We start from the raw sequence: 72089 nt of genomic DNA on the forward strand, positions 1-72089 counted from the left end.
CGCAAAAATATATTTTCCAAAAATATAATCCCTTTGGAAAATAAAACTAGGGTTTGGCTGCCTCATGAAACACATTAAACACGTGCGCCTTCCTCTGTAAGAAACCGTGAAACAATTCTTCAAACAGATCTTCAAAAGATTGAGTAGAAAATAAAAACATCCAGCTGGCGCGCGCAGAACAGAGTCAGGTGTTGTTCCAAAGTGTCACAACATTTGTCACAACACTTGGGGTCAGCACACTTGTCTCAACACTTGGCTAAAATATGTTTTTGCAAAATGTAGCCAATCATACAAAAACCCAACAACAAGCTATTGCACTGCAAGTTTCACATATCACACACGGAGAAAATCAAGCAATTGATACTCAAGTAACAAGAAGGAACATGCCAAAGTATTGAAACAAACTCTAAAAGTAAAAACCATTCCACAATCAAACAAGAGAAGATTCAAATTCAGAGTACACAAATAAAACATCCAGCCAATATCCAAACAATCATCAAAATATTATTACAAACCAACGCAAATAAAAGACAATTAAGTAAAGATAGAGTAGTAGAGTAGTAGCAGCAGCAGAGAATCAGAGAGCAGGGAAGCCCTTACTTCACAGTTTTTTTTTTTTTTGAAATTTCTTACCAACAACAGTGCATACTCTATGAATGAAGATTGAATTAATGAAATGAAGGTTTACTGAATTCACTTGCACTGATTTTAGGCTTCACATCGCACTTAAGAACTTAGTGAAATTAATAGATCTGAAGCCTAAAACCAAGCAGATGAATCTGAACCTTGATGAATGGTGCGTCTTTAGCTAGAAATTGAGAGTTTAAATAATCAGAACAGAGTCACCTGATGACGCCGCGCGTGACCTACGTCACGCCGCGCGTGATCTGTTTCAAATTTCTCTTTGGACCCAAACTCCAACGGTCATGTTGACCAAATTCAAACGGTCAAGTTGACCTGACGACGCCGCGCGTAACTCGTACTCACGCCGCGCGTGACCACTTAACCAAACTGACTTTTCCTCTCTGCTTTGTTCACGCAGCGCGTGACAGATACCATGTCGCGCGTGATCACTAGTCAGAGAGCCAACTTATCCATTTCCATCATTACGCCGCGCGTAGAAAGCCGTCACGCCGCGCGTGATCGATACTCCAGTGGCACCCCTCTCCTCAATTTACACTACGCGGCGCGTGAGCGATATGACGCCTCCAGCGTAGTTCACTTCCACAGCCCTCTGTTTTTGCTCTGTTTGCTGCTGAATGCTGCACACCTACCTACATATTGCAAAACAAAACAAACTAATCATTAGAAACCGTTGGGTTGCCTCCCAACCAGCGCTTGTTTAACGTCCCGATGCTTGACGTTCCATGCCCCTAAGGGTCTTGGAAGAAAAGGGCCACATTGTGCCGAACGAGCTCGCCACCACGATAAACTTTCAACCTTTGACCATTCACCTTAAAACTCTGGTTCTCCTCCCCTGATTTAAAGATTTCCACAGCCCCATGTGGAAACACTTCCTTAACCACAAAAGGACCGGACCACTTGGACTTGAGTTTACCGGGAAATAACTTGAATCGAGAGTTAAATAGTAGCACCAACTGTCCTTCGTGAAACTCTTTTGGAACTAATTTCGCATCATGATAGCGTTTAGTCCTTGCCTTGTACAGCACCGCATTCTCATATGCCCTTTCGCGCCATTCTTCTAACTCATTGAGCTTCAACAACCGAGCTCTACCGGCGAGTGTGGCATCCATGTTCAGTTGCTTAACAGCCCAGTATGCTTTGTGCTCAAGCTCCACTGGTAAATGACATGCTTTCCCATAAACCAACTGATACGGGGAAAAACCGAGGTGGGTTTTAAATGCAGTACGGTATGCCCATAACGCATCATCCAGTTTGAGTGACCAATCCTTCCTTGATGAAGAAACAGTCTTCTCAAGAATCTGCTTCAACTGCATGCAAAAAGTGGGACTTATTCCTTTTAGATCGGAGATAGTCCATCCTATTGCGGCTTTGTTGGACTTCAAGACCCTCAACAGTTTTTCCTCTTCCAAGTGAGTGAGTTTGCTGCTAATGATGGCTGGAAACGAAGCATCATCACTTAAGAAAACATACTTTAGATGTGAAGGGAGTTGCTTCAGTTCGGGAGCTTTCCTTTCTTCTTCCATTTGATTCTTAGCATTCACTTCAAGGAGGTTTTCAAACTTAGGACTTTCATCTATCCGATTAGCATTCAAATTGCTAAGACATAACTCAATTTCTCGCTCCCATTCGTCTTCCAAATTATCCATGGAGTTAACTAACACTTTTTCAAGAGTGGAAGAGGAGTGTTGAACCTTAAAAATATCTTCAATGACCTCGTCAACCAATTCAATTCTGAAACATTGAGTGTCATCGTCGTGTTGTTTCATAGCTTCAAACACATTAAAGAGGATTTGTTCGCCGTCGGTTCGGAGCATTAGTTCTCCCAACTCCACATCGATAAGGGCGCGTCCGGTAGCTAAGAATGGTCTTCCTAACAGCAGAGGTTCCCAATTCTTATCTTCTTCCATGTCTAAGACAACAAAGTCAGCCGGGAACACAAATCCGCCTACTCGAACCAGAACATCATGTAGGATACCTTCCGGATACACGATGGATCTATCCGCCAAAGAGAGACTCATCTTTGTCGGCTTTGCTACGGCTCCCGGTATCTTCTTCATCATCGATAATGGCATTAAATTTACACTTGCACCCAAATCACACAAAGCCTTTCCAATAGTAAGATCCCCAATGGAACAAGGGATTGTAAAGCTCCCCGGATCTTTCTTTTTCTGAGGTAGCTTCCGCTGAATGAGGGCGCTGCACTCTTCCGTCATACTTACCATTTCATCATCTAATGGTTTTCTTTTCTTTGTAAGCAGCTCCTTCAAAAACTTTGCATAACTTGGCATTTGCTCCAATGCCTCAACTAAAGGTATAGCCATCTCAAGCTTGTTCAACACCTTCATGAACTTCTTGAACTCATTCTCTCGCTCAAGATTCTTAACTTTCTTTCTCCTAGGGTATGGCATCCCAGCATATGGTGATTCATCAATTCCCTTACCTTTCTCAACCTTCTTGCTCTCTTTTTCTTTTATCTCCCTCTGTTTTTCAACTTCTCCTTTCTCATCCTCACTAATCTCCACTTCCTTAGACATATTTTCATTTTCTACTTCTCCCTCATGTTTCTCATTTTCAACTACAACCTCTTGCTTATTTTCAACCTCTCCCTCATTGACCTTCTTTTTCAAGGGCTTCCCTACAGCTGGCATTTCCGGTATCTCTCTACTCCTCAAAGTGATTCCATTGCAAGTCTCATTTTTCGGATTATCATGAGTATTTCTACCGAAACCTCCTTGGTTTTGTAACATTGAGAACTGTCTTGACAGCTGACCCATTTGCACCTCAAGATTCTTTATAGAAGCTTCATGATTCTTGTTAGAGGTTGCTTGACTCGATTTCATCGCTTCAAAGTTACTTTGGGTCATGAGCATGAACTGATTTAGAGTCTCTTCCATCCTTGATGGAGGCCTTTGCTGCTGTTGCGGTGCACCTTGACCTTGCATACCGTTCCCCCACCCGGACCCGTTGTTATTGTTGTTGTACGGCTTCCAGAAATAGGCTAAGTAGCGAGCCTCCTCTGAACCCTCCGGGAAGCATCTGCCATTTGGGTGGTCCTGCAAACAAAAATCACAGCGCACATTGTCAATTTTACCTATTGGAGAAGATTGAACTTGTGGATTGGACAGCAGCTTCATCATTGCTTCCATTTGGCTCGTCATGAGCTTTTGCTGTGCTAGTAGTGCTGTTTGAGTATCCAATTCCAACATTCCGCCTTTCTTTTTGGCTCCTCTATCATTAGTAGCTCTATACTCGTTTTGAGCCATACTTTCCACCAACTCTCTTGCTTCAGTTTCGTCACGGTTCTTCAACGAACCACCGGCTGATGCGTCAAGTATCATTCTCGTTTGAGCCCTCAAACCTTGGGTAAACATTTGCATCTGATTGTGACCATCGAAACCGTGATTCGGACACCTTTTAAGACAAACCTTGAACCTCTCCCAAGCATCATACAATGTTTCACCATCCGCTTGTTCGAAGTTGCTAATTTCAGCCCTTCTTTCTAGAAACTTATGAATAGGGAAGTAACGATCTAAGAACTTCCGCTCCAATTGTCTCCAAGTCTCAATAGTTCCGGCTGGTATCGTATCCAACCAATCTTTAGCACGGCCGGTGAGAGAATGCTTGAATAACCTCAGTCTTTTGTCTGATTCACTCACCCCCGGTGGATCGGTATAGTCGCAAGCTTCATAGAAGTGAGACAAGTGTAGGTTCGGGCATTGAGCTTCCGATCCTGAATAAGGATTTTCTTTTAGGGCGGAGAGGACCGTGTTCTTGATGTCAAATGAGACAGGATTCGCCGGCTGAAAGCCTTGATTTGCCAACGCGTCATTGTCTCTCCTCCCATAATCACCAAGGGTACGCCTTTGCGGTTGAGGAACCGGTGGAACCTGCTCTTCTTCCATTGTGGCTGAAGTCTGTCTTTGACAGTCCGGTGTATCCCTTAGCAAAGCTGTTCCCCTTGAAGCTTGAGCTTCCCTTGTTGCCTTCCGAATTGCGCGAGCTGTCTTTTCAATTTCGGGATCGAATTGTAGCTCCGTGGGACCTGTTCTCCGCATGCACAAGGAAACACACAAGTAGAACGCTACGGGAGAAAAAATGTACAACAGAAAAATATGGAAAACACAGAAAATATGAACACTATCGCCTGGTTGAATCAATCACAATCCCCGGCAACGGCGCCAAAAACTTGATGGTCAATTTTCGCAAGTGAACGAATTACCACGTAGTAATAAAAATATCGATCCACAGGGATTGTGTGATTAAACTAGTCTAATAGTGTTCATGAACATTATGCAAGAAATACACATAAATTGGGGGTATGTTGAGTGATGAATTGTTAGAAAACGTGCTTTGATATGATGGAAAAGCGAGGTAGAATCATCGGAATCACCTAGTCTATAGCTAAATCACATGCAATCTACTATATCATAGGAATCTACTCAAGTGTTCACAACTGGATCGACAAATTAGTGAATCGCAATCTCTTGTCAAAATCCACTCTATTCGTTGTCGATACTCCCCCGATCTCTCGGGCGGAAGCTACCTACAACGAATGATATGAAAGCGCGTCGATCGTTCGCTACACTCTATGTCTCAATCTCTCGACCGGAAACACTCGAGTGCTCAATGCAATTCAGTTTAGAAATTAAATCAATACTCTCGCACGTGACTTAACTCGAAATCATTACAACACTAATAAAGGATCATAAAGCATTAAGAGACGAATTGCATTAAGTAAACACTGTTACAGAGTAAATCCTTACAATTAAGCAGATTACATGAGATTCATCTACATCCTAAGCTATCCTAGATCCTACCTCCAAAAGAAGCTTAGCTCCTCATGTTGCTTGCTTCGCGTCCTCACTTCAACTTCATGGCTTGATGATCCATGCTATTGAGGTGCTCGGAGCTATCCTTTGAAGTCCTTGATCTGGATCTTGATGCTTCCAAAATCAGAGAATGGATGAATATTGCAGAATTTTCCAACTCTAACAGAATTATGCAGAAATCATATATACTGAACGCACCCACGCCGCGCGCCAGATCCATCACGCCGCGCGTGGTTGCAATTTCTTCAACGACGCCGCGCGTGTAACGGTATCACGCGGCGCGTGATCAACTCTGAAGCCTCTGATCTTCAACTCTGCCATCTTCACGCCGCGCGTGATAGCTCCACGCCCCCGGCGTAGTTGTTCCTCTTCTCTTCCCGCCGCGCGTGATCAAGTCAGAGAGCAATCCAATTCCTGAGCAAAGCTTCACGCCGCGCGTGGTCAGGTATCACGCCGCGCGTGATCAAAGTGAAAACTTGGCTCTCTGTGATCTCCATCACGCGGCGCGTGATGGGCTACGCCCCCAGCGTAGTGAAAATCAGCAATTTCCTGCAATTTTTCCTGTTTTCTTGCAAAACAAGTAATCAAGCTTATGATTAGATTTCTCTTATACTTATTGTTAAAAACCTACTAAAAAGCATTTAATGTTGCTAAAATAGGCATGGATTAGAGAGTGTGACGATCCGTCATCAAGGTGTGAAAGGTTACAAGCTGTGGAAGATGGAGCCTGGAGGATCAAAGTTTATCATAAGCAGGGATGTCACTTTTGATGAGACCCGAATGGGGATGAAGTGCAAAGACCTTGAGAAAAGACCAGAAACGGGGGTGGAGAGAATTCAGTTTGAGGTGGAGCCTTCCACAGATGAGAGGGAAAAGGAGGATGAGACTCAAGTACCTGATGAAAGTGGAAGTGATGAAACAACTGTTCCTGACTATCAGCTAGCAAGAGATAGGGAGAGGAGAGTTATTCGTCCACCTAATAGACTCGGTTATGCTGACCTTATTTGTTATGATTTGAATGCAGCTGAAGAAGTGCAAGACTCGGAACCAAAGAACTTCAGGGAAGCATCAGAAAGCATAGATAGTCAAGACTGGCTGAAGGCAATGAATGAGGAAATGCTTTCATTGGAGAAGAACCAGACTTGGAAGCTTGTGCCATTACCTAAAAATAAAAGGGTAGTTGGTAGTAAGTGGGTGTTCAAAAGAAAAGAAGGTATACCAGGGGTCGAAGCACCAAGGTATAAGGCAAGACTTGTAGCAAAGGGTTTTACTCAGGTTGAGGGGATTGATTACAACGAAATCTTCTCACCTGTGGTGAAACATTGTTCTATAAGGGTACTTATGGCGATTGTTAACATGTATGATCTTGAGTTAGAACAAATGGATGTGAAGACTGAAGGTGAGAAAAGACAAGAAGGGGGGGTTGAATTGAGTTTTAGCAAAGTTAAAACTTTTCCCAAGTTCTTAACTCAACTAAATTAGCAGCGGATAAGTATCACAAATAATAACAAGATAGGAGAGAGAGAGAAAGCACACAAGCAATTTATACTGGTTCCTCTCACAAAACGAGAGTAGTCCAGTCCCTTTGCACTTCCAAGGGAGTTCACTATAATCACACAAGATTACAAATGCTCAAGCACACAAGCAAGAGACTTCACAACAATGCTCAAGCACACAAGCTTAAGACTTCTCACTTAAGCACACAAGCTTAAGTTTTCTCAAGTATCAGAATTAATAAAGTAGTTGAAAGTATACAACTGCTCTTAGGAGAACATAAAAGAGCAAATACAATGAATACAAAGTATTTGAACTACAAGTGCAAAAACACTAGTTCAGAGGTTCAGAGCTTGTATACAGAATTCAGAGTTTGTTCGAGCGCGTGTTAAATCCTTGATATTCTACCTGTATATACAACTGATCCTTCTAGTATATATATAACCAGAAAAAGAGTCGTTGCATAAAGATGACCGTTGAAGTAGATAACCTTTTGTCTTCAAGCAGCTTGTCTTGATGCAGTTGGTTGTTTCTAAAACTGAGTAAGAGTTTCAGACACTTTGACCATGTGCAGAGAAGACTTTCCTTATTCAGCTAACAAGTCTGATGACCCACGTTCTCAAGAGTGGACAGACAAAATGAGAGCAGCTGTTCTGATCAAGCTTGAAAGGTCCTTTTCTTCATTGGTAGAAGAGTTGACTTGCAAAAGAGAATCTTTACAAACTTCAAGAAGATCTTCAGAGTTTGATGAAGCTAAGACCTTAAGAAGTTCTGACGACTTCATCATCTGAAGGTTGTAGCTTCTGAAGTTCAACATCTTCTGAGCGCTTATGAACTTCTGAATATATATATCTTCTGAGCTTCATTCAGAGCTTATCTTAAGCTAATATCTGCACACTTAAATTAAATTTTTAGTCCTTCCAATTGTTTATTAATACTTTGTTATCATCAAAACCTTAATAGATTTAAGGGCAAACATTTATAAATCAATTTTGTTCCAACAATCTCCCCCTTTTTGATGATGACAAACATAAGTATTAATTGACAATTGTTATTAAATTAACTTATCATGTTTCTCTTAGGTTTATGAGGTTTGCAAGCTCCCCCTAAGATTGATACTCCATAAAGCCTAAACTTTAAGTTTTATCCATGATATTTTAATTTAGTATAAGATTTAAGTAGTTTAAAGTAAAACAAATTTCATATCTTTCTTCAGAGTGAGAGGTTTGCAAGCTCTCCCCCTGAGTCTCATAAGGCTAAGTTAAAATTGCACTTTTAACTTGTCCTTACTTATGAATTTTGTTTTCAGTTTTAAAATACGTAATCTCCGCATTGAAATACGTAAAACAATTAAAAGATAACTTTTAATAACTTAACAAACAAAAGTGGTTTCAGCTTTTTGAAACTTATCAATTAATGCGTAACTACTCCCCCTTTTGTCATTATCAAAAAGTAAAAAAAAAAATTAGATAACCAAGACAGTCAAAGAAGGAAATTGGTTGTTACAAAGGTGAATTTATTTCAAAAACGAAAACCAACGCGCCAAAAAGTCTATAAAAGGTGAACTTTGTTAACAAACACTCTTCACACAAAATATAAATAATTATATCAAGAAGAATCAATAAGAATGAAGAGATTTGTAACGCCCCAATATTTTATATATGCATTTTATTGATTTATTATTTGATAAATAATTTCTATAGTAATATTAATTATTTTATATTCTATTTATTTTATTATTTGACGAGGTAATGACTATTCTAATTATTATTTTGATAAGTCAAGATTGAACTATTTTTGGTGTTACCAAGTATATTAGACATGAATACCTAGTAATATGACTACCTTGCTTCTATGTTGACAACATGCACATGATGATCTCTCCTCCCTCTCTGATACGTTATTAAATGTGCATAATATTTCCAAATCATTTCCTAATATTTTGGTCTAAAAATAATTGAGAAGATAATTTCTTTTAATTGTCTTCAATGTCCAAATACAAATTAATCATCTTGCCACCCGTATTTTCTTTCATGGTTACTAGACAAACCATATATATATAATACTAATTAAGTGCTTTCATGTTGCCTCTATACCTCCTGATCCCGTATTTCTTTTTGTAACAATTACATTCATTGTCATTCATATGGCCATTCCTTTTATTTGTTTTGACTAATAAATGCATTTGACTAAGTTTAATTTCCATTTTAATTATTTGCGTTTTGTTGGTCTCATACTTTTAAGTGTAATTGTTCTCTCATAAGTTATGGTGATATATATGAAGCTGCACGTTCAATTTTTAGTAACCTTGTAAACATGAGTAACACGCCTCTCACTCAAATTTCTTTCCAAACAAAAAGAAAACACAAAACTAGCCACACGCACAATTGTCCATCTCTCTCATAATATTCTGAGTACAAAACGTTATGGAATCAACCACCTTCATAATTTCATATTCAACGTCGGATCGTTGAAACGAGCTCTGGAGCATGAGGTATCGTATGTGTGCTTTGTAGCTGCGAATTTAGGCTAGTATAATGCTTGGAAGGAAAGCGTCTGAGGTAAGGGCTTTTTCCCCATACATTCATGCTACATAGGAATTTGTTGTGAGATGATGGTATAACCTTTATCATTTAAAATAAACCAAAGGAATAACTCTATAAACATAAATAAATTCATGTGCGTTTTGTATATAAATATATGCTTTCTTGTAATTGGAATAATTTTATATATTTGCTTCTATATGCTGCGTATATGTACATAGTTGTTAATTTCTTATTTACTTCTTATGGTTAAAGATGTTGGTCTCATTCTATTCTTTATTGCCTATGAATATTAGATGATGGGTGTGATTTGAAAAATATAAATTAAGGGATGTAAATAAAAGTATAGGGAGGACTAAGTATGTCGCAGGTTAGGTGGGTCTTGTTAAGGAAGTAGAGTTCATTCATCATATAGGATGTGTATAGCAGAGTTTCTATAGGTAGCCTTTGTGGCTTGGTTTACTTTTAGCCTGTGTGGCTTGTTTATTTTTAGCCTGTGTGGCTTGAGCCTTTGTGGCTGGTTTTACTTTTAGCCTTTGTGGCTGGTTACTTTTAGCCTGTGTGGCTTGAGCCTGTGTGGCTAGTTTTCTCATTGGTATGAGATTTATTATCCGGATCATTAGTATCTCATATAGGGTGGTCGAGGTTGCGTTGCATTTCATATAGAAAGGAAGAAAATTAACAATAGTAAATAATTATCCCGTTCATAAAAGAACCAACGTAAAAAGGAAGGAAAATAAAAAGTATAGTTAGTCCGTAGTGAAACCGTGATCGTTGCTTCTCCTCGTTCATTTGATTTTGCCGTGCAATTTGTAATATGTGTAATTATGTTGCCTTGTTTATTACTGCCGTTTAACAATTATATGCTGCCTATGTTTGTATATGTGTACTCTCTTATCACCCAAAAGTTTTTATAATAAACTAATAATTATATTTTCGATAAGGTGAAGTGTTTTGTTGTTGTTTTATAACATTTTTCTATGGTGAGTATGAGTCAATATGGATAAGGAAATTGACCCTTTACAATTAACATTTTAGGTACCGAAGAAAGTTGAATGATGCTTGCTTGAAGTGCTACGTACGGGGGAAAACTTGGGTTTTTGCAAATTTAATAATTATGTAATGAATAAGCCATTATGGTACACTATTTCAATTTCAGTTCATTTCGACTTTATAAATTTGTTTAGAAATGCGGATGTTGATTTCATTCCGCTAGGCATTTTAAACTATTACTTATTTTAATTAAGTTTATATTTTAAGTGAATTCCAATTCAAATTTTATTATACTATTTTATCTGATAAAAAAAAAAAAAGTGGCACGTTTTCTAACTAAATAAGATTTTTACAAATATCTTGGATAAAAATCCGGGATGTTACATTTGGTATCAGAGCAATAATCCTCGGACAAACATTTTTGGGGTGGGAGCAATTATGTTTACGACGAATGCCTTGATTGATGTGTGATTTTTTTGGATGTGCTTGTTATGATTAGTGTTTCTTAGTGTACTATTCGTTTATGACAATTGTATGGATTCTTTTGCTTAATTGAAATGATTTTGTGGTTGGTAGAAGCTATGCTTGCTTTTGTGAATTTTATATTGAATAGACCTTATACTCTTTTAATGAAAATGAATGTATTTTTTGGTGACGACTATAGATTATAAGGTATTTTTTTTTTTTTTTTTTTTTTTTTTGAGTGAAATATTTTTGAATAATTTTGTAGTCTTTAGTTTTGAAGAAATTTATTACTACGATGATTTTAAAATAAGTAAATTCTTAGAGAACTGCTATTATGAAGTAATATGATCTTTAGAAAAATGTTTCTACCATACTTTGAATTATAATTTTTTCTTAAAGCTACAAAAAGTACTTTTATCTTTCAATTTTTTTTGCTACTTATGTTATTGGCTTCTGTTTGACATCAGAGTGCGCAGCGTAATCATGAAATTGTATGTCTTATCTTGCTCTTAAGTTTTTGTACCTTATTTTATTTTTACCTTACATATAAAGTGTTTTAGAAAATTATACCTCAAATTTTTTTTTTATTATCTAGTTTCGGGGACGAAACTAAATTTTTGGTGGGTAGAATGTAAGACCCGTGAAATTTATTTTAATTACTATTTTATTTATGAGTTAAGATACTTTAACTTCATCTTTTATAATAAGTGGTTTTATCACGCTTGATTTTATGAGAGAAATTTAAGTTAATCTTTTATTTTCTAGTTTCGAGGACGAAACTTTTTTAAGGGGGTAATAATGTAACGCCCCAATATTTTATATATGCATTTTATTGATTTATTATTTGATAAATAATTTCTATAGTAATATTAATTATTTTATATTCTATTTATTTTATTATTTGACGAGGTAATGACTATTCTAATTATTATTTTGATAAGTCAAGATTGAACTATTTTTGGTGTTACCAAGTATATTAGACATGAATACCTAGTAATATGACTACCTTGCTTCTATGTTGACAACATGCACATGATGATCTCTCCTCCCTCTCTGATACGTTATTAAATGAGCATAATATTTCCAAATCATTTCCTAACATTTTGGTCTAAAAATAATTGAGAAGATAATTTCTTTTAATTGTCTTCAATGTCCAAATACAAATTAATCATCTTGCCACCCGTATTTTCTTTCATGGTTACTAGACAAACCATATATATATAATACTAATTAAGTGCTTTCATGTTGCCTCTATACCTCCTGATCCCGTATTTCTTTTTGTAACAATTACATTCATTGTCATTCATATGGCCATTCCTTTTATTTGTTTTGACTAATAAATGCATTTGACTAAGTTTAATTTCCATTTTAATTACTTGCGTTTTGTTGGTCTCATACTTTTAAGTGTAATTGTTCTCTCATAAGTTATGGTGATATATATGAAGCTGCACGTTCAATTTTTAGTAACCTTGTAAACATGAGTAACACGCCTCTCACTCAAATTTCTTTCCAAACAAAAAGAAAACACAAAACTAGCCACACGCACAATTGTCCATCTCTCTCATAATATTCTGAGTACAAAACGTTATGGAATCAACCACCTTCATAATTTCATATTCAACGTCGGATCGTTGAAACGAGCTCTGGAGCATGAGGTATCGTATGTGTGCTTTGTAGCTGCGAATTTAGGCTAGTATAATGCTTGGAAGGAAAGCGTCTGAGGTAAGGGCTTTTTCCCCATACATTCATGCTACATAGGAATTTGTTGTGAGATGATGGTATAACCTTTATCATTTAAAATAAACCAAAGGAATAACTCTATAAACATAAATAAATTCATGTGCGTTTTGTATATAAATATATGCTTTCTTGTAATTGGAATAATTTTATATATTTGCTTCTATATGCTGCGTATATGTACATAGTTGTTAATTTCTTATTTACTTCTTATGGTTAAAGATGTTGGTCTCATTCTATTCTTTATTGCCTATGAATATTAGATGATGGGTGTGATTTGAAAAATATAAATTAAGGGATGTAAATAAAAGTATAGGGAGGACTAAGTATGTCGCAGGTTAGGTGGGTCTTGTTAAGGAAGTAGAGTTCATTCATCATATAGGATGTGTATAGCAGAGTTTCTATAGGTAGCCTTTGTGGCTTGGTTTACTTTTAGCCTGTGTGGCTTGTTTATTTTTAGCCTGTGTGGCTTGAGCCTTTGTGGCTGGTTTTACTTTTAGCCTTTGTGGCTGGTTACTTTTAGCCTGTGTGGCTTGAGCCTGTGTGGCTAGTTTTCTCATTGGTATGAGATTTATTATCCGGATCATTAGTATCTCATATAGGGTGGTCGAGGTTGCGTTGCATTTCATATAGAAAGGAAGAAAATTAACAATAGTAAATAATTATCCCGTTCATAAAAGAACCAACGTAAAAAGGAAGGAAAATAAAAAGTATAGTTAGTCCGTAGTGAAACCGTGATCGTTGCTTCTCCTCGTTCATTTGATTTTGCCGTGCAATTTGTAATATGTGTAATTATGTTGCCTTGTTTATTACTGCCGTTTAACAATTATATGCTGCCTATGTTTGTATATGTGTACTCTCTTATCACCCAAAAGTTTTTATAATAAACTAATAATTATATTTTCGATAAGGTGAAGTGTTTTGTTGTTGTTTTATAACATTTTTCTATGGTGAGTATGAGTCAATATGGATAAGGAAATTGACCCTTTACAATTAACATTTTAGGTACCGAAGAAAGTTGAATGATGCTTGCTTGAAGTGCTACGTACGGGGGAAAACTTGGGTTTTTGCAAATTTAATAATTATGTAATGAATAAGCCATTATGGTACACTATTTCAATTTCAGTTCATTTCGACTTTATAAATTTGTTTAGAAATGCGGATGTTGATTTCATTCCGCTAGGCATTTTAAACTATTACTTATTTTAATTAAGTTTATATTTTAAGTGAATTCCAATTCAAATTTTATTATACTATTTTATCTGATAAAAAAAAAAAAAAAAGTGGCACGTTTTCTAACTAAATAAGATTTTTACAAATATCTTGGATAAAAATCCGGGATGTTACAAGATTTAGTGCACGTATTGCTGAGATTCGCAAAAGAAAGGAGGAAGAACGAGAAGAAGAAGAAGAAAATAATAAAGAAGACAATAAGAAACCACAAGATGCTGAAATTATAATCATCTCATCAGACTCTGAAGCTGAGGAAAATGAAGTTGACGCTGACTATGCTGAATTCTTGGCTGGCTATGTTCCAGAAGAAGAACAAGACGAAGTAGAAGAAGAGCAGAACCCAGATCCTATAGAAATATCATCAGATGATGCTGAGGAGAAATCTGAGATTTCTTCTGAGTATTATCCATCTGACTAGGATTAGGTTGTCTTTTTCTTTTTACCAATGTACTTCAGCATTTTCAGATCATGAATAAAAATTTTCTTTGAAATTCTGCTTGTGTTCTTATTTTCTTGTTTATCGTAAAAATATAAAGGTAAACGACACACAAAAATAACAAACCAAATAACTAAGTTAAAATTCAAAATAAAATTGTTCAGAGGATAATGAAGATAAACAAAACATTAAAAACATAAGGTGCATAGAAGCCTAGGGTTTTTGAAGAAAAGCTAAGAGGATGTCAAATTTGTCGTTCAGGGAGTCCACTTTGGAGTCAAGCTTATCCACCTTGGACTCTAGGTTCTGATGATTTGATCTGTGCCTCTCAAGAGCTTCTTGTTGCTGCCTCAATGCATCCTGAAGAACCCTTAGCTGATCTGAATCCATGGGAGCTTTTCCTTTATCAGAAGAGGGTTCACCATCCTCTTGATAATCAATCATAAGAACATCAGCATCCGGAGCATCCTCTTGATTCAGCTCATCAGCTTGTTGGGCAAGCCTTGCAGCAGCTTCAGCCAATCGTTCATTTTCAATCCTCTGATCTTCAAGACTCTTGAAAAGTTTGGAATCAACCCAGCAATCCTTAAAAGCAGTCAGACGCCTCACAGCAGCAGATACAGCAGCAAACTTAGCACGCTCATTCTCTTCATGTGCTTAAGAAGATGGCTTCACAGATCCTCTCAAAGAAGTATTTACCCAAATTGACTTTCCTTTCAGTCAGAAGGAAGTATATCAGATGACGATGAGGCCATGAGATAGTATCAGTACCACCAACTCTTGGACTGATAGTTGATAAGATAATCTTGAACAGAACCCTACATTCTTCTGTCAGTCCTTTAACCTTTCCCTTCATCTTCATATCAATGCACATCCTGTGCAGAAGTTCTTCTCTGAATCTTGTATCCTTCTCAAAATCATCAAGTACTAACCCAGAGTTATTCAAACCCAGCAAGGCATTAAAATGAATTGGAGAGAAGGTGAGATTGATACCACAGATGTTAGACCTAATTTGTGTACCAGTGAACTCCAATAGACCCATCTTCTTCCTAGTTTTTCCTTTCAGACTAGGATCTCTTTCAATTGCTACAAGTTCTTCTTGCTTAGCTTCATACTTAGAGAAGACTCTTGCTTTCATCCAGAATTTCTTCAAGAGATCTGGGTAGATAGGACCATTCAACATGTCGAAGTACTTATCCCATCCTTGAGCAGAGAAATACGGCTTTACATCAAACCCATTATCCTTCAAACTGTCAAAGTCGACCATCTTCTCAGGAAGTAACGTCAGTTGAGACTCTGGGAATTCCATCTCATTCCCAACAATCTGAAGATGTTTGAACATGAACGGAGGGATCTTTGTTGAAGAAGAAGAAGAACCAGCCATGATGGAGTTAAGGTAAGGGTAGGAACTAACGAGAGAGAAAGAAGATTTTTGTTAGAGGTTTAGAGAGAAAAGAAAGTGTAGGTTGTGAAAGTGAAAAGTGTGCAAGTGAATTGTGTAAGTTTATTTAAATGCGTACAGTTAACACAAAAATGGCAAATTTTGGAAGTTACGCTTATTGACAAAAATTTGAATACTAAAAGTCGTCATTAACCACCCACTACCTGACACACGTAGACCACGTGCAGAAGTTTACTCGGTAACTGCTATTTTAATGGATAACTGTTCAGCAGCGAATGCTAAATGTTTTCCACTTAAATAGTTCAGAGCCTCTGAGTTTTAAAAGAATCTATCAGAGTTAAGTATTTCAGAGCTTGTGATTCAGATGTTCTGAATTATAAGTTCTGACATACATAACCTCTTACACTTTAATTGCCCAAAAAAAAAAAAATTTCATTCAGAGATTGAAAACATGTTCAGATGTTTCTTTATAAAATCAAATCTCTCAACAGGTAAGGCTTTAGTAAATATGTCAGCCCATTGATTTTCAGTATCAACAAACTTAATATCTATAATGCCTCTCTGAACAAAATCTCTGATAAAATGATGTTTAATTTCAATATGTTTGGCTCTAGAGTGTAGGATAGGATTTTTAGATAAATGAATGGCTGCAGTGTTATCACAATATAAAGGAATATTGTGACTGCTTACCTGATAATCTTCTAGCTGATATTTTAACCAGAGTAGTTGTGTGCAACACTTAGCTGCTGAAATGTATTCTGCTTCTGCTGTAGACAAAGCTATAGTAGTTTGTCTTTTACTAGCCCAGGAGATAAGGTTTTCACTAACAAATTGACAATTGCCACTTGTGGATTTTCTTTCAATTTTATCTCCAGCATAGTCAGCATCACAGAATCCATTTAGCACATAATCATTGGATTTCTTATAGAGAAGTCCAAGATTAGTTGTTCCTTTCAGATACCTAAAGATTCTCTTTACAGCAGTAAGATGAGATTCTCTAGGATCTGACTGGAATCTTGCACATAAGCAAACACTGAATAAAATATCTGGCCTAGAGGCTGTCAAATAGAGTAAGGAACCAATCATACCTCTGTAGATCTTTTGGTCTACTTTTCCTTCATCTTCTGTCTTGCTCATGTTGGTAGTTGAATGCATAGGAGTGTTCATTATCTTGCAATCATCTAGATTGAACTTCTTCAGAAGTTCTTTGGTATATTTTGATTGATGAACATAAGTTCCTTCCTTCTTCTGGTTGATTTGAATTCCAAGAAAGAATTTCAATTCTCCCATCATGCTCATTTCAAATTCATCCTGCATTATCTTAGAGAAATTCTTGCACAAAGAAGCATTAGTTGAACCAAAAATAATATCATCAACATAAATTTGAATGATCAAAATATCTTCTTTGGTTGTTTTTCTAAAGAGTGTGCAGTCAACCTTCCCTTTCTCAAAACTCTTTTCAAGAAGGAAATTACTGAGTCTATCATACCAAGCTCTTGGAGCTTGTTTCAGACCATACCGTGATTTCTTCAATCTGAAAACATGTTCTGGGTTTGAGACATCTTCAAAACCAGGAGGTTGCTTAACATACACTTCTTCAGAAATAAAACCATTTAAGAAGGCACTTTTAACATCCATCTGATACAAAGTTATTCCATGATTAACAGCATAAGATAGAAGTAACCTGATAGCCTCAAGTCTAGCAACTGGTGCAAAGGTTTCAGTATAGTCAATCCCCTCTTGCTGACTATAACCTTGTGCAACCAATCTAGCCTTGTTTCTTACCGCTTCACCTTGTTCATTCAGCTTGTTTCTGAATACCCATTTTGTTCCAATAATGTTCTTGTGTGAAGGTTTGGGCACTAGAGTCCATACATCATTCCTTTGAAATTAATTCAGCTCTTCTTGCATTGCTACTATCCAGGCATCATCTTTCAGAGCTTCATCAACCTTTGAAGGTTCCATCATTGAGATAAGACCAGCTAAAGATTCCTCATTTCTCAGTTGAGATCTTGTCTTCCTTGGACTATCCTTATTGCCTAAGATCAGTTCCTCTGGATGTGATGATTTGTATTTGAAAGTGTATCTAGGGGGTTCATCATCTTCAGACTCATCAACAGCAGGTTCAGTAGCTGCTTCAGTTCTTTGATGTTCAGAGTCTGTAGGAACTGTCATGTTCAGAGGTTCTTCAGAGAATGGATGTTCTGAGTAATTTGGAATATCTGAATACTGATCCTCTGATACCTGAAATATAGACAAACCTTCCACAAGCTCTGACACTTGGTCAGGCTCTTTGTCATCAAACTTGACATGCATAGTTTCTTCCACAGTGTGTGTTTCAGAAATATACAGTCTGTATGCTTTGAGCGTTCAGAGTATCCTATAAAGATACCCTTATAACCTCTAGCATCAAATTTCTTTAGATGGACTTTGTTGTTTAAAATGTAACAAGTACATCCAAACTGATGAAAATAAGAAATGTCAGGTTTTCTTCCTTTGAACAATTCATAAGCAGTTTTGTTTAACTTAGATCTGATATAGATTCTATTTTGAACATAACATGTTGTGTTTACAGCTTCTGCCCATAAAAACTTTGCTACATTAGTTTCATGCATCATGGTTCTGGCCATTTCTTGCAGAGTTCTGTTCTTCCTTTCTACAACCCCATTTTGTTGAGGAGTTCTAGGAGAAGAGAATTCATGCAAAATGCCATATTTTTCACAGAAATTTTCAAAAGGTTCATTTTCAAATTCTCCACCATGATCACTTCTAACTTTTAAAATAGTGTAGCCTTTTCATTTTGAATTTGTTTGCAGAAGATGCTAAACTCATCATAAGCTTCATCTTTTGTTCTTAGGAATTTTACCCAAGTCCATCTACTGTAATCATCAACAATTACTAATCCATACTTCTTTCCATTGATAGAAGCAGTGTTAACTGGCCCAAACAGGTCAATGTAAAGAAGTTCCAATGGTCATGAGGTAGAAACAATGTTTTTAGGTTTAAAAGAAGATTTTGTAATCTTTCCTTTTTTACAAGAACCACAAAGTGTGTTTGAGTGATATTTGATTTTTGGTAAACCTCTGACAAGGTCAAGCTTGCTAAGCTTAGAGATTAACCTCCAGTTAGCATGGCCTAACCTCTTATGCCAGATCCATTTTTCTTCACTCAAGGTCAGAAGACACACAACTTTTTGTTCATTCAAATCAGACGGATTTATTTTATAAACATTGTTCTTTCTCAGACCTTTGAATACAATGGAGTTATCAGATTGTTTAGTTACAGTACATGATTCCTTATTAAAGACAACTACATAACCATTGTCGCAAAATTGACTTATGCTCAATAGGTTATGTTTGAGTCCATCAACTAACCAAACATCATTAATAGATAGGGAAGAATTACCTACTGTACCTGTACCTATTATCTTTCCTTTTTGATTGCCTCCAAAGCCAACAGAGCCTCCCTCTTTCAGAGTCAACTTAGAAAATAGTTGTTTGTCACCAGTCATATGCCTTGAACATCCACTATCCAGGTACCATGAATGATTCATGATACTTCGTTGAGTGGTAGGCTGTATGAGAAACAACTTTAATCATTGCGGTAGAATTCTTCATCACAGTTAATGATAAAGTCATCCCAGTATTCTTCCTCTTCACTTCTCAAGTTCTGATTGTTAACTTGAGAACTTGTCAGCCATTTGTCTAGGACATAAGCCCTTCTTCCTTTGCATAGGACTTGTTTCCATGCTCTAGGTAGGACATATCCTTTCCTAGTTGGTAAATCTGAATGGTACATTATTTCAGCTTTTGGTACCCATCTTCTGGGTCCACGCTTGTTAGTCCCCAAATGCTTACTATGTTGTTTAGTGTTAGAGAAAGATCTTGGTTTGGAATAATAACCTTTTTGAAACTTTTTCTTTGTTTGAGATGTGTTATTATTCCAGGATTTGGATTGTTTATGATTCCAGGGTTTGTATTTATCACCAATCCTTTGTTCTGATTGGTTATATCTACTGACTCTAGAATCATAAATAATCTGAGTCCTATATTGCATCTGAGGTTTGGAGTTTGAATTTTTTCTTTTAAGAACTTCTGAGTCTTTAGATTGACTAGCCTCAGGTACTGAAGTTCCTTTGGTTCCAGAATTTGAAGTCTCAGATTTTGAAGTTTTCAGAACATCTGAACTAATATTCTCAGGTTCTGAATAACTTCTATCTTCTGAACTTTTCTTTCCAGATCCTAAAGAACTTGGTTCCTCTGAGCTATCAGCTTCTAATTTTCTCAGATCATCATCCTCATTTTCCAAAGTACCAGGATTCTTTCCCTCTACACTTGGTGGAACAACATAATAAACCCAAGATTTTCCAACCTTTTTGGCTACAGTCTTCAGCTTTGAATATGTTCTACCATATTCATAGCCAAGTCCTTCTCCTCTATGTCTCAACACATTATAAATTCTATTTGCAGCTTTGCTCTTCCCAAGGTTGAGATGCACAAACTGTTGAAGAGCTATTTCCTGCTCATCAATAGGTTTGTGACATACAGCACAACCCTTTTCAAAGTCATTCACTCTATTCAGAGTTTCTTGATATAGACCTTGAAAATGGTCTGTCTGTTCAGTTAGAGTGTTAAGCTTTTCTTGTAAAACTTTTTGTTTACTTAACACTCTGAGATGTTTCTCAATGACCTTGTTAAGTGCAGCTATAAGTTGAGATTTAGAACAGTCAGAAAATACCTCATCTGTAACTTCTGAATCTGATTCTGATTCATCCTCTGAGTCTGCATCTGAGCCAGTTGAAGCCATTAGGGCTACATTTGCCTCTTCCTCTTCCTCAACTTCTTCCTCAGATGATAGCTCTTCAAAAGTAGCCATCAGACTCTTTTTCAATTTGCTCTTAAATTGTTGCTTCTTTGAGCTGTATCTTTTGCTTTTGTCTTTGGCAGACATTTCTGGACAGTCAGCAATAAAGTGTCCTGGCTTCTTACAATTGAAGCAGTTCTTCTGATCATCCTTTTTGCTGACAAAATTTCTGGAACTGTTTCCTCTGAAGTTTCTTTTGTTAAACCTGTTCCATTGCTGAAACTTGGTAAATAAAGCAAACTCATCTTCACCCATTTCCTCCTCTTGACCATCTGCAGAAGATTCCTCTTCAATGTCAAGAAGCTGAGTCTTAGGAGCTTTAGAAGGAGTCCTAGTTGACTGTAAAGCCACAGACATGGACTTCTTCTTAGCTTTTGAATCAGCATTCAGAACCATCTCATGGCTTCTGAGATTGCTTATCAGAGCCTCAAGACTCAGAGTCTTGAGATTTTGAGCTTCTTCTATTGCAGTGACCTTAGGTCTCCAACCAATAGGAAGACTCCTCAGAATCTTCTGAACATGGTCATAGGTGGAATAACTCCTCTTAAGAGCTTTAAGACCAGATACAAGGATTTGAAACCTTGTAAACATAGTCTCAATGCTTTCATCTTGTTGCATAGTGAATAGTTCATATTGCCTTATCAAGAGACTAGCCTTAGCCTTTTGAACCTTTTCATTACCATCATAGGTAGCACACATAGAATCAAAGATAGATTTAGCAGTGGACTTGTTTTCATGTCTTATAGCACCAACAACAATGTCCTTTACTCTATGATGCTTAGTGTAGATTTTTAAGTTAGCTGGTGAGAGTAACTTTCTGTGCTCAATGGACAATCTTCCATGTTCATTTAAGTTTTCAAAAGTTACTCCCAGCTCAACCAAATCCCACAACTCATGATCAATAGCAGTAATATTGCTATACAGTCTTTCCTTCCACCACTCAAATAATGATGCATCACCATTGAATATAGGGGCTTTTCTATTGCCACTATGTTCATGTGATTCATTACTCAAGTAGTCAAAACCAAAAGCATTTCTAGGACCACCACCAGCACCACTGGCATCACCGGCTTCACCGGTTGTTCTAGTGCTACTATCGTCTCCTCCAGACATAGTGTTCTCACAAGATCTTTACTGTCTCACTGTTAGGTGAAAGTAACAGACCAGTGCTCTAGATACCAATTGAAGGTGAGAAAACACAAGAAGGGGGGGTTGAATTGTGTTTTAGCAAAGTTAAAACTTTTCCCAAGTTCTTAACTCAACTAAATTAGCAGCGGATAAGTATCACAAATAATAACAAGATAGGAGAGAGAGAAAGCACACAAGCAATTTATACTGGTTCCTCTCACAAAACGAGAGTAGTCCAGTCCCCTTGCACTTTCAAGGGAGTTCACTATAATCACACAAGATTACAAATGATCAAGCACACAACCAAGAGACTTCACAACAATGCTCAAGCACACAAGCTTAAGACTTCTCACTTAAGCACACAAGCTTAAGTTTTCTCAAGTATCAGAATTAATAAAGTAGTTGAAAGTATACAACTGCTCTTAGGAGAACATAAAAGAGCAAATACAATGAATACAAAGTATTTGAACTACAAGTGCAAAAACACTAGTTCAGAGGTTCAGAGCTTGTATACAGAATTCAGAGTTTGTTCGAGCGCGTGTTAAATCCTTGATATTCTACCTGTATATACAACTGATCCTTCTAGTATATATATAACCAGAAAAAGAGTCGCTGCATAAAGATGATCGTTGAAGTAGATAACCTTTTGTCTTCAAGTAGCTTGTTTTGATGCAGTTGGTTGTTTCTAAAACTGAGTAAGAGTTTCAGACACTTTGACCATGTGCAGAGAAGACTTTCCTTATTCAGCTAACAAGTCTGATGACCCACGTTCTCAAGAGTGGACAGACAAAATGAGAGCAGCTGTTCTGATCAAGCTTGAAAGGTCCTTTTCTTCATTGGTAGAAGAGTTGACTTGCAAAAGAGAATCTTTACAAACTTCAAGAAGATCTTCAGAGTTTGATGAAGCTAAGACCTTAAGAAGTTCTGACGACTTCATCATCTGAAGGTTGTAGCTTCTGAAGTTCAACATCTTCTGAGCGCTTATGAACTTCTGAATATATATATCTTCTGAGCTTCATTCAGAGCTTATCTTAAGCTAATATCTGCACACTTAAATTAAATTTTTAGTCCTTCCAATTGTTTATTAATACTTTGTTATCATCAAAACCTTAATAGATTTAAGGGAAAACATTTATAAATCAATTTTGTTCCAACAAAGACCGCATTCTTACATGGAGAGTTAGAAGAAACTATCTACATGCAACAACCTGAAGGTTTTGTGAAAGACAATTCAAAAGTGTGTTTGTTAAAGAAATCTTTGTATGGGTTGAAGCAGAGTCCAAGGCAGTGGTATCGTCGGTTTGATGATTTCTTATTGAAGACTAGATTTGTGAGAAGCAACTATGATAGTTGTGTGTACATGATGAAGAGGAATGAGAAAGTCATTCTCTACCTTCTTCTTTATGTAGATCATATTCTTATGGTAAGTTCTGACAAGCAAGAGATTCAACAACTCAAGGAGAAACTAAATGGTGAATTTGAGATGAAGGATCTTGGCAATGCAAAGAGGATACTTGGTATGAATATCTTGAGAGACCGGAGTAAAGGTGAGTTGTTCTTATCTCAGCATGAATATTTGAAGAAAGTGGTGGAGCGGTTTAGAATGACAGATTCTAAGGTAGTGAATACGCCACTTGGTCACCATTCAAAGTTGTCGATAAAACAGTGTCCTCAATCCGAGGATGAGAGAAAGAAGATGGAGAGTACTCCCTATGCAAGTGGGGTTGGAAGCATCATGTATGGCATTATTTGTAGTAGGCCTGATTTATCATATGCAATTAGCGTGGTAAGTCGGTTTATGGCAAATCCGGGCCAAGTTCATTGGCAAGCTTTGAAGTGGGTTCTGAGGTATTTGAATGGTTCTTTGAAGGGTGGTCTGAAGTCAAGGACGGATCCAGACCTAATATATTGGTGTGGCTAAAAAAATTATGTTCACAAACTTTATAGTTTAAAAAAAATACTTGCAGATTAGTTGAAGAAATAGTTTTATCTCTAGAAAGCACATTAAAATATAACAAAATAACAAAAAAAAAAAAATCATATTTGTAGTTGTACAGTTGAGAGGAAAGTAAAAGAATAAAATTTAATATGTTATTGAGATCGATTAAAATTAACAGTATTATCAATAAAAGTGTATATATAACCTTTAATGATAAATTTAAAATTATCCGATAAATTTAAAATTAAAACTTTAATGTTGGTGAATTTCAATAACATATCAAATTATTTTAAATTTCTGTAAAATTTTACATGAATTATCTAGATGATATGAATTTTAAATTTAACGATAAATTTTGTAAATTTTATACTCGTTAAAATATTACCGGTATAATTTAATTTCTCTAATATATATATATATATATATATATATATATATATATATATATATATATATATATATATATATATATATATATATATATATATATTGATCACTTCTTTATAAAAAAAATTACCACAACTATTATTCTTGATTCTTTGTAGTTAACTAGCAACAAGGCAGCAATTTCTTTGTAAGAAAAAGAAATTAAAAGCCAAAAAGAATATATGTGATAATATTAGTAGTTATACATATATATATATACAATAATTCTGGTGTGGCTATAGCCACAGCCAGCCCCTACATGCATCCGTCCCTGTCTGAAGTACACAAGAACTGATCCAGGAAGAGATGCTTTGGAGGGATATGTGGATGCGGACTATGCAGGTAACATAGACACTAGAAAATCCTTTTCGGGTTTTGTGTTTACATTGTTCGGTACAGCGGTAACGTGGAAGGCCAATCAACAATCTGTTGTAGCCTTGTCAACAACTCAAGCAGAATACATAGCCCTTGTTGAAGGGGTCAAGGAAGCCATATGGTTGAAGGGTATGATTGGAGAAATGGGGATTAGTCAAGGATGTGTGAAGATACATTGTGACAGTCAGAGTGCCATTCATTTGGCAAATCACAAGGTGTATCATGAAAGGACAAAGCACATTGACATTCGGTTGCATTTTGTAAGAGACATGATTGAGACAAAAGAGATCATGGTGGAGAAAATTGCATCGGAGGAGAATCCAGCTGACATGTTCACCAAATCGTTACCTAGAGCTAAGTTCAAGCATTGCTTGGACTTGATTAACTTCGTTGAAGAGTAGACGGAGGTTGGAGAGAGCAGCACAGTGGTTGATGAGAAGTCGGCATCACCATTGATTTAAAGGCAAGGTGGAGAATTGTTGAATATTGCCTTGAAATAATGTAAAAATCAGAAAATCATGTTTTGGTAGTTTCTGTCTGCTCACGCCCAGGCGTGGGAGCTGGCGCCCAGGCGTGAAAAAATGGGTTTGAACTCTGCCTGCTCACGCCCAGGCGTAGTGTATGCGGGCCTATATATATGTTATGCGTTTTCTGACTTTTTTAAGGGGATTTTAGGGTTTCAAAGGCTAACAAAAAGGCTAGGGTTGAGAGATTTCATCTTGGGAAGACTCTAGGGTTAGGGAAACATTCTATCACCTTGGGAAACACTTTCATATTGAATTTCTTGGTCACGGGAAGAAATTCGGGCTTAGGGTAGATTTAGGAAAAACTCTAAATCTTGTAACTCTTGTGGTGAATTTCATTGTAATCAAGGAAGAACTTTGATAGTGGATCGGAGAGCTGCTCTCTCCCCTAGAGTAGGTCACATTGACTGAACTGAGTAAACAATTCTCTTGTGTTTCTTTTTCTTTATCGCTTTATCTTTTGTTTTTTGATTATTATTGCCGATCTCATTATTTGATTGCTTAATCGTTATTTGCTCCACACATCAATTATTTTATTGGTGTGATTCAATCCGAATTCACAACCCCTAAAATCACCTTGTAAACACTTATTGATTGAATCTCTTGGTCACGGGGAGAGATTCGGGAAAATGGTAGAATTTAGGATCAAGGCTAAATTCTTGCAACTCTTATATTGAATCTTTGTAATCAAGTTTTTCATTGATAGTGGAACGGAGAGTCTCTCTCCCCCAGACTAGATTGTTATAACCGAACTGGGTAAACAATATCTCGTGTTCTTTACGTTTTCGCGGTTTATCTTTTGTTATTGTTATTATTGTCATTCTCGCTTGTTTGATTGCTTTAATCCATTTGCTCCACACACATCAAGTTATTGGTGTGATTCAATCTGAATTCACAACAACATTTATATGGCATTTTGCCTTGCTCTTAATTATTTGCTTTTGCATAGTCAGAGAGATTGATTAATATTACTCCTCAACTCAACTAGCTAGCTAGATCTTTGGAGGAATACGCCTTGTTCTTGTTTCTGGAAGTCCAATGAACAATTCAGTTTCCACATCTGAACTTGGACTACTTTGATCTACATAGGGTTCAGCCTCTTGTACACTTTCTCTCTGAGGCTTTTTTGCTGCCTGTGATGAATAGTTACCATACTGCACACAAATTAATTTGGATTTTCATTACATAACTGAAATTTTTTTATAACAGCAAAACTAGGGCTTTTTCAGATAGAAAGTGAATTCACCTTCTCAGAGAGCTTGACATTTTCAGCAATAAGGGCTTTTTCCTGAATTGTATATACAAAAACGGTTTTAGTCAAAAAAAAATTTCATGTAATGTTAGCTTGGAGTTTTCCAATGCCATGCATGCATAAACTCCAAATGATATGTAGAAAATTAACCAAACACAAACTCTTATACAAAGGATGATCAATGGAGAAATATTCTTAGTTAGATAACATTTTAAGTTCACATTTTCTTTCATGGCGTAAAAGGTTATCTAAAGTGTTATTTAAAACCTAATACTAATCACCGGTATTTTAAATTGCAGACTGACTCATTTGATGCAGCTGCAATATTGCGGCAAGGTTTGCAATCCACATCGAGCCACAATTGCAAATATAATAGTAGAAAATTAAAAACTAAACCACAAATATCGTACCTTTTCTTTTAGATGCTGAATTTGTTCCCGGTAAACCTGAGTCTGAATAATAGAAATATTAGATTTAAAAAATATCTATGAAGTTTTTTTTTTTTTTTTGACAACAAAAAATATCTATAAAGTTTAAAATTATACTATCTTGTTGATTGATCATGTTGACCTTTTTTGCTCGGATTTTGGTTATACTTTTCTCCAACTGTTGTTCTATCTTTTGTAGTTCCTCAATGGAACAAGACCCCAGACCTTCTCCTAAGAATTTCCTGACGGAATAAAATTGCAAATGCAACAAAAAAAAAATTATAAGTGAGGGAAATTACTAATTAGACATTGAATATTTGAATGTCTTTCTTTTCTTTTTTTGTCAACAAATGAATAGAAATTAAAGATCTTTAATTAACCGTTTTGAAGTCTCAAGAAGGTCAATCTTCTTCATCATGTTTTCTGCTTCTTGCCTCAAATGCTGTAAATTAAGGGAATTTAATTCAAACTCTCTTAAGTGAATTAGTGTGTCTCTAGATAAGCAGACATAGTAAATAATATAAAAACAATTATTTAATTTCTTATACATTTTCAAAACTTGCAATACATGTGTCAAAAAAAAAATAGTGTAATACATGTTCAGTTATATAGCAACGAAAGCAGTGTTCATTTTAATTAGGAGTAAGTATTATAAAATAAATGTCCCCATGAGCTTAGCTCAATTGGTTGGGACATCAGTATTTTATATGCAGGAGCCAGGGTTCGAACCCTGGACACTCCACTTATCCATCTTTAAAGGTGGAATTTCAAGCCACTAGGCTACCTGACCAAAAAAAAAAAGTATTATAAAATAAATAAAAATTAAAAGTGTAAGTCAAACTTTTCCCATGGGAGCCGGCCAAGGTAGGAAAAAGCCCTAGGAGAAAAAGATAAAGGCATTTGAGAAAAATATTATAAAAATGAGACGTCTTAACAAAGAACTATAATCTTAAAGAAGTACAAACAAATGAAAGAAAACAGAACATAGCGGAATTAATATTAGTGACAAAAACCTAATACTTATGAATAAAACTCAAAAAGTATACACCTCAAAAACTATAATCCAACTATTTATGTATTGAACTGGAATTAATAAAATCTTTTTTTTTTTTTTACTAAATAAATTTTATCTTAAATCAACGCCTTAACAAAGATTAAATGTATTGTCTTTATTATCTATTGAAAAAAAAAATGTTAAATAAAATTTATAATGATAATTTAATAAACAACTTTATTTCAAAAAATAAAATTTAAATAAAAATAACATAGCGGATTAATGAGTTTTTGTCACTTTTGCAACTCTCTTGTAACCGTTTTGTATCTCTCGTAAAAATTCAATAATAGCGGATTAATGAGTTTTTCTCTCCTTGAAGCATTAGTCAATTTGAGCCGAATTTGGTAAATAATATTGCTGTATTTGTTCCTTTACTCTCTTTATCTTGCTTGGATACATTGTGTGTTTTTGCTTTACACATAGAGTTTAGATTTGTTTTAGGTTGAATCTATTTTTCTTGAATAGTTTAGTTCAGTTGTCATTATTATTTCCTCCACTTTTTATTCTTATCAGTGCTGAACAAGAGCTCAAATTCAGAACAAGATTCTTCCACTGGTACCATGGGTATTAAATGTGCAAGAGAAATGGTATCAATAAGCATGCTTGATGGATTTGGCTATGACACTAGAATTGAGCATGAGATAATGGAGATTTTGCATGATGTAAAGATAATAGGTAAAGGTGACATATAGAGTATGATTTAATTACATGTTAGATGGTTCTACTATTATTGGTCATGCATTGGGAACTAGTCAAGACTCCAATGGTATAGCTGAGATATGAGATTTTAGGTTGGTATGTGTTAGTGACATAGTTTTAGCTAAGCAATTTTTGCTAGGTGATGGTACTAAACTGAAAATATTGGAAATTGAACTGACACTAGCTTGGAGTTTTGCAGGGTTACGGTGTAAAAGGTAGGATTAGTTTGAACCAGATTCAACGGGTGGTGAAAGCAAAAAAAAAATAAAAAATTGTGGTGGAAGAAACTTAGTTAAAGGTAGAGTATTCCTTTAGTAGAACTAGAAGAAGACAGCCAACGATACGGTTGCACTAAAGTGGTATGACTATGGAAACCTTGTTTATTTTAAAGGGAGGAGTAGAAAATTCGGTAGTAAATTTGCTACATATGCACTTGAAACTAAAACACCAACACAGTGGTGGGAATCTTATGGAGGTAAACATCCTGAATTGCAATGGTTCTATTTGCGAGTATTTAGTTTGACATGTAGCTCAAAGGGGTGTGGACAGAATTGGAGTGCTTTTGAAAGGGTAAGTTTTTGAACCTTTTAAACAAATTGTATTCCAAGTATCTATTATGTTTTAATTTATGTTATAATCATTTACGTTCACACTAAGAAGAGGAATCGCTTGAAGCAAATCACAAAGAATAAGGTAGTTTTTGTGATGGTTAACTCAAAATTAGGAAAGAAGAATAAAAGAAAGAGTGTTATCTATGAGGTTGAAGAAATTTATTTTGAAGATGAAGGAGAGGAATGGATTGAGAATGTGGAGGATGATCAAGATGAAGGAGATGGCATCTCACTTGTTCTTTGACAAGATACTAGTATCGATGATGTTCTTGGTAATGATTTGCATCTTCCTTTTAATGATGATGACGATGATCTTGATGACTATCAGGGCCGGCTTCGAGATTTTGGAGGCCCAGGACAAATAAATTCTTAATAAAATTTTTTTTTTTTAAAAGAACATCACAAATTTAAATTGCAAGTATTAAAAATATCAAAAATAATCATTTATTTGTGTAAATAACATAAAAAAGGTCATATTCTGCATCGTTGAAATTGAAACGATAAATAAAGAATTAAGAGATAATTAATAAATAAAATTAACATTTACAAAACAAATAAAATATAAAATACAACAAATCAAATAAATAATAAAATATCTAAATGTTCAATGGATTCAATTTCCCACACTTAATTCCTTAATTTTTTTAATAATAAATAGGCTCTTAAAATAAAATATAAAAAAAATAAACAAATACTTACCAAAAGAAAAAAACAAAATAAGAAAACAAAACTATAATTGGGAGACGGTCGAACTAGCGACCTCTCCATCCAGGTTTACTAATCACTGTGCGCACTACCATTGGAGCAGACTAATTTACTTGTTGTCTTGTGTTACAAAAGATACTTAATCAATTATGTTTATGATGGGCCAAAAAAAATAAAAATTGAGGCCCCAATATTTTGGAGGCCCTGGGCTTGAGGCCTGGTTGCCTTGGCCCAAAACCGGCCCTAATGACTATCATAACAATGGATTGAATGATGTCTTAAATGTCTAGACTTGTTTATATGGATTATGTCTTTTGAGAAGTTTATTTTGAACTTTGTCTTTATAGTACTTATGAAAGCTCGATCTTGTAGGTATAACAGAAAGGGATAGGGGGTTAAGGGCTTATAGATAAGATTCTATGGTAGGGAAACACTTTTATTTTTTGCAAACACATTGTAAACACTTTGGGTAGCTTGAAATCATTGGAGTAAGGATCAAAGATTTCTATAGTGAGTTCTTGAGTGAAATATATCAAGTGAGAGAAAATATGAGAGAAATTGGGCATTGTTACTGGTGAGCAATTGGAAATAAATTGGATCGGAGAGTCGCTCTCGCTCCCAATCTTAATGTATTTGTATCTATAATCTCTTTATCTTGTTTTTTGGATTGATTATGTTGTTTTTCTTTAGAGATAGGGTCAAGATTTGTTCCATTTTGAATCTCTATTTGTTTGAACTTTTTAATTTGATAGTCATTATTATTTGCTTCACTCGTTATTCTTGTTGGTCTTAAACAAGGGTTCGAATTCACAATAACTAGTATCCAAATTCATGCTTACATTTCTTGATAATTTTTTTTTTCATAAAGCTAAGATCGGACATATTCCAAATCTCTAGGGAATCAATATTTCCTTTATCTTCTTCTTGGTGAAATGGTGTATGGACAATTGGTGCTTCTTTGGACCTTCAAGTTGTGTGGTTTAGAGGGTTTGTGTCTAAGCAACTTGGCAATGATATATTTGTTTCCTTTTGGCAAGTTGGATTGGTAGTGTTGACACAATAGTACCCTCGTTTGTATTCTTTGAAAGCTTTTAAAGAGGCAACAATTTAACAAAGGGGTAAGCTATTGGTGTGTGTGTCAAAAAGCAATTGTTTACCCATTGAGATTGTTGGTTTGTCCCTAATTTATTTATTTTGGTATCCTTATACTCAATACAATACAAATACTTCAACTTCCACAATACTTTTGCATTGTTGCTAAAATATATTCACTAGATATTGCATTTATCTAGAAGAAACTCATATTTCAGCATCCATAAAATTTTTTTTTTAAACAAGCATGCTGAAAATCAATCATATTAAAAAAATATTTAAATTTTAGATTAACAAGAAAGTAAACTGATACCAAAGTTACAAGTGAAAACTCCAGTGATGGAGCTTGAAGCACAAAAGAAAGAAACTAAACAGTGAAGAAGAAGATCAAGTTTTCTTTATTGAAATTGAATTAAGTACAATTACAAGTATGTGTAGAGTTTATATAGTTGAGTCAGTTACAAACTAATAACCAACTTGGCTAACAAACTCTAACAACCTAACTAACTTGAATTGCAAGCTAACTAACTAACTAACTGTATTAAGCTAATTAGTTCATACTTATTCAGTCTTCATTTTGTCACACCCCCTCAAGCTGAGGCCTGAAGATGTTAATAAGGCCAAGGTTGGAAAACAATCTATGAAAATTAGCTGGATGCAAGGCTTTTGTCAAGATGTCTGCAAGTTGGTTGTAACCAGATATAGGCAAGAGCTTCATGAGGCCCTCTTGAAGCCGTTCTCTGACTATGTGGCAGTCTATATCTAGATGCTTTGTTCTTTCATGAAAGACAGGGTTAGTGGCAATGTGCAAAGCACTTTGACTGTCACAATACAATGCTGGTAGCTTGTCTGTGTGAACTTGCAAATCTCTCAGCAGATAGCTCAACCATTGCAATTCACATGTAGCTGAAGCTAAAGCACGGTACTCTGCCTCAGAGGAGGACTTAGATACAGTCAGCTGCTTTTTAGATTTCCAACAGATTAAGGATTGTCCAATGAAAAAACAGTAACCTGTGATGGATCTTCTACTATCTGGACAGCCTCCCCAATCAGCATCACTGAATCCCATTAACTGTAATGAAGAATTTCGGGGAAAAAAGAGACCTGTGCCAGGGTTGCCTTTGAGGTATCTCAATACCTTCTGAGCTGCTTTGAAATGTGCTGAAGTAGGTGCATCAAGGAATTGACTAAGTTGTTGCACAGGAAAAGCTATATCAGGCCTTGTAGAGGTTAGATACAGCAGTTTTCCAACTAGAGCTCTATATTCAGTGATATTTGGGTGAGGTTCACTGTCATCATGATGAAGTCTATTGCTGGGATCCATGGGAACACTGGATGGCTTGCAGCCCAAGGTACCTGTCTCAGTGAGAAGGTCTAGGCAATACTTTCTCTGACAAAGTGTAATGCCTTGTTGTGAATGGGCTACTTCCAAGCCAAGAAAGAATTTTAATGTGCCAATGTCCTTTATACCAAATGCTTTATGCAGGCGAGACTTAGTAGCTTCAATTTCTGCTAAGCTATTGCCAGTCAGCACAATGTCATCTACATATACAAGGATAGTAGTAAAACTGTCCTTAGTAGATTTAGTGAATAAGGTGGGGTCAGAAAGCATCTGTGTATAACCAATGGTAGTGAGAAATTGTGACAATTTTTCGTACCACTTTCTGCTTGCTTGTTTCAGGCCATACAAAGACTTAGTTAACTTGCAGACTTGATTGGTTGAAGTGCCCTGCAGACCCTGAGGAAGCTTCATATACACATCCTCATCTAAGTCTCCATGAAGAAAGGCGTTGTCCACATCAAGTTGATGTATGTGCCAATTTTGAATGGTTGCCACAGCCAATACAGTTCTTATAGTAGTCATCTTTGCAACTGGTGAAAAAGTTTGAAAGTAGTCCACACCTTCAATTTGATTATAACCTTTTGCAACCAGTCGTGCCTTATATCTATCTATAGAACCATCAGCCTTTCTTTTGATCTTATACACCCATTTATTTCCAATAGGCTTCACACCTGCTGGTAAATCAACTATAATCCAAGTGTTATTGTTGGCTAGTGCAGTGAGCTCATGTTGCATAGCCTTGATCCAACAATTATGCTTTGAAGCTTCTGCATAACTATCAGGTTCCTTATCAGTGAGGAGAGAGAAAAAGTAAGTGGAGTATGAAGGAGATAGATTATCATGACTAATGAAGTGAGAGATAGGATAGGGAGTTGTATGAGTGATAGAGTTGCAGTGATAATCTAGAAGATGTGAAGGTGGTTTTGAAGTTCTGGTTGACTTTCTAAGTGGAATTGTGGGTGGAGACTCTGGTGGAGGTATGGAAATGGGTGAAGTAGAGTCATTTTGCTGATCATTATCAATGGGAGAAGTGGGAGATGAAGTATGATCAACTGGTGATCTAGAATTTTGAGTGACAGGATAAGGAATATGGTCAATATGTGGGACGTTTTGGTGTATTGAAGGGCTATTTGTGGTTTCTTGGTCATTTGTAGTTATATTAGGTGCAATGTGTGATGAATGGATGTTAGTAGGAGGCACCAAGTACTCCCAGGAAGGTTTGGATGGATTGACAGGATAAGGAAATATAGTTTCTTCAAAAACTACACTTCTGGACACTAAAATTTCATGATTGTGTAGATCTAGAGCTACATATCCCTTCATACCAGGTTTAACACCAAGATAAACACATTTTCTAGCTCTATGATCAAGCTTTGATCTGTGATGGTCTTGATTGGACACGTAGCATAGAGAACCAAAGACTTTCAACTGTGACAAGTCTGGTAACTTGTTATGTAAGGCAGTGAAAGGTATCTCACCTTGAATAGCATTAGAAGGAACTCTATTCATAATAAAAACTGAGTGAAGTACTGCATAACCCCAATATCTTGGTGGAAGGTGAGATTGTATCATCAAGGCTCTGGCTATATTCAATATACATTGGTGTTTCCTCTCTACTCTCCCATTTTGTTGAGGTGTGTTGACACAACTTGTCTGATGAATTATTCCCTTACTGACATAATATTTTGACAAGCATAGAAATTCAGGGCCATTGTCACTTCTCAAGTATTTCACTTTATGACCAAAATGTTCTTCAGAAAACTGAATAAATTCTTGAATTTTGGAAGCTGTTTCAAACTTGCCTTTTAACAATATAATCCATGTAAATCTGGTGTGATCATCAACAATGGTTAAGAAGTATCTATGTCCATGTGGTGTGGGAGTTGCAAAGGGACCCCAAATATCCATGTGAAGCAACTCTAAGCAACTAGAAGCCCTACTGTTACTTAGATCATGAGGTAGTTTTCTTTGTTTAGCTAGGTGGCATATGTCACAGCAAAATTCATCTTTATTGATATCAATATTGGGATACAATTTGTGTAAAATTTCTAATCTTTTCTGAGAAGTATGGCCAAATCTAAAATGCCATAAGGCAGTTTTCGGAATACCTAAAGCATTACAATGCTTACCTGTAGGAAGTGAACTCTGAGATTGTGTACCTTCAAGGTAGTATAAGCCATTGATTAATCTACCCGAACCAATCATCTTCTGCATTGAATTTTGTATGAAGCATAAAGTATCAGTGAAGGCAAAAACACAATCCAAATCACTTGTCACTCTTGAAACAGATATGAGATTGAAGCTAAAATGTGGCATCTAAAGAACATTTTTCAATGTAAGCTGAGAAGTGATGTTGATATCTCCTATTATATTGGTACTAACAATGCTCCCATTAGGCAATTTGACAGGAATAGGTGGAACTTCCTTATATGCAGTGAATAGACTCAAGGAAGCACATACATGATCTGTAGCTCCACTATCTAAGATCCACATGTCTAAAAAATTGGGATTAGTACCTTGTTTATCACTGTAGGAAGAAGCAACACATCTAGTGACATTATGCACTTGAGAGGGTCCTTCACCTGTAGGCTTGGTACTTGACTTCAGCAGAGACATCAAGGCTTGATATTCTTCAGTGCTAAAGGTGGCCATACGATTGTCAGTCTGATCCTTGAGCTCAGAATCAGCACTATCAACACAGTTTGCACTGGCCTGACCTTGTCCCTTGCTACCAACAACAGTACCATCTCGAAACCTATAACCAGGTGGGAAACCATGCTTCCTAAAACAGTTATCAACAACATGATTATTCTTATGGCAATAAGTGCATTTCTTATCAGATTTTGGAGGAATAGAGCCTTTTCCATAAGCTTGTCTAGTGAAATTGATTGCAGCAGATGATTGCTCAGTTGGATCATCAACAACATCCAACTTATTAAGTCCCTCATGTTGAATGATCATTCCAAATACTGAATTTAACTGAGGAAAGGGTTCCATCATCAAAATATGAGATCTAGCCATAACATAGTTATCATTCAGTCCAGTAAGAAACAGAAGAATCAAATCCTCTTCCCTAAACTTCTTAGCGTTTTGCATAGCTTCACAAACACAAGGAAAAGTACAAGTACAGTTGGGAATAGGACGATAAAGCTCTAATTCTTGCCATAAACTTTTCAATTTTGTGAAAAATTCTGTAACAGAGGAAGAATCTTGACGAAGAGCATACAATTCACGTTGTAAAGTAGAAACACGTACCCTATCAGCACGAGAAAAACGAGCCTTGAGATCATTCCACGCTTGTGATGCAGAATCAGTATACACAAGACTTTGAGAAATAGCAGGAATCACTGAATTCATCAACCAAGACAACACTAAATTGTTACAACGAATCCATGGCTCATATGAAGGATCAAAACGATCTGGCATAGGACAAGATCCATCCAAGAAACGAAGCTTATTCTTCATTATCACAGCCTTCATCATGGATCTTGACCACGCATGATAATTCTTGCCATCAAGTGGAGGAGTAACAAGTGCTGCAGTTGCACTTTCATTGGGATGAACATAGTAAGGATTCTGTGAAGGATCAGAAAGTGTAGGAAATGCAGGCATTTCATTCATATTGCTTGAACTAGCACGAGGACGCACCATTGTGCAAGATGAAAGAGCAAAACAAATGGATGAAACTAAGAGAAAACAGAACAAGAAGAAAGGAAAAAGAAGGAATGGCGCAGCAGAACGCTCAATTGAGACGCTCTGATACCATAACAAGAAAGTAAACTGATACCAAAGTTACAAGTGAAAACTCCATTGATGGAGCTTGAAGCACAAAAGAAAGAAATTAAACAGTGAAGAAGAAGATCAAGTTTTCTTTATTGAAATTGAATTAAGTACAATTACAAGTATGTGTAGAGTTTATATAGTTGAGTCAGTTACAAACTAATAACCAACTTGGCTAACAAACTCTAACAACCTAACTAACTTGAATTGCAAGCTAACTAACTAACTAACTGTATTAAGCTAATTAGTTCATACTTATTCAGTCTTCATTTTGTCATAGATGATGAACAGAAAAACAACAACAATAATAATAAGAGGTATATGTAATTAACCTGAGTATTCTCAACTGATTCAGATGTCATTGGTATATTATTTATCCTGTTATGGTTGCGGTATCTTTCAATTGTTTCTGGAGTGCTGTATCATTAAAGCCAATGTTAATTAATGATAAATTTAGGGCTCATATATTTGAAGTAAATATATAGGCACTTGCTAATTAGTTACTTAATATAAAAAGGCAAATACAATTACATGATCAATGTCTTAGAACATAAATGTTTGACAAGAATGCGAGAAAAATGAAATGGGAATTAGGGAAACATATATATACATATAAATTATAGTAAAAATAAAAAGAGGAATTAGAGAACGATGTATATTTTATATTTCTTTTTCTTTTATTAAAAATGCAAATGTTCTCCGCCACATAGCTTTAGTTCTAAAAATTTGTCTACACTTATTGTCATTGGGGAAACCCGCACTCGCCAAAAATTTACTCACACATACAAGACACAACAAGTGAATAAAAGATCATTTATGTGGTTCGACACATCTTGCCAACATCCATGTGAACACCTCAACATCTCGATTGTTAACAACCTTCTTTGTTTTTACTAAAGAAGATACCTGTTATGGTCTTCTCTTTCGTTTTTACCGACTCGCATGTTAGGATTTAAAATTTAATGGCATGTACATTGTCACTTCCTTGAAACTTCACTTCTCCTTTAGTGTACCTCACTCATATTTGGCACATGTAGATTCCTTTAAGATTCTAGGAAAGATAATGGATTATACTGTTTGATGTAGAAAGCATAATATTATTGAATATTTCTATTTATTTTCCTTAAACTTTTTTGTTCCCGAGTTGCATTGAGAGATGAAGTGCCGGCAAGAATAGTAAATCCTTCATCTACAAGGTCCAATAAATGTTGAAAGGAAAAAAGTCTTTATTTTAAAGCTCCAAAAATCATAGTGTGCAACATTATATTGAAAATAGGGATAGTCATAAATGAAAACGGTATTAACCATGTTTTCAACATTGGTTTATGGATGAAGTTATTTACGCCCAATGTATAATCAAATACAGCTTTGATGCAATTGTTAGTTTTTGAAGTAATAGTGTTAGTTTAGAATATAGTTTTTTTTAATCAAGTTTAGAATATAGTTGAAAAGTGTAAAAGGTTTTGTATTTGATAGTTGAATGGCAACGGTACCAAGTAGTGTGAAACCTTGGAGCAAAAAATAGATTATATTGCTCTCAAATTTGTTGGTTTACAAATAAGCCATGATTGCCTACTTATGAGTGTGGAAAGAATATTCAAGATATTTGGTTCTAAATTTTCATGACATTTCCTATTAGAAATGTAGTATTGATTTCTTCTGATATTTACTCAAATTTTCTAGAAAGATCCACAAATATGCATCACAAGAATTCAAGACATGCAAGTCATCAAATCCTCCAACGATTATGAAACTGTTGAAATTATAATAAGTGTACTAGAAAAATAATTGCTATAAACACAAAAATATTTCTGTTGTAGGAGTTTGAATACCCTTTATACTCTTATTATTAAATATTTTGATTATAAAAAAAAAAAAATATATATATATATATATATATATATATATATATATATATATATATATTATCTTTAATGGTGAAATTTGATAACTGCGCAAAAATGTTAAATAACATCAAAACAATTTATTGGGATTGTTTTATTGAAAAATTATATTAAACAGAAATTTTACTCAGGTTGGAGTCTCCCAATCACAAATATCGAACTAAATTGTTGTAAGCCAATTCAAAAAAGAAAATAAAATTAAAGATATAGAAATTTCAAAATGATAAAATTCAAAAAACTTCATTTAAAAACATTGTAAAATAACATCATATAGTAACTTCACAACCAAAAACAAATCACATACATACATGATGTATCCAATTATACACAAATTTTGATTGTCTTGATGAGTATTTGACTTCAACAAAAAAATTGAATGACAAAGAAGACACGTAAAATAAACCATCATATTAATCTCTGACTTTATAGAATATTCTCAAATAGATCTCTAAAATTACGAATATTTCAAAAAGAATCTAATTATATCATTATATTTTTTGAGTTTGCAAAATTTATTGGAGACAACTCAATCTAAAGCACAAGGATTACTCTGAAGAGAGGCAACAAAGTTACAAACAATGCAGTGGCAGAGACAAAAATGCAGCTGCTCCATCTGCACTGACAAACACTAGCCAAAAAACTAACAGACCATGAAGTAAAAATCAGCACCACGAAACTTAACCAAAATTCCTTCGGTAATTTTTTTTTTTTCTAGATTTGTCTGTCTGTCACAAGAATCAATGACGTTTTATAAATTTTCATAATTTGGAACAACTTTAATATTTAATGTCATGATACTAACTTGTTTTTTTCTACAAGTTCTTGATAATCTTTGAACACAAAATGTATTTTGACCGTTGAATTGACGTTTCTTACCAATGATTTCGTCGGAATTGTTTTATTTTAAAATAAAAATAAAAATTGTAACAGTCATGTGCTTTTTAACAGGAAAAGAAAGAATTGTTTATATGGTACACGGATTCCTAAAAACATTACCTACTAATGTCTTCGTAGGAATTGTTTTATTTTTAAAAAAAATAAAAAATGGGTAACTCAATTGTTCAAAATAAAAAACAGAAAAAATAAATCATTTTAAAATATGGGTTTCAAATATGGATTTGCAAAAAAAAATCAAGATCGAAAAATTGAAAATTGAAATCCCTTTGTTTCGATTTCAGATATGAGTTTACATAAATTTTTGTCACAATCATTTTCCTTCACCATACCAAATCCGGTAACGTAGAGAAGATTGAGTGAGAAAGAAACGCAACGCTAAAAATAAATTATAAGTTCAAATCTACTAAGTTGCAAAAAAAAATTGGGTTTGCGTTTTTATTTTTTTGGGTCTGCTTTTTTTTCTTCTTGATTTTAGATTGTCAATTTGTTGAAATTTGGTTTAGGCAATGAATTTTGGATTATTGAGGTTAATAGATATGTCAATTTGTTGAAGTTGACTTGCTTTTTCCAATTTTCATGTGAGTGGATGAAGCCAAGAAGGATGATGATGGTGGTAGATGAAGCCATGGTTCATGGTGATAATTTCTTTTTTTTTTTTGACTTCCAGATTTCAACTTGTTTTTTTTTCATCATCTTATAAAAAAATATATATAATATTTCGGTTCTTTCTAATATAATAAAATTAATTATTATCAAATTTACTAAGTTGTCTTTATCTATTTTAATAAATATTTCAAATTTATATTCTTCTTTGTAATTTTACTTTATTAATAAGATATGCATATTTTTTGTCAAAAACAAAAATGCATAAAAATATGAACAAAATAAAAATAAAATAAAAAAATCATAGGAAGTTTTGTAAAAAAATTATTAAAAAAATGAAACAATAAAAAATTATAGAAAGTTTATTCAATAAAAAAATTAAAAAACAATAAGATGAATAAACAATAAAAACAATAGAAACATTCCTTCAAAAAAAATAAAAACAATAGAAACATAAACGATTTTGCTACCAAATTATAATAAATTTAATTGTGTATCATAAATTAATAAGTTAAAACTAACTTTCGAGTGAGACTCTTATTACGATATGCATATATCCGGAGTCCGATGATCAATTTTTTTTTCTCATTTGTTTGTTAGTTTAATTAAGTGATATTGAACGGTCGGATTGATAAAATTCCAAATTTTCGGTGAAAATCAGTAGTTTTAGTCAAACTTCGTGACCCTTACATTAAAACTAGCTTTTCGGTGAAACTGTTATTAAGATCTGCCTATACATCCGGAGTCCGATGATCAAAATTCTTATTCTTATATGTTTTTTAGTACAACTAGGTGATATTGAACGGTCGAATTGATGAAATATCGAAATCTTTAGTCAAAATCGGTATTTTAGTCAAACTTCATGACCATTTCAATAAAATTAGCTTTCCAATGAGACTGTTATTACGATCTGCCTATATATCCGGAGTTCGATGATCAAAATTCTTTTTCTCATTTGTTTGTTAGTCTGATTAGGTGATATTGAACGGTCGGATTGATAAAATTCAAAATCTCCATTCAAAATCGATAGTTTTAGTCAAACTTCATGAACCTTTCATTAAAACTAGCTTTCTGGTGAGACTGTTATTACGATCTGCTTATTCATCCGGAGTCCGATGATCAAAATTCTTTTTCTCATTTGTTTTTTAGTCCAATTAGGTGATATTGAACGGTCAGATTGATAAAATTCGAAATCTCCGGTCAAAATTGGCAGTTTTAGTCAAACTTCATGACCATTTCATTAAGACTAGCTTTTCGACGAGACTCTTATTACGATCTGCCTATACATCCGGAGTCCGATGATCAAAATTCTTTTTTTCATTTGTTTTTAGTCCAATTAGGTGATATTGAATGGTCAGATTGATGAAATTCGAAATCTCCACTCAAAATCGGTAGTTTTAGTCAAACTTCATGACCCTTTCATCGAAACTATAGCTTTCCGGTGAGACTATTATTGCGATCTGCCTATACATCCGGAGTCTGATGATCAAAATTCTTTTTCTCATTTGTTTGTCAGTCAGATTAAGTGATATTGAACGGTTGGATTGATAAAATTCGAAATTTCCATTCAAAATCGATAGTTTTAGTCAAACTGCATGACCTTTTCATTAAAACTACCTTTCCGGCGAGACTATTATTGAGATCTGCCTATACATCCGGATTCCGATGATCAAAATTCTTTTTCTAATTTATTTTTTAGTCCATTTAAGTGATATTGAATGGTCGGATTGATAAATTTCAAAATTTCCAATCAAAATCGATGAAAAATTTTGGATGTTAGCGATGAAAATTTTAAACTAATTTTTAATGTTTGCTCGACTTCTTTTAATATACCTTTTAATATTACAATTATTATTTTTTATTGTTACATATCGAAATTCTAGTTCTGTGTGAAAATTTGAGATAGATTTCACATCAAAATATTACAAACTTTTTTAATTATTTTTTTATGCGAAAAGTAAATTTAATTACTCTACTAAGGTTTCAATTTTTTTTAAAGAAAAAAAAACAAGAAGTGAATTTCTTTCGGTTAATTTTTGACAAATAATCTGACTTGATTAAAAAAAAAAAACTAATTTGACTGTCTGTCAAAAACAAATAAATAAATTTGACTATAACTTTACAAGTGATAAGTATAGGAGTACATGTTAAAACTTAAAACCCTAAATTTGACTATAATTTACCTTGCGCCGCTCCACTCTCTTTCCCTCTTCCTTTTCGGCTTTCTTTCGTTGTAACAGAAACCTCCGTTTCTCTCTAAATTCTCAGCCTCCACATACCTCAAAAGGAGAATCTAAGATCAGATCTAGGTTTCTCTCATCATCCTCTCCTTCGTAACCGATTGAAATCGCAAAATGATTGAGATTTTGAAATATGGTTTCGTGTTGTCAGTGTGGGTCGCGGAAAAGAAACTCATCGGTGGTGATTTACCAGCGAAGTAGTGAAGTACGTTATTTCTCTCTCTTGTTTCATCTTATCTTTCTTCTCATTTGCTTAATTTCGCACTGTCTTCGTCATTTATGTTCTTTCTGATTTTATTTTTTCGATTGCAGAAATGAACTCAAGTCAAAAGTTTGTTTTCAGGTATGAACATTCAAGTTATTGTTGTTGAAATTTATGGCAACATAATATTACCCTATGAGTTATGGAGTTAGAAAGAGATATAATCAGTATTTGATAGGACAATGGATATATAATTGAATCTGGTTTGGTTGGTGTTGCAGGACGTTCAGGGGAATATTCAATCTCCAATGATTCTTGTTGATCTTTTTGTTGCTGCTTTATGATAGTATCTGGTCTTGGTTTGGAGATGCTGGTGGTGGCTGGTGGATTATTATGCTTGTGTGACCTTGTGTTGTTTGACATTGGCTAATGTAAGTTATTGGGGCTGGTTATATTTGTAGATGTTTTAAGTAGATAATAAAGCTTGTAGAATGGTACGGATGCCTAAAAAAAACGCTTGTAGAATGGTACTAAATTTAGAGCTTATTGAATTGGTGTATATTGGTCAATCTTAGTTTTTGTAGACTAATATATGATTTTGAAATTGTTTTCAGAGAGATGCAAACAGAACTATAACAATGTGCAAGAGCTACTTCAACAAGTGAGGAGGAACAACCTTTCATGGGACACTTGCATTTTGTTTTTATGTAAATATTTTAGTGATAATATTTGTAGAGCTCATTATTTACTTGACTTGGAAATAGTTATATATTAATGTAATTTTGTAACATTTGAATGAAATAATTTTTATGAGGCTCAGTTTATTCACTACAAGAAAACATGATATTGTTGACCAAATTTATTGAGGGCTAAAAGCCCTCAGGAATGTATTTTTACGTTAGTGAAGACTTTCATCCGTTAGTAATGCATTTTTCCTTTCTTGAAGAACGAAAATATTCTGACTGGTCATTAGTGACGGCTATAGGCCGTCAGTATTTCCTGTAACCGTTGAGCTTTTATGGCGCATCATGGCTGTCAGTAATTCATGTTACTTTATGACGGCTACAGGCCGTCAGTATTCTTTGACCGTTGTGCATTATTGGCGCCTGCTGGCCGCCAGTAATGCATGTTCGAAATTTGAAAAAGAATGCAACGGTCACTTGCACTTACACTTAATAATTTATTCACTTCTCCTACTTCTCCTATATATAACTCATTCCACTTTCACTTCATTTTTACATTTTCATTCTCTTTCTAAATTTTCTCTAACTTCTCTCTTAAATTTTATACTTTCAACTTTCATATTTTCATCCAAAAAGTGGTAAGTGTTGTGTTTTACTTTTCCAAAGTTAAAATTTTTGTTTTGTTATTTAAATGTATATGTTCTAATATTTGTTGTTTACCATTTTTATTAGCAAGTCTTATTATCGTGGTCGTCGGAGGTTGTGGGTTAGGAGCGGAGTTCGTGGGCTAGGAGCGCGCCAAGTAAGAATCTACTCGGCACCCAAGTAAGTAACGTAATTTTAATTTATAATACTTAGTGATAGTTTTTTTTACCGTATGCTTAGTAACAGTTATTAATTAGTATTTTGTAATTTGTTACTAATATTTTCTTATCACTATGTATAAAAATTATTGTTTTTGAAAAAAAAAATAAAACAAATATATTTAAATTTGATTATTTCGAAAACAGTAAAAAAAAATTAAAAAAAGTTTTTTTTTAAAAAAAAAAACAGTATATTTATATTCTTTTTTTTTAAACCGAAATTTTTAAAAAATTCTTTTTAAAAAAGATAAACTTCTTCCCGAATCAAGCCAGCTTTGATCCCAATCAAGCCCCAAACTTCGTTCATAGGTCTGTGGCACGACCTCCGCGAGCGACACTCCCCCCAGTCATAATAAATGAGGGAGGTAGAGGCCGAGGCCAAGGAAGGCCGCGTCAGCCAACATACAGTGGCAAGGGGAAGCGACCACTAGATCAGCCGCCTGACCAACCTTGATGTGTAATTTTAATTATTTGTTGTTGATTTAATTATTTGTATAACATAACGACAATTTATATTATGTTTAATTGTTTTCTTTTTGTAATGACAATATTATTGTTATGTTTAATTATGCTTATGTTAAGTATTTTTATTATGTTTTTAATTAAATTTTAATATTTTTTTGTAAAAATAAAATTATATTTAATATTTTTTTAATTATTTATTATGCAGTATATTTTTTTAAAAAAATTAAATTATTAAAACTAGAATTTTTAAAAAATAATTTAATAATTTAATTATTTAAAAATCAATATTATTAATATTGATTTTTAAATAATTAAATTATTAAAAATCAATAATATTAATTTAATTTAATTATGTTTTTAAAAAAATTAAATTATTAAAACTAGAATTTTTAAAAAATAATTTAATAATTTAATTATTTAAAAATCAATATTATTAATATTGATTTTTAAATAATTAAATTATTAAATTATTTTTTTTAAATTAATTAAACCTTACTGACGGCTGCAGACCGCCAGGAATTCACCCTCGAATTCCGTTATTGGCGGCTGCAGGCCGTCACAAATGCATTGCCTTTTTGATGAGACTGTTGTCCTTTATTGGCGGCTCCAGGCCGTCAGTAACGTTATTGACGGTCCTGGGCCACCAGTAACCATTACCGGCGAGTATTTTGCTGAGGGTCCATGGCCGTCAGTAATGCATGTATTTTTGACGAAAATTGTGCATTACTGAGGGCTTTTGGCCGCCAGTAAATCATTGTTTTCTTGTAGTGATTTCAAACTACAATTTAAATATTAATTTTTGTTTTTGGATTATATCTTTAATATTATGATAAAATCTATTACATAATTTTATATATTTTATTTTCAATTTAATTTAATTTTTTCATATTATTGCTGAAAATAGCTATTTTTATTTTTTTTTAAAATGTCCAATACAATTCCTACGAAAATTTAGTAGGTAACGTGCTGACACATTCTGACTAAAGTTGTTGCTGACACAAATACATTTCCCACGAAAATTTCGTAGGTAATGTGCTGGCGCTGACACAAATGCGTTTCCTACAAAGTTGGTCGGAAATGTTGTAGGAATAGTCAGCTTTTTACCTACAAACCTCTTCGTCGGAAATGTCATAGGAAATGCTACATTTCCTACGAAAATAGGCACTATTCCCACGAAATTTTTTGTAGGTAATGCAGGGAATTCTTGTAGTGAATTTGGCTTCTTTCCATTGTTTTGAGTTTTACTCAATCTGCAAGTGAGTTTTCTGAAAAATTAGGATTGGCTTTACTGTCATTGCAGGAAAAGGATTTGAAAAGGGCTGATACTATTGGTAGTTCAAGCATTTGTGGAGGGCCCTTAAATATTTGTTAGCAGGGGGTATTTCTTGTAAAATGTGTGATATTTGTGTAGTTGTCATGATGTATTAGGTCATCTTTGTATGAGCTTGTATTATTTGTATCCGGCTTTCAAGCACATGATTTGGTGGAAGCCCTACAACCTTTCAGAGCAGGGGTGAGTTTGTCATAGACATTCGGCACATACGCATTGCGATCATTGCAGTGTAAAATAATTTTACATTTACACACCATATATTTGTTGAGAGGTGTTTGACATACACAATTGTGATAAACTTTAAATATCAAAGTTTTCTTCAAATCTCAAGTAGATAAGGGTATTCGGGATTTGAATTACTTTTTTCTTAGATGAATACGAAGTGTAGAGACAAACTAATGTGGTTGTTACAATGACTAAAATTGTCTGATAATGCGGTTATAATGCAGCCCGTACATGTAATTGCAAATCACACCGCAAGTAACTCTGATCTCTCACTTCATGAGATCTTAATATAATGGATGTTGTAAATCGGTGCTAAGTAAATATGTTTTTTTGTTAGAAAATATATTATTGAGTAAATATGTGATAGTTTAACCCTATATATATAACTTTTTTTTTTTTGACAAAAGTATATGTATAGTATAACTTAATGTTATGGTTGGGGTGCTAGTGTACTACTAGTATATTAATTTAATGGACTTAAAATTATTTATTCTCTATTTGATGGTAGTTTTTTATTTTATTTGTGTTTTAATTATCAGGTTCATAAGTTATAGTTCCAATGGCAATGTTGATATTAATTGATTGATCGTCTTCACCTAAGTTTACATTTAAAATTTCACAATTATGTGAGTTTTAGTAGTAATTGTCACTTTGTTTAAAAACTAAATTTGATTACCAGTCTTGAATTTTGTTAAAATTTAGTAGTTTTATGTACACTTTTTATATATTGATGCACTTATATATTAGGCCTTTTATGGTCTATTTTTTAAAACAACAAATATTAGTATTTTTAATTTTATGTTCCGGTGTAGATTGAAATATCGATTTTTTCACTACCAAAAAAAAAAAGAAATATCGATTTTTTATCACTCCATATATTAACTCCGAGCAACAACCACCAAACCATTATATCCTTTTTTATGGTCAAATTGCCTTGAGAATTTATGGTGATTTCTATACAAAAACCGGAAAGCTATGAGACATGGAAGAATTTTTTTTTAAAAATAAACAAAAACTAGGGTTCCAATGCCATATACCTCTAAAAAGAATTATATATGCAAAGGAAAATGTTATTTAGTCCGAATTTTATATGCAAATTGAAGAGTGTGTATTGTCCTTTTTAATATATAAATGTATCTAAGATTTAGTAAAATATAAGAGGAAGGGGATTCTCTCCATTGTAAATTTTGTCAAGTTAAATCTCAACCACAAATTTGTTTTTGTTGCAATATGATCATATCATAACAAAATTAAAAAAATGAAAGGTTAAGATCTCCACATTAATTCCTCCCGTGAAAATCACACGAGAGAGGATCGGTTCCCTATATAAGATAATAAGATCATCTATGATTTCATGCTAAAGGACGACTAATATGAACCTGATTTAAATGTGATCTATATAATTTTTAGTAAATTTTAATAAAATATTATAATTTTTCTTTTTTCTTTTTTTTAACTAAAAATAATAAAAGTTAGAGAAAAAATGTATATGCACAGACAGTGTAAACTAATTTTACACTATCAATCAATACCAACCGTGCATTCCGCCAAATCATCCCACTATACCCCACAATAATTGTATGACATGAAGATATGTTTGATTCTTATCGGATGTCGGTGTAAAATTATGACATGAAGAAATGTTTGATTCTTATTGGATGTTGGTGAAAAATTAAATTACACTGACACAACATATCCATTAAACTCTAAAAGTTAACCCATAAACTATTTCTTAAAATTCTATATTAGACACATACTCATCTAACATGGAAAAAAAAACCTACCCGCACACTTAAACGTAGAGTAAAACTTACTTAGTCACAATCACAAATTAAATATATTTAGACATACATACAGAAATTAGAAAGAAAAAAAACATAAAAGAAAAATTTATTAACTAATGTTAAATGATTTGGTATTTTGCATATGGAAGAATTGCCACTTAAACATAAACATATAATATAGATATAGTCAGCAATTGTACTCACTAAACATATATAGACACAAAAACACAAATATGTTTGTATAAAATTTAATAGCTCAATCACAAAATAAAAGTGCAAAGCAATTAATTAAATAATCTAAAACAAGTACATGACACATACCTTGAGCTAGCAAATTCATAAAGCCTTCCTCTTGGTGAGAAAACAATAAGAGCAACTTCAGCATCACACAACACTGACAATTCAAAAGCTTTCTTCAACAAACCATTTCTCCTCTTTGAAAATGTTACTTGTCTACTTGTTGGATTTTCTATACGTTTCATTTGAGTTTTTCCTCTCACCATCTTTTCTTCTCTTTAATTTCCTCAAATCACGACCAACAAAAAAAAAAGGCATAAAAATCACAAAAATACTTATAAATAAAATAGATTTAAAAACTTTTTTTTGAACGAAATAGATTTAAAAACTTAAAAATGAAATAGTCACAAAAGAGCTATCCTTACCAAGTAGGAGTTAAGAACAAAAAAAAATAAGCCTTCTATCGAAAAAGGGGGTGAAAATATTAATTAGACTTTAATTTAAGATCCAAAATCTATAGGAGATGGAAAAAATATTGCAAAAGATTAGAATCACTTACCACACAATAAAACTAAAAGAATAAAAATTCTTAAGGGTGATTAAAATATATGAAGATGAAAGAAACAAAGAAATGGGACGTTAATTAAAAGAGAGAGACTTGTCAAAGTATTTTGATGAGTAAATTAAATGGTGTAAAATATATAGCTTCCTAGATGTATCCCAAAAAAAATTCCTAGAAAAAGGGTCTAAATTAACATCTACAAAGATTTAAATCTCATATCAAGGAAGGGATTTTCTGATTAATGATATAATTATAACTTACCAGCAAGAAAAGCAACTTCAAAAGGAAATAGATTTGCACCAAATAGACAAAATCAAAGAAAATATTTTGATCAAAGGAAGGAATAGGAATAAAGGGTTGTGACTAGAAAGGGAAAAAGAAAAAGGACAAAAATGTTGGATGGCTAAGGAATCAAAAGAAAGAAGAAATTTAGCACCCCAAAAAGAGAGTATATAGTTGAGAGAAACAGAAAAAGTAGTGATGCATAATTGAGGTAAGTTCAAAGGTAAAGGGTTGGATTTGGATTTGAGCTATTTTAGCTAAGACACAAACCTACCTTTCCTTATTAATCAAAACCTGATCCCATCTTTGCTTCCACAGCTACCCCACCATATTAAGAAATATTTTTTCTTGTAATAAAATAATGAAACCTCATATTTTTCCTTGTTTTAGTAAAATTAAATTCTATTGGCCCCAAAAGGAGAAATTTCTAATTTAAAGTCAATAGTAATTTAAAAATGATACTGCAGAATTTTCTATGAAAGGAAAAAGGAAATAAATTCTCTATAAAGAAAGGACATATATAGAAGTATATCATGCTTTGCCAACTCATCTCCCAATGCCAGGTTTCAATTATTTGATGGTGAATTGTCAATTTTTCATTTGTGCTTTTATCAAATAAGATTGAGTAACCCACAATAGAAATTCTAGTGTGAGTCCTCATCTAAGTATTAATGGTTACACACAATCAATCAAATGATTACAAGTAATTAATAGAGTAGTATTTAAAATAAATCTCTACAAATTAAATAAGGAAAGAAAAAAAATGTTCACTTTATAAAAAAAATTATAATCGGTCATATTTTTTTCATTCCAACTAATTTATTTTTTTTTTTAATTTGCTACAAACTAATTAAGCTCTCTTTTTAAATTTTTTATTTCTTTTTTGTTTGTTTACAATGACATGGGAATCGAACCCAGTACCTATAGCATATTACCCAAATCTCTCACTACTAGACCAAATCCAATAACTTTAATTTTTTTATTTTTTTGTTCCAATTATTTGTATACTATTATTTTTCTGTGTTTTGAAAATTTAGGGACTATACAGACTATTATGGCCCTGTTTTGTAAAAAAAAAATAGTGGGTAGTTAAACAAGCCATAAGTTATAAGTCCAAAATTTGACATTACAAAACATAGATATATGAATATGTACAAACTATAACCATAACTTAAATTCAACTAACAACGGCTAGTAAAACTCAATTTAACAAATATTAGAAGAATAATATTGTGCCTCAAAAAAAAAAAAAAGAAGAAGAATATTGTATTATAAATTCGTCAAAAAAATATTGTAGTATAAATGTATCATTTTTTTTTTTGTTACAGTATAAATTTATAATATAAATGAAAACATCCTTCACCTTGTTAGTCAAATATAAAGGAATAATGCAAAAAAAAAATGGAACAAGAAATAAACGAAAATAAAAAAAATTAGAGCTTTTGAAAAAAAAAATATGAGGGATTGAAAAATAAAAAATTAAAGTGCACATGTGTTTTTATTATTATTATTATTATTATTTACCTTATTTTTAGAGATTTAGTTTTAATGACTACTTCATTAATTAATTACTAATAATTATTTATTATAAAAAGACTTTACTAATAATTATTTAATATATTAATTATTTGTAATTACGTGATTGGTTGTGTGTAACCATTAATGCTTAGGTGATGACTCATACAAGAATTTCTCCAATTTTAGATCTTTGTAAAAATTATTATAGTTTTTTTAGTAAAAATATATTATTTAAACCCCTCACCAATCAACTAAATTATTTAGTAGTTTTTGAATGCATTATAGTTAAGAATAGAAATTTAGAAGAAAAAAATTTTGAAATTTGTATAGTCAATATTTTAAAAGTCTAAATTTAATTTTTTATTTTTTTTAATGGTGATGCCTACTATACCTCTTGATAATTTTGGAATATTTTCCAACAACAAATGAGAACAAGCCACAACTAACTTGTAACCAATTTTTATTTCACATACACATAGCTTGTTTTTATTGCTAGCATATGTTAAGGAGATAAATATAGAAATATTCTTTTGAAAATTGTGTATTCAACTTTCTAAATATTAATACTTCCTCCGGTTTTATATATAAGAAATATTTCACATTTTAGATTCATTCTAGAAATGATGTATTTAGACTATATTATTGTCTTGATACATCAATTTTACAATGAAACTAAAAAGTCAACTTTTTCTTATATATATAGAACCGGAAAGTCCACTTTTTCTTATATATAAATCCGGAAGGAGTATCTTATATCATTAAATGCTAATTTTCTATATTTAATTATTTTATCACGTGCTCTTGGGGCATACGTTAACATGACCCTTTAAATTTTACTGCATGAAAACAATTTTTTTTCGCAAACTCTAATTATTTTGTTTTAGTTGCTTGGGTCTTAAGCTGGGTTAATTGCGTCTTTTGATTGTTAGGTATAAGTTATAAAAGATTAATTAATTGTTGGTTGATTCAGTGGTGATTAACGCTGAATTTAGTAGGGAATACTATGATTCGATCCCCACAACTACGATTGAGAGGGGACTAAAACCACTCGATATCAGAGCTGACATCCGAACTTGATTAAGCGGTTCAGTAAGCCGGATATATGTGGTGAAAACCAAAAAAAATTATAAAAGATTAAAAAAATAATAAGAGAGATTTAGAGATCAAGATATACTACAATGTCATTTTTTAAAGAAAAAGAAAAAATATATATATATATATATATATATATATATATATATATATATATATATATATATATATATATATACACACGATGTCATATACTCCTATAATATTTGAGATTAATTTTTATGCATTGAAGTTGCAAGACAAAATATATTTTAGATGCATTCAGTCAAAAAACCAAATAATATATAATTCAATTTTAGTTCTTAAAATAATATGTATATGACATGATTTAATTGAATATATGTTAAAAAAAAATTGTATAGTAGTGTATACAAAATTAAATTCATATAAATATATATAATATTTATATTTTGATAAATAATCCAAATTTTATAAATGCATAAAAAAGTAAGTAAAAGGCAAGATAGTGATGCAGGAACTGTGCTGTAAAACAGGAAATGGTACAATGTAAGAACACGTCACTTTCATCTGTACAACAACGTACGCGAAGTAACCAATAAGAAATCGAAAACGAAGCACCTATGTCTGCAACTTTTATCATCACCAGTATGTCCCATCGAGATGCTTTTGTATTTTTTTATCAGCAATGCCTTTTATATTTTTGTACGGCTAATATTTAAATATCTACGTATACCATCTTTTTAGTCAAAAAGAAAATGTACATCTTCTAGCTATTAGTGTATATAAGCACTTATGTAATATTGCATTTAAATGTGTAATTAGCTAGTCAAACTAAGAACCTATGCTGACGTGTAATTAGTTCGTTAGGAGTTAGTTCAATAAGTGATGACGTGTGATACACCTAAAAATATGCTATTTATTTAGTTAATTTACTATTATATTTTAATTATTTTTATTTCGATTTCTAAGTTTTATATTATGAATCGTTACTTATTTCTCGTATTTTAAATAAACAGATAAAAATTGTACGAGTTGAAGAAAGGAACGAAAACGGACCAAAAAGGAGCAAAAATGGACAAAAAAGGGCCACACATGTGCAGCCCACCAAACACACGTTGCCGTCCGCCAACCAGGCCAAGATGGCGCCTGCCAACATGCACCAAGTGGCACCCGCCACATGCACACATGGCGCCAGCCATGTGCTTTCTTCATCCTGGCCATTCCTGCAATCAAACGGTCACGCGCTAATTTGCTAAAGTCCCACATCGGCCAGATTTATGTTTTGTCTCTTGTGAAATTAGTATAAATAGGCCCCTTTTCTCCACTTTCAAGGAACCAACCGATAACACTTGACTAGAGAATTGAAAACTAGGCTTAGTACCACAAGGTTTTCTTCTCTAAAGTCGAGAGTTTAGTATTATTTTATTCTCCGTTGAGAATAAAATAAGTTTTTTTTATTTTCCTACCGTTACGCTGTCGGAATCCGTACTCGAGATTTCTTTTTAATTCAGGTTCTTATTTTATTTTATGGTCTTATTTATTTCTTATCTTTATTTTATTGCTTTTATTTTATGCTTTTAATTTCTGTTTTTATTTTTATTATGTCTATTTATTTATTTGCTTATTTTATTTTTATGTCTTTATTTTTAGTTATGTCTAGCTAAATTTAGCGTTGCTAGGATGTGTAGTTAGTAGCTAATAGGGGTTCGGTAGTTAATTCGCGCTTAATAGTTTTCAACCACCAGTTTTAAATAAATACGTTTTCAAATAATTAGTCACGAGAGTGAGGATTGTTTTAAAGGCATTAAACCAACATTGACGAGAGTTGAGGTTTAGGGTCGGATAGTTAAAACTGACCATTAGTTCTAAGTCCGCGAGAGCTATTTAGGATTAATGAGTTTTATATTGATTTTCAAAGGTACTTATATAGGTAAGTGAGCGCGTGAGAGCTGAGCATTTATTTTATCTAAGTATAACGCTAGTCAAGATTTGCGTGAGCTGAGATTAGTGTTTTTAAATTAAATATAATTCTTGAAAACTGACAACGGTTTTATTTTCTTAAGCAGTTTTTAATTAAGCGTTGATTATAATTCGTCACGAGAGTGAGAATTAATTAAAGTAAAAATCAATAGAGCGAGAGCGTGAGATTTCTACTAGATAGTAAAAACTGAACATTAAATCTAATTCGCAACGAGAGTTGGGATTAGAATTAATTAAATTATATTGTTTTTCAAAGAGTATTTTATTAGCGGGTGTGAGGACGAGAGTTAAGCACCACCTTTATAATTTATAATACTATCTGAATTGTATTTTTAAAACAATATAGTTTCGAAAATTTAATTGTTTACACCACTAAAATCTAGAAGTAATGCAACTACTTTGTAAAGTATTTTATTAATTTCATGATGAGAGTTGTGAGAGCTGGAACTGAGAACGGCTTTCGCCTGGAGCATCGATTTTATTAAAATACGACAATTAGATGCGGTAGTAATTTTGTCTAGCGCGAACTAAGTATTGAACCCTCTGAAGCAACTAATAGCACGTCCTAGCAATATTTTATTTACATATTAAAAATCTAAAAAAAAATATTTATTTCTCTTATTTTAGTTATTCAATTAATCATAACCCTTTAAATCATTAGCCTTAGATTTACAAAGCAACACTAGAATACGGTAGGTCGATTATTGGTCCTTTGGGTTCGATATCTTTTAAAACTACACGACACGACTGTATACTTGCAGTACCATTGCGTTGTCACACGATCAACGTGTCACTGAGTTTGTTACAATTAGGTGATGTGGCAGTCTCACTAGTATTGAAAAGAAGACCAATATATATTGAGTATTCTTCTTCCACTGTAATTGCACAATCAGTTTTTCAAAGAATGAAAATAATGAAAAGAGAAATTGTTCAAGATTTCAACATGGTATCACAGAGCCCTTAAGGTTCAACCATTTTTTTCGCTTCCGCACTACTCATCAACTCGCATCGTCTTCCTCAATGGAGCCACCACAAACTCCAGATGCAAACGCCTCCGAAGACGTCGCGACTGCCGATCTACCCTCCACCACCAAGGGTTCGTCAAAATCAGGTCTCACTCATTCACTTACCATCAAATTAGACGAAAAGAACTACCTCCTATGGAATCAGCAAGTCAATGGAGTCATAACTGCTCACAATCTTCACCGATTTGTCGTCAATCCAGAGATTCCGCTGCAATACACCTCCGTCGCCGATCGTTTAGACGGAAAGAATTCCGATGAATATCAACGGTGGCTTTTCAAAGATCAAACACTATTCACGTGGCTTCTTTCCACCATCTCCGATGGTGTTCTTCCACGAGTTCTGAATTGCAAGCATTCGCACGAAGTCTGGGACACAATTCACAAATTCTTCAACTCTGTACTCAAATTGCGTGCACGCCAATTAAGATCTGAGCTCAAGAACACCAAGAAACTCTCAAAATCGGTAAACGAGTATCTTCTTCGTGTTAAATCCATTGTGAATTCCCTTATTGCTGTAGGTGATGTTGTTTCTGAACAAGAACAAGTCGATGCGATATTAGAGGGATTACCAGAAGAATTCAACTCATTCGTAATGATGGTTTATAGTCGGTTTGAAACACCAACAGTTGAGAACGTAGAAGCCCTACTCTTGCTTCAAGAAGTTCAATTTGAGAAATTTCGCCAAGAACTAGCAAACCCTAGCGTTTCTGCCAACATAGCTCAGGTGGAAACCAATTCCAATAGTCCTAAATTGGAATATGAAGATCATGAATCAGGCACTGAGCATTACAATGTCAACACTAATCGTGGCCGTGGACGAGGAAAAGGAAGAGGCAGAGGTCGTGGCAAGACTCAAAATGCACCTAGCACCGGTAAAGTTCAATGCCAAATCTGTGGAAAATCTAACCATGACGCTGCAATTTGCTGGTACAGGTATGAACCTCCTCCCTCTAAACCTAAAGGACGTGGTCACAATGCTGGTAACACCTCAAGACCTTTACACTATAATCCCTACCCTCGTCCCACTGCTCATCTTGCCATACCCCAATTTTACAACACACCAGACATGGACTCAGTTTTTACTGCTTCTTGGTACCCTGACTCAGGAGCTTCCCATCATCTTACCTTCAATCCCAACAACATTGGCTATCGCATGCCCTATTATGGACATGATCAAGTTCTAATGGGAAACGGTCAAGGTGTGTCCATTAACTCTTTAGGTCACTCTAATTTTTACTCTCCCTATGACCCTAATGTGCAACTCAAACTCAATGATTTATTACATGTTCCACACATTTCCAAAAATCTTTTATCTGTGAGTAAGTTTGCACAAGATAACAATGTATTTTTTGAATTTCACCCTCATTCCTGCTATGTGAAATCTCAGGATTCTAAACACACTCTGCTTGAAGGCACAGTTGGATCTGATGGACTATACAAGTTCAAGCCCTTCAAGTTCACTCCTCCTAACACCAATGTCAATCACAAGGTGTCTTCAAATCCTGTCTCTACTCTGCATAAGTCCCCTAGCTCTACTTTCAGTAATTTTTCTATCTTGCATAATAATGTTCAATGTAATAATGCTATGTCCAATGGACAATTAGATAGCACTTTTCATATCTGGCACCTAAGGTTAGGCCATGCTCATAATAAAGCAATTCAAACTATTTTGAATATGTGTAATATACCTTTTTCCAATAAAGATACTGTCATTCCTTGTATTCCTTGTTGTATTGGCAAATCTCACAGGTTATTTGCACCTTTATCTAACACTATCTACACCACACCTTTTGAGGTAATTCATTGTGACCTGTGGGGGCCTGCTCCCTTTGTATCACACAATGGTTTCAGTTATTACATAGCCTTTGTAGATACGTTTACCAAGTACACTTGGATCTATTTCCTTCACCAAAAGTCTGATGCCTTAAAAGCATTTAACCAGTTTTTAACCTACATTAAAAACCAGTTTCAAACTTCTATCAAAGCTATCCAATCTGACTGGGGGGTGAATTCAGGCCTTTCACTTCACTTCTGAACACACTAGGCATTCAACACAGGATCACATGTCCACACACATCCCATCAAAATGGAACAGTTGAGCGTAAACACAGACAAATAGTAGAAATGGGTCTTACTCTATTATCACAAGCCTCTATGCCCCTGAAATTTTGGGACCATAGCTTCACCCAAGCTGTTCACCTAATAAACAAACTACCATCTAATGCTCTGTCATCATTCAAATCACCCCATCAAGCACTATTCAATTGCATTCCTGATTACACTCAACTTAGAGTCTTTGGTTGTCTGTGTTTTCCACATCTGAGACCATACAATAAAAACAAACTTCAATTCAGATCCAGCCCCTGTGTATACCTTGGAGTATCCCCTCAACACAAAGGTCATAAATGCCTTGATGAACATGGAAGGGTATATGTGTCTAAAGATGTAGTTTTTCATGAGTCACACTTTCCCTACTCTACTATTTTCCCTCCAAACTGCACTAGTGACAACACCTCTGACACTACATCACTACAAAATAACTCTATTCCCATTACAAGTTTTAACTCCAACACAACATCAAAAACAACACCCTTAACAATAGCTCAAATCAACTCTTTGATAACTCAACCCCTTATACCTTCTAACTTTAATGATCAGCCAACCACCCCACCCTCAAACTCTGACATACCCAGCAGTTCTTCCCCACCCACCAATATTGAGCATAACAAACATCCCATGATTACAAGAACTAAAACTGGCAATCTCAAACCCAAAACCTTCACTGCCAGCATTGCACCCACCAATGTAAAAAGTGCATTAGCTGAACCCCAATGGCTTCAAGCTATGCAAGCAGAATACAAGGCCCTAATGGATAACAAAACTTGGTCCCTGGTACCTCTCCCACCCCATAGAAAGGCCATTGGATGCAAGTGGATCTTTAGAGTTAAAGAAAATCCTGATGGCTCCATAAACAAATATAAAGCACGCCTAGTTGCCAAGGGCTTCCTTCAAACTCCAGGTTTTGATTTTACAGAGACCTTTCCACCTGTCATCAAACCGGTAACTATCAGAATCATCCTCACACTTGCAGTCACCTACAAATGGTCTGTTCAGCAAATTGATATTAACAATGCCTTCCTAAATGGTATACTACAAGAAGAGGTCTATATGACACAACCTCCTGGCTTTGAAAGCTCTGACAAGAACTTAGTGTGCAAACTTCACAAGGCCCTCTTTGGCTTAAAGCAAGCCCCACGTGCCTGGTACGATAGACTCACTCAGACACTACTTCAAATGGGCTTCACCAAGAGCAGATGTGATCCTTCTCTACTAGTTCATCATCAAAATGGAGCTTGTACCTATGTCTTAGTTTATGTTGATGACATTCTCATCACAGGTTCAGCACCACATCTCATAAAGGATCTCATCCACAAACTTAACATCAAATTTGCTCTCAAACAACTTGGTGAGGTAGACTACTTTCTAGGCCTTGAGGTACATCACTCTACTTCAGGCAGCATACTGCTTCATCAATCCAAATACATAAAGGATCTACTATGCAAAACCAAAATGGAAAACTGTAAACCAATTGGTTCACCAATGGTAAGCAGCTGCAAACTGAGTAAATTTGGCACTGATACTATGGAGGATCCCTCATTATACAGATCTACAGTTGGTGCCTTACAATATGCAACATTAACAAGGCCTGATATAGCATTTAGTGTTAACAAAGTATGTCAATTCATGGCACATCCACTGGAATCTCATTGGAAAGCAGTCAAGAGAATTTTAAGGTATCTCAAGGGAACTGAAAATCATGGATTACTGTTACATCCTTCAAAGTCAAGCCCTCCCTTCTCAATTAGAGCCTACAGTGATGCTGACTGGGCAAATGACCAAGATGACAGGAGATCCACATCAGGTTCATGCATTTATTTTGGATCAAATTTGGTCTCTTGGAGTTCCAAAAAGCAGCCTCTTGTAGCTAGATCAAGTACAGAAGCAGAATACAGAAGCATGGCAAATACTACTGCAGATTTGTTATGGATTCAGTCTTTACTAGTTGAACTTCAAATCCCCTGTCACATTCCTACACTCTTATGTGACAATCTCAGTGCAGTATCCTTAGCTCACAATCCTGTTCTTCATTCAAGGACTAAACACATTGAATTAGATATACACTTTGTGAGAGAAAAGGTCTTATCAAAGAAGCTAAACATTCTTCATGTCCCAGCAGTTGATCAACTTGCAGACCCACTCACAAAACCTCTATCTCCTAACAATTATGCAGACATCAGAAGCAAACTCAAGGTGTTCTCATGCTATGAAACTCCTTGTGTTTGAGGGGGGGGGGGGGGGGGGGGGGGATATTAGTGTATATAAGCACTTATGTAATATTGCATCTAAATGTGTAATTAGCTAGTCAAACTAAGAACCTATGCTGACGTGTAATTAGTTTGTTAGGAGTTAGTTCAATAAGTGATGACGTGTCCCCGAGTTTGTTACAATTAGGTGATGTGGCAGTCTCACTAGTATTGAAAAGAAGACCAATATATATTGAGTCTTCTTCTTCCACTGTAACTGTACAATCAGTTTTTCAAAGAATGAAAATAATGAAAAGAGAAACTGTTCAAGATTTCAACACTGGCAAATATGATGTAGTGTGTGTATATATACAGACACAAATCTTAGTTTAATAGATAGAAATGTTGAAATTGTTAGTGTCAAATGTTATAATCCGTGTTAGAATCCCGGTTCCTTTATTTTGTATGTGTAAGTTTTCAATGGTTTTATCATTTTATTTATCAACAAAAAAAATGTAATATATATTGTATTATTTTCTATTTTATTTAATTAATTAAATGAGTATTATTGTCTCCAATTCTTAATATAAGAAAAATTTTACTTTTTAGATTTATTGAAAATATAATACTTTTTAAAAGTAAAATTTCTCCATATATATTAACACCGAAAGGGGGTATTATACTTCTAACAAGATAAATGTCTAAAATATATAAGGTTAAATGTATGGATTTTGCTAATGCATACTGTGGGGATTCTCTTTTTATGAATTTCATTTCAAAAAATTATTTATTTAAAAAGTTAGTTTTTTTTGTCAAAAAAAGTTAGATATTTTAATTTATAATGCAATGACTTCATCACATATTTTTTTTTGGGTAAAAGGGATGCACTTGAGCCAGATTAGAAACGAATATTACAATTACATAAAACATTAGCAACATCAGTTAACACAATTTGGAAGAAGATGAATGAGAGAAATAGAACCCATAGGTATTAGATAAAACATAATTCGCAATCCAGTCAGTGACTTGATTAGTCTGCCCGTAAATGTGGTATATGAGAACTTGTCAATAGTGCACCTTTAGGTGATTGACGAGGGAGACCATAGAGGCACAAGGATTGGAAGGAAGACTTAAAAAAGAGAAATACTTAGATAGGCACAATCACAAATCAATAGTGTTTAGGCACACACAATAATATAAAAAATAAAATAAAATAAAAAAGAAATGATACGATATGACTAGATTATTTTTCAATTAATTTTTTCAATTGATGTGAGTGTGCCTAAATATTTTTTATTTGAGTTTGTGTCCAAGTAAGACTTCCTCCTTAAAAAAATTACTATTTCACATGTTATGGAACACTCGTTAATATTTTCATAAATGTATTTGTCATACTCTAACCCTCTCTTCATTAAATTTGTATTGTTCAACAATAACTTTCTCAACCAAAACTTTCACATGGATCTCTATGAATCATTTAGTGTATGTTTGGTTTCAATTTTGGAGCAGCCAGAATTGATTCTGGACATGTAGAATGGATTCTAACTTGTTTGGTTCCTCAAAAGTATAATTGATTCTGCCTCCAGAATGGATTCTACTTGAAGCTAGAAATTGTAGCTTCTCATTCTAGAATTGATTTTTACACTCAAATTCTTTGTTCAACTCACTTTTGTATGAATATATCCAAACATAAATCAATTCTATCAAACTCAATTCTATCAAAATCAATTCTGTCAAACTCAATTCTATCAAAATCAATTCTGTCTACCGTAGAACCAAACACATACTTAGGTCATTACGTTTTTGAAAATTTTAATTTCCCAAATAATGTGAAAATTGTGTTGGTAGATAATTTTCACAGCAAAAGTTTTATTGACCCACCAATTTAGACAATTAGAAGGAAAATGGTCTGGATGTTACCACAACAACAAGGGACGGATCCAGAAATCAATCACATGGGGATCGAATTTCTTTTTTTAATAATAAATAATAGAGTTAAATATATCTTTTGTTCTTATAAAATAACGAGTTTTTATGTTTAGTCCTATTAAATTTTAACTGAAAATATCCTCTAAAATCTTGTAGTTTGGTTAGAATAGTCTCTATTTTCGAATATTTGTACAAAAAATTGATACTTTTAGTCCTCAAAATAATTGCTATAAAATACCAATATGGACTAAAAGTAAATTTTTTGAAGGACAAAACTTAAAAACTCTTAATTTTATAAAGACAAAAAAAATATTTAACTCAAAATTATCACAATAATTTATTTAGAAGTATCTAAAATAAGAGTGGGTAAATTAAGAGGTATCATTAACAACTCATATACATTAAGAGGGGGTAAATTAATTAAGAGGGGGGGATTGGAGCCCCCAGCTTGCCCCCCTTGGGTCCGTCCCTGATAACAACTATTACAAAGTCATGTTAATCTTATTAGTCAAGGTCAACCCTCACTATTTAAAGAACCTTCTCGAATATTATAAATAGACTCTTAATAAAAACAACACAAAAATTAAATAAAAACCATCTTCTATTTATATTTAAATAACATCAATAACATATAAAAAATAATCATTTTTGTACCTAACACAGTAAGAAAAAACTATCATAAAAAATAGTCATATTTTAATTTAGACTGTGCCCACTTTAAATAAGTGGGTTTTTTTTTTTTTTTTTTTAGACTTACCCCACATGAACAATGGATAGATTAGTTACCTGTTGGATTTTGTTATTACTATATAATTAAATATATTTTTTCAATCAAACAAATTTAACGCATTTCATTAACTAATAAATGTTCAATATATAAGGGAATAATCTCAAATTTACGAAAATTAACTCAAGAATTGGCTGCCCGAACAAGAGTATGACCAACATATTCACTTGTCTCCTAACAAACTTCACTTCAAATTATATACACATGTGATTAAATATTTTAAGCCTCATAAATTGGAGGTCCAACTATGAAGGCCGAAACCACCTCCTCTTGGTTAGCATGTTATTAGCCAAATATCAACTTTAGTATTTAAGATAAGATGCTAAGGAATTTTCTTCATACTCCCTAAATTTTTCTCATGCAAGCAAAAACACATAAAAAATTATCGAAATTTTTTTGGGTGTTTTGCTGCATAAGAAGAGAAACTTGGGGAACAAATTTTCTCCCTTACAATAGGGGAAGCAAGCCCATTCCATAAGAATTGTGTCTTTCACTTAGGTTTTTTGAATTTATTTACCAGACTTTGAAAAACTTAAGAGATACAAAAATACAAAAACACAAAAATATTTTTTTTTTTAAAATTTAAACAATAATGGAAGAAAATTATACCTCACGTTTTTAATAAATCCTTGACAACGGCGTCAAAACCTTAATAGGTCGCATATGCACAATTCTATCATTGTAATAAAAAGTATCAATACTTGTTCAAAAATAAAAAGTATCAATAATTTTTATTTTAATCTAAACAATATAGGAAGAAAATACTTTACTCTTTTATGTATAAATCACATGAGAGGATACATTTGTAATATACAACACTCATTTGGAAAGTACTTGTGCTTTTTTCTTTATTTTTTTTTATCACGGCACTTGTGCTTTAGGAGAATGATTCTTTTCATTTTTTTCTCTCAATTTTTATATTTCAACTCCTAATCAACTTTTCGTAGTTTCTTTAAATTCCAATTCTATCTTTTTATATTTTAAATGGTCTAGATTTAAGGCTCTTTTTGGTAAGATAATATTTTTAGCTTATACTGTAGCTTAAGTTCATATGATTACAAAAAAAATATTTGGTAAATGTTTTTTAAAAAGAGTTTATAGCTTATAATTTATCATATTTTCTGCCAAATTTTGAGTTTATAACTTGCTTATAAGCTTATATGACCAAAAAAACATGTTTGGTAAACATTTTTCAGAAAGAGCTTATAGTTTATTTTACTAATGATGGATAATTTTCGCAAGTGAACGAATTACCACGTAGTAATAAAAATATCGATCCACAGAGATTGTGTGATTAAACTAGTCGAATAGTGCTCATAGACATTATGCAAGAAATACACATAAATTGGGGGTATGTTGAGTGATGAATTGTTAGAAAACGTGCTTTGATATAATGGAAAAGCGAGGTAGAATCATCGGAATCGCCTAGTCTATAGCTAAACCACATACAATCTACTATATCATAGGAATCTACTCAAGTGTTAACAACTAGATCGACAAATTAGTGAATCGCAATCTCTTGTCAAAATCCACTCTATTCGTTGTCGATACTCCCCCGATCTCTCGGGCGGAAGCTACCTACAACGAATGATATAAACGCGCGTCAATCGTTCGCTACACTCTATGCCTCAATCTCTCGACCGGAGACACTCGAGCGCTTAATGCAATTCAGTTCAGAAATTAAATCAATACTCTCGCACGTGACTTAACTCGAAATCATTACAACACTAATGAAGGATTATAAAGCATTAAACATCGAATTGCATTAAATCAACACTATGAAAAGAGTAGTTTCTTACACATATAGCAGATTACATGAGGTCTATCTACATCCTAGGCTATCCTAGATCCTACCTCCGAAGAACTTAGCTCCTCATCTCCCTTTGTTCGCGTCCGAGCTTCAATGTCATGGCTTGTGAATCCATGCTATCGATGTGCTTGGAGCTTCCTTCGGAGTCTTGAATCCCAATCTTCAAGTTCCAAACCCAGAATGTAGATCAAATTTTGCAGAATTTTCCACCCCGAAAACAGAATTATGCAGAAACTATATATACAGAAGGCAACCACGCCGCGCGCCAGATCTATCACGCCGCGCGTGGTTGCAGATCCATCAACTACGCCGCGCGTGATAACAGAATCACGCGGCGCGTGATCAAGTCAGAGAGCAATCTTCATCTTCAACAAAGCTTCACGCCGCGCGTGGTACGGCATCACGCCGCGCGTGATCAGAGTGAAAATCTTGGCTCCCTGTGAGCTCCATCACGCGGCGCGTGATGGGCTACGCCCCCAGCGTAGTGAAAATCCTCCATTTCCTGCAATTTTTTCTGTTTTCTTGCAAAACAAGTAATCAAGCTTATGGTTAGATTTCTCTTATATTTATTGCTAAAAACCTACTAAAATGCATCTAATATTGCTAAAATAGGCATGGATTAGAGAGTGTGACGATTCGTCATCACAACCCCAAACTTAAACCTTTCCTTGTCCTCAAGGAAACAACTTTTACCTCAAGCTTTTGTGTCAAGACCTTGGCATTTTCCTTAAATTCACTCGAATCATACATACGTGAGACTCACCTGATGATCAATGATCCACCTGCAAACAATGCTCAATTGCACAACCGTTCTCGCAAGACATTTTCAAGTAGTTCACACTTTTCGACCAAGGCTCTATGATTCCATCACACTACTCACATGCACTCTTCAGTTTGGGTAATTCACTCACATCAACACATCAATGCAAGTCAACAATAATTTTGCAAGTAGTCTAAGAATTCATTCGGTTCACTTTGTGCACACACATTAGAGGTCTTTTAGGGTTATAACGTGGCTTGGCTAGGGTGGATGGTGATATTTTGGGATAAGTAGTAGAAAAACTTGGAGTTAGATCACCCTATGGTCAAAAATTCATAAACCAACCCTTTTCTTTTGAACTATAGTGGACTAGAGAACTTTTTTCACATCATCAAACAAAGTTTTGCAATTCTTTTGACTTCAAGGCTATCACTTCTTTTCTATATTTTTTTTTTTTTTTTTCACATTCATTCACCTCTTATTTTTTGTTATTTTCTTTCACATTGTCTAAAGCCTTGCAACTTGTTGAAATTTCTTTTTCAATTTTTCAATTCAAAACTTTTTGTAAGTTCTCTAGTACCCTCACCCCAAACTTTATTTGTTGCTAATTCCAAAGGGCAACCCCAAACTTAGTAGTGAGCAATGCGCATCAACCACTAATTAGGTGCCTAACCTCCAAGAAAGTCATTCCTTTTTTTTTTCATCAAAAATTTCTAAAGGTTGTGCAAAATAACATTTTCTTTTTCAGCTCAAATTGGTTAAGCAAAGGATAATTATATGTAAGGGTGGATAGAAAGGCTCAAGGGTACCAAGGAACATGCCTCGTGTGTGCTACAAAAGTACCAATCAAATAAAAAGACGACAAGCAAAATCGAGAGACAATACATGAGTGGATATCACACATAGAAGGAAAAGGAGTGTTTGGCTCAATACCTCTCGGTTGGGTCGAATCAAAGAACCGGTCAAAAAGTGTGCGTTCCCGTCCTTTGCCTCTTGATCACATGAGTGCAACAAGCTATTGCACTGCAAGTTTCACAAATCACACACGGAGAAAATCAAGTAATTGATACTCAAGTAACTAGAAAGAACATGCCAAAATTTTGAAACAAACTCTAAAAGTAAAAACCATTCCACCATCAAACAAGAGAAGATTCAAATTCAGAGTACACAAATAAAACATCCAGCCAATATTCAAGCAACATCAAATATTATTACAAACCAACGAAAGTAAAAGACAATTAAGGAAAGATAGAGTAGTAGAGTAGTAAAGTAGTAGCAGCAGCAGCAGGTTAGATAGACGGATCTGAGGCCTAAAACCAAACACCAGATTGTATACCTTAATACCTGCGAAAAACCCTCATGGCTTGAATGAATGAAATGAAGGTTTACTGAATTCACTTGCACTGATTTTAGGCTTCACATCGCACTTAAGAACTTAGTGAAATTGATAGATCTGAAGCCTAAAACCACGCAGATGAATTTGAAACCTGATGAACGGTGCGTCTTCAGCTAGAAATTGAGAGTTTAAATAATCAGAACAGAGTCACCTGATCATGCTGCGCGTGACTTACTCCACGCCGCGCGTGGTCTTTTTCAAATTCCTCTTTTGCCCAAAACTCCAACGGTCATGTTGACCCAATTCAAACGGTCAGGTTGACTTGACGACGCCGCGCGTAGTCTTACTCACGCCGCGCGTGATCACTTTAACAAAACCACTTTCCTCTCTGCCCTGTTCACGCAGCGCGTGAAAGATACCATGCCGCGCGTGATCACTAGTCAGAGAGCTAACTTATCCAATTCCATCATCACGCCGCGCGTGGAAAGTCATTACGCCGCGCGTGATCGCTACTCCAGAGGCACCCTTCTCCTCAACTTACACTACGCCGCGCGTGATTGCACTACGCCCCCAGCGTAGTTCACTTTAACAGTCCTCTGTTTTCGCTCTGTTTGCTGCTGAATGTTGCGCACCTACCTACATAATGCAAAACAAAACAACTAATCATAAGAAATCGTTGGGTTGCCTCCCAACCAGCGCTTGTTTAACGTCCCGATGCTTGACGTTCCATGCCCCTAGGGGTCGTGGAAGAAAAGGGCCACATTGTGCCGAACGAGCTCTCCACCACGATAAACTTTCAACCTTTGACCATTCACCTTAAAACTCTGATTCTCCTCCCCTGATTTGAAAATTTCCACTGCCCCATGTGGAAACACTTCCTTAACTACAAAAGGACCAGACCACTTGGACTTGAGTTTACCGGGGAATAACTTGAAACGGGAGTTAAACAGTAATACCAACTGTCCTTCGTGCAACTCTTTTGGAACTAATTTCGCATCATGATAGCGTTTAGTCCTTGCCTTGTACAGTACCGCATTCTCATATGCCCTTTCGCGCCATTCTTCCAACTCATTGAGCTTCAACAACCGAGCTCTACCGGCGAGTGTGGCATCCATGTTCAGTTGCTTAACAGCCCAGTATGCTTTATGCTCCAGCTCTACGGGTAAATGACATGCTTTTCCATAAACCAACTGATACGGGGAAAACCCGAGGTGGGTTTTAAATGCAGTACGGTATGCCCATAATGCATCATCGAGTTTGAGTGACCAATCCTTCCTAGAGGAGGAAACCGTCTTCTCAAGAATCTGTTTCAACTAGCGATTGGACACTTCAACTTGTCCGGAAGTTTGAGGATGATAGGGAGTAGCAACCTTGTGCTTAACATTATACTTCCTCAACAAATTTTCAAGATGCTGATTAATGAAGTGCTTTCCCCCATCGCTGATTAAGATCCTTGGCACCCCGAACCTTGTAAAAATGTTCTTTTTGAGAAACCGCACCACAGTGGTTGAATCATTGGCTTGGCAGGCTGTAGCTTCGACCCACTTTGTAACATAATCCACACAAACCAAAATGTGCACATTAGATTGGGAAGAAGGAAACGGTCCCATGAAATCGATCCCCCATACATCAAATGGTTCGACTTCAGTTAGGCCATGCTGCGGCATCTCATCTCTTTTAGAAACACTCCCCGATCTTTGACATGCATCACAAACTTTTACAAACTCCATACAATCCTGAAATATCGTTGGCCAAAAGAACCCACATTGTAAAACCTTCGCAGCTGTTCTTGGGCCACTATGATGCCCGCCACAAGGCGAGTTATGACAATGCCACATAATACCGCGGATCTCATTATCGGCCACACATCGACGAATCATGTCATCATTACTCATCTTGAACAAAAATGGATCATCCCAGAAGTAATGTCGCGAATCCACGAAGAGCTTCTTCTTTTGTTGTGCCGTCATTTCTTCCGGAATGAATCCACTAGCTTTGAGGTTGGCAATATCACCAAACCATGGAAACTCAGATACAGCAAGCAATTTTTCATCCGGGAATTCACACTTAATAGTTTCTTCCTTATTAGTAACATCCGGATTGCTTAGCCTTGAAAGGTGGTCAGCCACCACATTCTCTACCCCTTTCTTGTCTCGAATTTCCAAATCAAACTCCTGTAAGAGCAACATCCATCGCAACAATCGCGGCTTGGAATCGCCCTTTGTCAACAAATACTTCAAAGCTGAATGATCTGTAAAAATAATCACTTTTGACCCAATTAGATAGGAACGAAACTTTTCCAAAGCGAATACCACCGCTAGCAATTCCTTCTCCGTTGTGGTGTAGTTAATTTGATTCTCATTAAGGACCTTGCTAGAGTAGTATATCACATGGAAAAGTTTGTTATGGTGTTGGCCTAGGACTGCACCAACCGCGTAATCACTTGCATCGCACATCAATTCAAAAGGGAGATCCCATTGTGGCGCAACGATCACGGGGGCAGTAACCAACTTAGCTTTAAGACAATTAAATGCAGTCACACAAGCCTCATCGAAAAGAAACACCGTATCCTTGACTAGTAAGGATGATAAGGGTTTTGCAATTCTTGAAAAATCCTTAATGAACCGCCGGTAGAACCCGGCATGTCCGAGAAAACTCCTTACCCCCTTTACATTTAACGGTGGAGGCAGCTCTTTGATTACCTCAATTTTGGCTTGGTCTACTTCAATCCCCTTTGAGGAGATTTTGTGGCCGAGAACAATCCCTTCTCTTACCATGAAGTGACATTTTTCCCAATTTAAAACCAAATTGGTACTTATACACCTTTTCAGCACATCATTCAAATTAGAAAGGCAAAAATCGAAAGACTTACCGAAAACCGAAAAGTCATCCATAAATACCTCCATAGTGTCCTCCATCATATCGGAGAAGATGGCAAGCATACATCTTTGAAACGTCGCTGGGGCATTACATAACCCAAATGGCATTCTTCGATATGCGAACACCCCAAAGGGACAAGTAAATGCCGTTTTCTCTTGATCTTCCGGATCGACGGTGATCTGATTGTAACCTGAGTAACCATCAAGGAAACAGTAGAACTCTTGCCCCGCTAACCGTTCCAACATCTGATCCATGAATGGCAAGGGAAAGTGATCCTTCCTAGTAGCGGTGTTAAGTCGGCGATAGTCAATGCACATACGCCATCCCGTAACAGTCCGAGATGGAATAAGCTCATTCTTATCGTTCTTCACCACAGTCATCCCCCCCTTTTTCGGAACCACATGGACTGGGGACACCCAAGCACTATCGGAAATGGGGTATATCATGCCGGCCTCCAAGAGTTTTAGCACCTCTTTCTTCACAACTTCCTTCATGGTAGGATTGAGTCTTCGTTGAGGTTGCACAACTGGTTTAAACTCAGCTTCCAACTTGATTTTATGCATGCAAAAAGTAGGACTTATTCCTTTTAGATCGGAGATAGTCCACCCCATTGCGGCTTTGTTGGACTTCAAGACCCTCAACAGTTTTTCCTCTTCCAAATGAGTGAGTTTGCTGCTAATGATGGCTGGAAACGAAGCATCATCACTTAAGAACACATACTTTAGATGTGAAGGGAGTTGCTTCAGTTCGGGAGCTTTCCTTTCTTCTTCCGTTTGATCCTCATCCTTCACTTCAAGGAGGTTTTCAAACTTAGGACTTTCATCTATCCGATTAGCATTCAAATTGCTAAGACATAACTCAATTTCTCACTCCCATTCGTCTTCCTCATTACCCATAGAGTTAACTAACACTTTTTCAAGAGTGGACGAGGAGTGTTGAACCTTAAAGATATCTTCAATGACCTCGTCAACCAATTCAATTCTGAAACATTGAGTGTCATCGTCGTGTTGTTTCATAGCTTCAAACACATTAAAGAGGATTTGTTCGCCGTCAGTCCGGAACATTAGTTCTCCCAACTCCACATCGATAAGGGCGCGACCGGTAGCTAAGAATGGTCTTCCTAACAGCAGGGGTTCCCAATTCTTGTCTTCCTCCATGTCTAAGACAACAAAGTCAGCTGGAAACACAAATCCGCCGACTCGAACTAGAACATCATGTAAGATCCCTTCCGGATACACGACGGACCTATCTGCCAAAGAGAGACTCATCTTTGTCGGCTTTGCTACAGCCCCCGGTATCTTCTTCATGATTGATAACGGCATCAAATTTACACTAGCACCCAAGTCACACAAAGCCTGTCCAATAGTAAGATCCCCAATGGAACAAGGGATTGTAAAGCTCCCCGGATCTTTCTTTTTCTGAGGTAGCTTCCGCTGAATGATGGCGCTGCATTCTTCCGTCATACTTACCATCTCATCATCTAATGGTTTTCTTTTCTTTGTAAGCAGCTCCTTCAAAAACTTTGCATAACTCGGCATTTGCTCCAATGCCTCAACCAATGGTATGGCCATCTCAAGCTTGTTCAACACCTTCATGAACTTCTTGAACTCCTTCTCTTGCTCAAGATTCTTAACTTTCTTTCTCCTAGGAAAAGGCATCCTAGCATACGGCGATTCATCAACTCCTTTACCTTTCTCAACCTTCTTACTCTCTTTTTCTTTTATCTCCCTCTGTTTTTCAACTTCTTCTTTCTCATCCTCACTAATCTCAACTTCCTTAGACATATTTTCCTCTTCTAATTCTCCCTCATGTCTCTCATTTTCAACTACAACTTCTTGCTTATTTTCAACTTCTCCCTCATTGACCTTCTTTTTCAAGGGCTTCTCCACAGCTGGCCTTTCCGGTATCTCTCTACTCCTCAAAGTGATTCCATTGCAAGTTTCATTTTTCGGATTATCTTTGCAACATAGAAAACTGTCTTGATAACTGACCCATTTGCACCTCAAGATTCTTTATAGAAGCTTCATGATTCTTGTTAGAGGTTGCTTGACTCGATTTCATCGCTTCAAAGTTGCTTTGGGTCATGAGCATGAACTGATTTAGAGTCTCTTCCATCCTTGACGGAGGCCTTTGCTGCTGTTGCGGTGCACCTTGACTTTGCATACCGTTCCCCCACCCGGAACCGTTGTTATTGTTGTTGTACGGCTTCCGGAAATTGGCTAAGTAGCGAGCCTCCTCTGAACCCTCCGGGAAGCATCCGCCATTTGGGTGGTCCTGCAAACAAAAATCACAGCGCACATTGTCAATTTTACCTATTGGAGAAGATTGAACTTGTGGATTGGACAGCAGCTTCATCATTGCTTCCATTTGGCTAGTCATGAGCTTTTGCTGTGCCAATAGTGCTGTTTGAGTATCCAATTCCAACACTCCGCCTTTCTTCTTGGCTCCTCTATCATTAGTAGCTCTATACTCGTTTTGAGCCATGCTTTCCACCAATTCTCTCGCTTCAGTTTCGTCACGGTTCTTCAACGAACCACCGGCTGATGCGTCAAGTATCATTCGCGTTTGAGCCCTCAAACCTTGGGTAAACATTTGCATCTGATTGTGGCCATCGAAACCGTGATTCGGACACCTTTTAAGACAAACTTTGAACCTCTCCCAAGCATCATACAACGTTTCACCATCCGCTTGTTCGAAGTTGCTAATTTCAGCCCTTCTTTCTAGGAACTTATGAATAGGGAAGTAACGATCTAAGAACTTCCGCTCCAGCTGTCTCCAAGTCTCAATAGTTCCGGCGGGTATCGTGTCTAACCAATCTTTAGCACGGCCGGTGAGAGAATGCTTGAATAACCTCAGTCTTTTGTCCGATTCGCTCACCCCCGGTGGATCGGTATAGTCGCAGGCTTCATAGAAGTGAGACAAGTGTAAATTCGGGCATTGAGCTTCCGAACCTGAATAAGGATTCTCTTTTAGGGCGGACAGGACCGTGTTCTTGATGTCGAATGAGACAGGATTCGCCGGCTGAAAGCCTTGATTTGCCAACGCGTCATTGTCTCTCCTCCCATAATCACCAAGGGTACGCCTTGGCGGTTGAGGAACCGGTGGAATCTGCTCTTCTTCCATCGTTGCTGAAGTCTGTCCTTGACAGTCCGGTGTATCCCTTAGCAAAGTTGTTCCCCTTGAAGCTTGGGCTTCCCTTGTTGCCTTCCGAATTGCGCGAGCTGTCTTTTCAATTTCGGGATCGAATTGTAGCTCAACTGGACCTGTTCTCCGCATGCACAAGGAAACACACAAGTAGAACGCTCCGGTAGAAAAATATCAAACAGAAAAATAAAGAAAACACAAAGAATATGAACACTATCGCCTTGTCGAATCAATCACAATCCCCGGCAACGGCGCCAAAAACTTGATGGATAATTTTCGCAAGTGAACGAATTACCACGTAGTAATAAAAATATCGATCCACAAGGATTGTGTGATTAAACTAGTCGAATAGTGCTCATAGACATTATGCAAGAAATACACATAAATTGGGGGTATGTTGAGTGATGAATTGTTAGAAAACGTGCTTTGATATAATGGAAAAGCGAGGTAGAATCATCGGAATCGCCTAGTCTATAGCTAAACCACATACAATCTACTATATCATAGGAATCTACTCAAGTGTTAACAACTAGATCGACAAATTAGTGAATCGCAATCTCTTGTCAAAATCCACTCTATTCGTTGTCGATACTCCCCCGATCTCTCGGGCGGAAGCTACCTACAACGAATGATATAAACGCGCGTCAATCGTTCGCTACACTCTATGCCTCAATCTCTCGACCGGAGACACTCGAGCGCTTAATGCAATTCAGTTCAGAAATTAAATCAATACTCTCGCACGTGACTTAACTCGAAATCATTACAACACTAATGAAGGATTATAAAGCATTAAACATCGAATTGCATTAAATCAACACTATGAAAAGAGTAGTTTCTTACACATATAACAGATTACATGAGGTCTATCTACATCCTAGGCTATCCTAGATCCTACCTCCGAAGAACTTAGCTCCTCATCTCCCTTTGTTCGCGTCCGAGCTTCAATGTCATGGCTTGTGAATCCATGCTATCGATGTGCTTGGAGCTTCCTTCGGAGTCTTGAATCCCAATCTTCAAGTTCCAAACCCAGAATGTAGATCAAATTTTGCAGAATTTTCCACCCCGAAAACAGAATTATGCAGAAACTATATATACAGAAGGCAACCACGCCGCGCGCCAGATCTATCACGCCGCGCGTGGTTGCAGATCCATCAACTACGCCGCGCGTGATAACAGAATCACGCGGCGCGTGATCAAGTCAGAGAGCAATCTTCATCTTCAACAAAGCTTCACGCCGCGCGTGGTACGGCATCACGCCGCGCGTGATCAGAGTGAAAATCTTGGCTCC

The 72089-nt window shown here is 35.0% G+C and overlaps 1 protein-coding gene, 2 long non-coding RNA genes and 1 other non-coding gene across 8 annotated transcripts; 3 read left to right on the top strand and 1 right to left on the bottom strand.

Annotated features, from left to right (window-relative positions):
- The first annotated feature begins 4038 nt into the window (after positions 1–4038).
- LOC123900179 lies at positions 4039–4144 on the top strand. The gene has a single exon (XR_006805831.1). It is a non-coding gene; the product is annotated as a small nucleolar RNA R71 (small nucleolar RNA).
- Positions 4145–25837: 21693 nt separating this feature from the next.
- Positions 25838–48580, bottom strand: LOC123895534 (MADS-box protein SOC1-like). Of its 5 annotated transcripts, none has more exons than XM_045945943.1 (8): positions 48255–48580; positions 47516–47707; positions 36328–36412; positions 27093–27154; positions 26855–26954; positions 26695–26736; positions 26279–26320; positions 25838–26165 (listed from the first exon to the last, which is right to left on the bottom strand). In XM_045945943.1, the coding sequence occupies exons 2-8, from the start codon at positions 47695–47697 to the stop codon at positions 26025–26027; spliced, it is 654 nt and encodes a 217-aa protein (XP_045801899.1). In that variant the 5' UTR covers positions 47698–47707; positions 48255–48580; the 3' UTR covers positions 25838–26024. The 5 variants fall into 5 exon arrangements, with proteins under 5 accessions (XP_045801899.1, XP_045801896.1, XP_045801898.1 ...); XM_045945940.1 differs by having other exon boundaries at positions 25838–26186; positions 47516–47717; positions 48255–48576; XM_045945942.1 differs by having other exon boundaries at positions 25838–26186; positions 47857–48576.
- LOC123895535 lies at positions 41561–42660 on the top strand. Its single transcript, XR_006804400.1, has 4 exons — positions 41561–41844; positions 41952–41982; positions 42123–42272; positions 42456–42660. It is a non-coding gene; the product is annotated as an uncharacterized LOC123895535 (long non-coding RNA).
- Positions 43133–45448, top strand: LOC123895536. The gene is made up of 4 exons (XR_006804401.1): positions 43133–43162; positions 43257–43349; positions 44880–45040; positions 45153–45448. It is a non-coding gene; the product is annotated as an uncharacterized LOC123895536 (long non-coding RNA).
- Positions 48581–72089: the final 23509 nt, after the last annotated feature.

Source organism: Trifolium pratense, linkage group LG7 (assembly GCF_020283565.1).
Source record: "Trifolium pratense cultivar HEN17-A07 linkage group LG7, ARS_RC_1.1, whole genome shotgun sequence".
Taxonomy (NCBI): Eukaryota; Viridiplantae; Streptophyta; class Magnoliopsida; order Fabales; family Fabaceae; genus Trifolium; species Trifolium pratense.

Bases quoted from the DNA above. Each gene is read 5' to 3' on its own strand.
- LOC123895534 (XM_045945940.1), bottom strand. From the start codon at position 47,697: ATGGTGAGAGGAAAAACTCAAATGAAACGTATAGAAAATCCAACAAGT. The intron at 26,737-26,854 runs GTCAACATGATC...TCTATTATTCAG, and splicing joins CCAAAATCCGAGCAAAAAAG to ACTCAGGTTTACCGGGAACA. The intron at 26,321-26,694 runs GTACGATATTTG...TATACAATTCAG, and splicing joins TTCAGCATCTAAAAGAAAAG to GAAAAAGCCCTTATTGCTGA.